Source organism: Ochotona curzoniae, unplaced genomic scaffold, assembly GCF_017591425.1.
Source record: "Ochotona curzoniae isolate NIBS_2020 unplaced genomic scaffold, NIBS_Ocur_1.0 contig_46, whole genome shotgun sequence".
Taxonomy (NCBI): Eukaryota; Metazoa; Chordata; class Mammalia; order Lagomorpha; family Ochotonidae; genus Ochotona; species Ochotona curzoniae.
In genome coordinates this window covers 3280312-3351694 of record NW_024466340.1, presented here as the reverse complement: position 1 = coordinate 3351694, position 71383 = coordinate 3280312, and the positions used below count along the sequence as shown (strand labels likewise).

Sequence of the window (71383 nt, the reverse complement as noted above, 5' to 3'; positions counted from 1 at the left end):
CCACATTCTATACCACAGTACTATTTCCAGGCTGGCCACTCCATTTCCAACCCAGCTCCTTGCTAATGCACCTGAGAGGACAGCAGATGAGTTTCAGTGCTTTGAACCCCTGCCGTTCATATGGGAGGCACAGACTGAGTTGCTATCTCCCAGCTTTGCAGGAACTTAGCAAACTAGTGGAAGGTGTGTGTGTGTGTGTGTGTGTGTGTGTGTGTGTGTGTGTGTGATCTCTTTGTCTTTCTCTCCATCCCTTCTTCCCTCCCTCCATCCCTTCTCTTTCCCTCCATTTCTGACTGATTTTCAAGTAAATAAGTAAATGTTTAGAATAGAGGTATTTGGGATGTTTTTTCACAGACTAGTAAGCTGAGCCTCCCTCAGAGAGGTTAAGTAACCTAAGGCTACACAGGGCTACTCAGCTAACAAGAAGTGCAGCCAGAGCTCACCTTCATGTCTGTTCAGCTCCAAGATCCTTGACCTTCAACATTAAGCTAGTACTGCACACATAAACTTTGCAAAGCTTTGCAAACCAAGCAATGAAGGCCAACTTATCTCCATTTTGCAGATGAGAACCTGAGGTACAGACAGAAGCAGGGAAATTTATCACAAGTCACAATGTGTTCAAAAAGATCATGAAGATCAGCCAATCTCCTGTACCAACATATGTTCACTATTTCATAAAAGTTGGGCACGGTACAGAAAGCAACTAAGGGATGGTTGTTCTACCCAGAGATGTCTGGGTTCAGACGTGTGTGTGTGTGTGTGTGTGTGTGTGTGTGTGTGTGTGTGTGTGTGTGAATGAAGTACTTGGCACAAAACGGACGCTGGATCCAAATGAGTTGAAGCCCGAGTGATGGACGCCGGCAACCTTGGAGGGCTCCTGGGAGGTGCAGGGTTGCATGTGGGACCATTCATCCATGTGGTGAACGGGCGGCAGCAAGCCTGAACCATGGAATTCCTAGAAGCCAGCATCTTGGGGAAATCCATGTCCCACAGCTCCCCATTCCAACTGCATTTGAAGCCGGCCCCCCATCTGTCAGGCTCTCCTACCCCTTCAAAAGCCATGCCCCACCATGGACCCTTATTAAGCATTCCCTGACCCCTGCAGGACGATCCTCACATCTCCTGGGCTCAGCCTACCTTCCCCCACAGCCTGCACACACCTTGACTTCACCATCTCCTCCTCATAAATCACACAGCCACAGAAACTGTCTCTCAATCAATCTCTTCCAGGTGTTGGCTCAGACAATCTCTCTCAAGAAGAGTGTCTCCCCCTCGGGGCTTAGGCGCTAAGAGTCTTCTCGTCTGGGAACAGTTTAAAACCAGATAATATCTCTTCCTTCTTGGGGTCTCTTGGTTCAAACATGAGCCCCCACCCCTGCGACTCCACCTCCCCATCTCCCCAGAATGTATAGGCTGCCGAGAGCTCCGAAAAACCTGGGAGAGGCTCCAACAGACTCAGGCAGCATAAGACAATGGTCTCTGTCAAGACTCAAAGGCTTGGTAAATACTCCAGCACCCGAGTTTCACCCCAGCATATGTTTCACCTGGAAGATCTAAGCCCCAAAGCTGGGGCTTAAAGCTGGAAGTGCTGGGTCTTCCAAATAACACAGCAAACATGACTTTCCTTTCAAGCATTGTTGCCTCACACATCCACTCTATTTATTAGACACTTGGCCATCTGTGGCAGAGATAGTTCATGCTCATTAAAGTGTATGTCAATCTTTCATCTCCCAAGATCCTCTGTTAGGATGAAAATAGTAGATTAGCTCATGACCAGTGGAAGGCAGACAGATGCAGGTCCACTACTCCAAGGTTTGGCCACGAAAGCCTTGCCTTTTTGTTCAATGGTCATGGGGTGTGTGTGTTCAACATAGAATCTCCATTTGGAGAAATGCTGGGGTGACTGCAGAACCAACATTAGACTATGATGATGGAAAGAGTGTGAACCTGTTGAGTTTGAAGCTACAGCATTCTCTAGCCTGCCCTCTGTACAAACAGACTCAAAAGGCTGTCCATATGTGAGTTGGGACTGCAACCTACTACCCTCTCAATCCTCTTCACTTGCAAATACCACAGCAACCTTAAGCAGCAGCCCATCCAGAGGCAATGAGCTTCAGCTGTCAGTGTCACACTTACTACAAAATTGGACTGTTTTCTCCACAGTTGAACTTGCAGTGCCATCGGGGAACTCTACAGCCACAGTTCAGACTTGGGTTTGAAGTGGTGTGGTCACACACTTAACTGCAGACTTGGGCAAGGCAGGGCCTTGGACATCCTCATGCTTAGAGGGGGTCCTCATCCATCCTTGCAGCAGGTGTTCAGGGCTGCACACTGGTGCAGTGGCTGTGTTCGGGAGAAGGATGGACTCCCCAGCAGAGAGACTGTTAGTGTACATCCCTCAGCTGTCAGAAATAATTCATTAGCTGAAACCTTCCTCTTGCAAGATCAGTCCCCTCCCAGTGTGGCCCCTATCTGGTAATGTATAATGGAGTTAGGGGAAATGCTTTGGCCTGCTTGCTCTTTCCCAGCTTCAGCGTTTGTGGTGTACACACCCCAAGATGGGCATGTGATTCTCACACCCTTGTCTACTCCTCCCATGAACCTCGCTAGGACCTGTGCTCGCCTACAGCCAATAGAACAGAAAAGGAGAAAGATGTCCGCTATGTGCTTATGTCCCACCAAATTGTCCCTTGTTTGTTTTGATGAAGTAAATGGCCATGATGAGGAAGCTCGAGGGACAAGGAGTGAGGTGCAGCCTCTTGTTAACAGGCAACAAACTAAAGCCTTTGGCCGTAAGAGTTACAGGGCACTGAATTCCTCCAACACTGAGAACTTAGCAGAAGCTGCTTCCCTGGCAGAGCCTTGAGTGACACCCCAGTCCTGGCCAACACCTTGACTGCTCTTTTTGAAGTCCCGAATCGGAGGACAAGTGAAGCTATACCCAGACTTCTGCTCTCCAAAGCTGAGATCCAATGTGTGCTGCGTCTGTGATTCACTAGACAGAAACTGACAACAGGATTGCGTTCACAGCCCTTTTCCTTGCTGCTTGCACTGTTTGCTTTACTTATTTTCATGATTGTTAAGAACATTCCCCCAGTGAACCTCTTGTACATTCAGTTCCATCTTGGGGTCTGGTTCTCAAGAGCCTGAACTGACACCTATCCAACTGCCAGTAGGCCCCTTTTCTATTTTGCTGAAGGATCTCTTATTTTATTTATTCTCTTCAAAATTATCTTAAGCTTCCAGAATAACAGGCTAATGAATTGATCAATTAACTCATGGACTCATTCATGAATGGATGGGTGGTTGAAGGATGAATGGATGGATAGAGCAGTGGCTAGTTGGCTAGCTGGCTGGCTGGATGCATGGTATTGCATGAATGAGTGAATGGATGGATTAAAAAGTGATGGATTGATGCAGCATGAATGAATACATGGAAGGAAGGATGAATGGATGAATTGGATGGATAGATGGATGCATGCATGGATTATAGAGACAAGGATGGCATGTGAGTAGATTTATGGATGAATGGATAGTTGAATGAGATGTGCATGTATGGATGAATGGGTTAATGAATGGATTGATGAATGGATAGACTGACAGATGGATAATATTTTCTTCCTTGCTACCTAATGTCTTTACACATAGATCTGAGACATGTCAAAACCTGGGCTAGAGGCCTAGTTAATGTGCCTTGCTACTTTGAAGACTTTATATCTCCTCTATGTTGATGATAACACAAAATGTAAGATCTCATTGCTTGCTAGAAGCAAAATGGAATGATTAAAAGCAAAGGCTCTAGGACCATGTTACATGGGCTCAATTGCAACTACAACACGTGCTAGCTATATGACTTTGAGCAGGCTCCTAAATCTCCTTGAGCCTCACTCTCCTCTTGTCTGTAAAAATAATTAAAGCTTCTTCATAAGGTTGTTGTGAAGATTACAAGTGGACAGATATGTGGTGCCATGGTTAAGCTGCTACTTGGGGTGTCCCAACCCACACCAGAGTGCCTAGTTCAAATTCCAGCTACTCTGCTTCCTGCTAATGCACATGGTGAGAGGCGACCAGTCATGGCTGAAGCACACGGGAGACCTGGATTGAGTTCCATGGTCCTGACTCCACTTAACCCAATCCTGGTTATTGTCATTTGGGGAGTGATCCAGGAGATAGAAAATCTCTCTCAGTGTGCTTAGAGAACTCCAAATAAACCTGCCTTGTGACTCAGCTATCCTGCTCCTAGGGATATATCCAAAGGAAATTAAAACTGTATATGAGAAATGGATCTGTAATCCTATATTCACAGCAGTACAACCTACAGTAGCTAAGACATGGAAATAACCCAGATGCCCTTCCAAAGAGGAGTGTTTAAAGAAAGTGTGGTACATCTACTCAATGGAATATTTCTCAGCCATTAAAAAAACTGAAATTATACCATTTGCAACTAGATGGTCCCAACTAGAGACCATTATGCTCAGTAAAGTAAGTCAACCCCAAAGGAAAAATATTGTATGCTCTCTCTGATGTAAGGCAGCCTTCGTGTTTATGCAAATTGTAAGATCAATAACCCTTTCCATACTGCTTTTGCTGCAACCCATGGGTTTTGACATTTGTTTTTATTATTTCTTCCAAACAGTTTCTTTCCTCTTATCAAATTCTTCACTGACTCATAGATCACACAGTAGCATCGTTTTGCCCAAGAAGTCTTTGTATTTTCTTCATTTCTTCATCGATGCATTGGTTATTCAGTAGCATGTTACTTAACTCTGTGGTGCTGTAAATTCTTTGTTTTAACTTCATTCCTGTTGTTGACTTTGTTTCATGATTTCTCATTTAAGGGAATGCATAGAGACGGCGTAATAGACTACCATATCCAGATGTGACGATACAATGCAGAATGCATCCCAACTTCCAAATCAAAGATGGACTCCCAATAAAACTGTTGGATCTATCTTGACAATAGGATGCTGGACTGTCTGGTATTGGCTGTACCAGTAGTATTAGAACACACTTAACAGACTGATTGCTTATAAAGGACTATATTATTGTAATATGGGAAAAGTCAATCAGGGGAAGGGAGTTTGGGGGGAAGGTAGGGAAATCCCAGACACTATGGAATTTAACCATAAAATTCAAAATTTTAAACATTTAACAAAACAAAAATAAGTCTTGTAAAAGAATAAAGAATCTCTCTCAGGGGCCAGCATGGTAGCCTATCAGCTAAAGTCGTCTCCTTGTAACTGCCACAATTCCATATTGGCTCTGGTTCATGTCCCAGTGGCCCTGTTTCATCCAGCTCCCTGCCTATGGCCTGGGAAAGCAGTGGAGCACAGATCAAAACCTTGGGACCCTGCAACCACATGGGAGACCTGGAAGAGGCTTCTGGCTCCTTGCTTTGGATTGGCTCAGCTCCAGCCATTGCGGATACTTGATAGAGGACCTTTCTCTCTCTCCTCTCTGTATATCTGCATTTCCAATAAAAAAATCAAAATTTAAAATAAGGAAAATCTCCAGCTGTCTCTGCCTTTCAAACAAAAATATGAAAATAAACAAACATTTCTAAAGGCTTTTTTGAAAACAGCAAGTGAATGTATAAACTTCCTGTATTGCCATAGGATATGTAAGTTTTTATTAATAAATCATTACATGTTATAATATGTAACAAATAGTATATTAATCATTACATATTGAATACCTTCCAGAATTCCCTGTACCTAGTAGGTACTGGCACACAGTATGTGCACAATGAACACCTGTGGAATAGGCCTATGGCTGTTTCAGAGGTGTTTGTACCTGCTTGCTTGCTTGTCTGCATCCCTTGGAGCAGGACATGGCCCATAGCAGGTGTACAGTACCTAGGGACAGATGCATGCAGGACAGTTATCTCCCACATTACCGACAACTTTGAGCATTTCCCATTTCCTCCTCCACCAATCCAGGTGGAGCTTTGTAGTCTCCCACCCCAGGGCAGAACCGGGACCCCAGTGTAGCCTTCATCACTGCCTGGAGTCTTCTTTTAAGAGGGTGGGGTGGCCTGGCAATGGAAGTGCTCTGGACAGGACACTCACAGCACGCGCTTCTGTCAGCCTCCACTTCCATCAACTATCTGCGGCTTTGGGACTGTCAGGTGGCACAGAGCAGTGGTGCCCAAAAAGATGGCCGGCTGGGGAGAAGGTCACTACCTCCAGACAGGAAACGTGTACCTGCCCAGGCTCTCAGCACTTCTGGATCCCCACTTTCCTGCTCTCTTCCTATTAACTTTCAATTAGGCAGCTGATTCACGTATCAGAACATGGTACTGGGGAAATATGTACACTCTATGTGTGAAAGCTTTTTTAAATTAAAATCTGAAATTAAAAAAATCTGGGGGCTGGCACGGTGGTATGGTGCCAGTATCCCATATGAGCAGTGTCATGCTGGACTGAGCTCTCCTTGAAGGCAGGCACTGTGTTGTGCAAGTGCCTAGCTAGTGAGTATTCTCGGAGTCAGTAGGTAACTCCCAGAAATAGTGCAAATATTTAGATTCCTACCACCCATTGGGAGACCTGAACTGAGTTCCAGACACCTGGCTTCACCCTGGCCTGCCCCAGCCAATGTGGACATCAGGGAGTGAACTAATAGATAACAGATCTATTAAATAAAATTGTTCTGAAAGACTTAAGAATAGCATCTGTACACTTCACAGAGCTTTACTGATGATCTTGTGACTGTGTGGATCTCTTTCTGTCTGGCTTCCAGAAAGTTCAAAGGTCAATTCCAGGCCCACGCATGATGAGCACGTAAGACACCTGACACGCAACAAGCAGGGCTTGGGCTGCACCCTAGGTCTTGGGGCCAAGACTGAGATGAAGCCAAAGGGAGTGAAGTCATTGGCCTTTCCTCTATGGCTCTGGCCACAGCGGCTTCAAGGCCTTGAGGTAGGAACTGGGAGTTGGCTATTGTGAAGCATGAGTGGAGATCTCCCTCAATACCCTCCGTTTGTAAAATCTTGGATCCTCCAAATCAAGAAGTTTGGACCAAGCATCTTCCAAGTCTTCAGTTTGTGGTCACCATGCGCAGAAGTTGAGCCCCACTGCTGTGCACGTGGCTGAGGGCTGTTGGATGACAAAGGTGGGAAAAGCATCTTGAGGGAAGAATACCAGATGCAAACTGCAAGAGCCAGGCCTTGCTTTCGTTCCCTGGGACCACTTAGCACCGACTTGTGCTCTTCTGTTTAGGGTAGGATATGGCCGGTGAGTCGAGAGGAAGAGAGAGCCTCATTATTTGCTCTTTGCTTGCTCTTGGAAATATCAAGAATACTTGGCCCTCCAAATAAACCCCGGCTCTGAGGCTGAAAGCTAAATCCAGATATGTTATATATTTATTCAAGGCAGCAATTGGCCAGGAAACGACTATAAAACACACATTTTGAATAAAAGAGGGAGATTTATGGTGCATTTGCGAAGCTGAGTCATATCTCTCTGCCTCCCCGGGCCAGGATTCCTTAATCACTAACATACCCCCAGCTTGTACACTCGGTGGGCACAGAATTGCTTCCTTCTGGGCCCGTCCCCGTGAAAGATGGGATGGGGATTGCGCTGCTTTATCTGACAGTCGGTAAATGAATTACCAATTCATTCCGAGCTTAGGTGGGGGTGGGTTCTTTCCTGGGGAAGGAAAAAAGAGAAAGAGTGGGGTCCTTTCATATGTATCTTTGATCAGTCGGAACTTGACAAATTATTTTCCTAGGAATTTCTCTATCCTTAATGCCACAGGGGGAAAAAACGGATTTAGTCTAAAAGAATCGCTTTTATGTTTCAGAAATTAGAGCAACAGAAAAGTGTGCCTTTCTCTTTCCTTCCCTTTCTTCTACGTGTCTCTCTCCAAAGAGACTGGGGCAGAGACATCTGGAAAGAGCTGCTGGTGATAGTGGGCTTCTTGCTGGTTAGTCTTTACATTTTATTTAAAAAAAAAAAAACTTGTCTTGAGTTTATTCTAATTTATTGGAAAGGTAGAGTGAGTGGACAACAGAGAGAGGGATTGGGAGAGAGATCTTCCATCTGTTGGTTCACTCTTTAAATGCCCACAAAAGCGAGGGCTGGACCAAGCTGAAGCCAGGAACCTGTAACTTCATTTGGGTCTCATAGGTAAATGGCAAGGACCCTAGTCCTCAAGCCTTTAAGTCTGTTCTAGCAGGAAGCTGGACTGGAGCAGAGCAATCAGGATTCGAGCCAAACACTCTGATAACAGGATGTAGACATCCCAGGTGGTGGTTCAACTTGAGCATCATGACACCGTCCATTGGCTGGCTGTTAAAGTGCATTGAAGTCACAGGAACAATACATTGAACTCCCTGTAACACTATGGGCATGTAGAATGCAAAGCCAAATGTGTCCCAAGTTCATATAGTGATAACCAGTCTTTTTCCTACTTTGACCTCTTTCCAGAAGCAAGCTAAAACCTGAATGTGTGGCAAAATTCAACTGCAGCACTACCCCCGAGACCTGTGTCTCAGGCGGTCACCTACCTGAGGCAGGAGGACTGAGACAGTAGGTTTAAGACACTCCCTTAAAGTGTTTAGCAGTTACGGTACAACTTGAAAGGAAGGAATACACTGGAAGTATAATATTGACTCAGAGCCACCATGAACATCGTACAATTCTAACAGGCACCAATCAAGTGGACTGTTCATGTGAATGGCTTAGCCTCAGGGTCATGTCTTCTGTGCACCAGACCACCAAGGGTGACAACTTTGATAGGAAATCTAAAGAACAATCCTAACAAAGGGCTTCTCTTGGAGATCTAAGTGGAAGGAATGCAGAAACAAGTGTTTTAGGAACTCAACTGAATGAGTTCCGTGTCCTAGGTCCTTGATTTCTCCACTCAAGACTGGAGTCAAGAAGGCCCCTGTAGGAAACTCTCTAGGGAGCTGCTTCACTCTCTCAGCAAGCAAATCTCAAGACAAGGCTTGGGTGTAGGCTTCTATTTGCCTGGGTGATGGAGTGGGAGGGACAGGAAATCGGTGTGTTAATGTCTTCACAAATGTGTCACTTCCATTGGCCACAGGGGCTTCATCCTACTGGGATCTCTGGGACACTGGGACTTCAAAGTGTCCCAGTGAGGAGTAAGAGGCTGAGGATCCATTCACCAGCTCCTATGCCTGCTTGTTTAGTAGGGTCTCTTCTCTCTTTCTCTCACCGCTGGCCCACCCTGAATAGGAGTACACAGAAATGAGAGCTTGTGAGGATTGAACAAGGAGATAGCTCTGCATCCATAAAGCGGGAGAGAAACCTGTGAGGCTGACAAGGCCAACTATTCAGAGACGGTAAAGACTTAGACTTGCTTGGGGCTCACCCTGAACCTGGGGGTGGGGAAGATTCAGAAGGATCAAGTAATGGGTGGTTGACATGATCAGTACTGCGGACAACCAGGGCACGAGTCCTTCAAACACCTTCTGAAGAATTATGTAGCCTGCACATCCCTATTACCGCTCCAAATGACTAGGGGCTGGAGCCTTCGTGCCCACTCTGGAAGATGCCACTGGAGTTTTTATGTAGGGTAAGGGGAGTCCCCACTTCCAGAAAAGCTGGAAGGCAGTGGATGCCTGAGGGGGGACATGGTCAACACACATTTAAGTGTCCACCTTAATCATGTCTGACATCAAGAGGGGGCAGAGCAGGGGGCTCACAAGATATAGCAGCATGTGGATCATCAACTCTGGAGCCCTGGAAATCCAAGAAAAAAACAAAAACAAACAAAAAAAACCCACAAGAACAGCATTGCATTGCCTCAAACTCCTGCAGCCCCAGGAACAGACCTGACATTCAGGATCACTTAAGGGTCAACTGCGACTGGAAGATTCTTGAGAGTGGTCTTTGTAGCACAGCAAGTTAAGATGCTGCTTTGGACTCCTCCAGCTCAAATCAGAAGGACCACTTCACATCCTGGGGACACAGCTTCAGATCCAATCTGGGAGGCAGTAGTATGTGGGTTCCTGCCACCCAAACGGGAGACCCAGAGGGGCTCTGGATTGCAGCCAGGACCAGTCCTGGTTGGTGTGGGCATTAGGGGATTAAACTGGTGAGTGAGGAATCTGTGTGTGTGCTCGCGTGCGCACGTGACTCTATCCATCACTCTTTCAAGTAAATAAATGCATCTCTAAAAGAAATAAACATTTTTCCTCACTTCTGTGACTTCCTGGGGAATTACAAGTGAGCTGAAGTCTGCTTCTCAGTGTGTGTTTATGGAGAGGGTTGATACCCAGCTGAGCCCTTCCTGGCAACTCTGTCTTCTAGCCACTACATCACACCCACAGATCAACCTCATCACCCTCATTGCTCAGAGGTGGGAACTGACTGACAGGTGGGAATTCACACACCAGAGAGCTCACAGGACTTCTGGACAAGAGAAGCAGGAACATCCTGGTGCTTGGAGACAGCCCATCTTCAGCCACTCTAGCCAGCCAGGGATTTTCCACTGGCCCATAGTTCTATATTCAAAATGGCTTCAGTAGGAGAACAGAGGCAAGACAAGAGAGTACCTGGCAATGAAGTAAGGCTCTCTGGTGCAGGATGTGGGAGTCTTAGTTAGCATCCTAATCCCCAGGCGAATGCCTGTCTACCCGCCTTGTTTCTGCACTGATGAGCAGTTGGATGATTAGCACTGGTCCTGGTTTGGTCACTGACTGGACTGTTGTCATGCGTTACAGGACCCGTCTCCGATGTTCCATTCCTCATGAACATTGTTTCAGTGGGTGGGAAAAAAATTTATTTGACTAGTTCTATTCCTAATTACAAAGATCATCATCTCACAGCATGGAAACTCTGAGAAGCACAAAGAGAACACATCGCTCCCAATGACATGACTGTCATTATCATGCTCACACCCTAACAGCATCTTTCCTCTTAGTGTCAGTGAATGAGGTTGGGCACATCTCATGAAACTGAGAAACTGCTCCGCAATGACCTGCAGCTGCTTCTTGCACTTACGATGCACTCCAAGTCTCTTCTTTTCCTCTTCTTCACCAACGTGTTTCCAAATGACCATGTGGCAGCCTATCCTGCGGGCATACTCTAATTTCTTTAACCAATTCCATATTCGTAAATATTAATACTAACTCTAATTGTGCATGATTAGAAAAAAAATCACAATGGTTTCCCAGAAAACGCTTAAACATAGCCCTAGTTATTTCCTTAGGACCAATTGCTCACAGCAGAATGATCTGATTAAGTGATTAGCACATTTTGAAGGCTTTTATATAGTTTGCCAAACTTTCCTCCCGAAAAGATTATCTAATTTTTATTTCAATCAACAGCTTATGAGGTTGTTTCCTATTTCCTCATTAACAATAAGCATTTGCCAAATCAATGAACACAAACACTGTTTTCCACTTGCATCTCATTGACTGAAGTCTTTCTTTTCCAGTGTCTGTGGAGTCTCTGAGGGATTGAGTACTTTAAAAGTCCCCAGTGTATTCTCTCACTGGAACTCACAGCCCTTTGAAGCAGCAGGTGGAAGACTTTGCTTCAACAGAGGAAGAAGCTAAGGCTTGGACAAACCCAAGCGCTGTGCTGAGCTACCACCTGTGGGAACTTGGGGGACATTTCCAACCTCCCTGAGCTCAAGGGAATGTTCTAGAATTTTCTCCACTCCCATCACATGGAGTCCCACACTCTAGTGAATCAGAAAGCTAGAGGGATGTTATAATATTTCTCCCCCAAGTACAATGACGTCTGCAGTCTACACTTCCAGGGTCTGCTCTCCACTACAGTGGGAACTTGCTGGAAAGGGGCTGGACATAACTGCTGGCACCTCAGGGACCACACACACACAGTAGGACCTCCATATGTGCTTGTGGATTCAATGCATGAATACTGGAGAGAGCCCTTCTCTCTGAACCCACTGCTCATATACCCATCACTATGTTTGCTTCAGGACCTTCACATAAGCTATTTTTCTTCCTGAAATTATTTTCCTCAATTTTTTTTAGCATGAAGCCCTCAGCACTGGGGCTCAGGTCAAAGGTCACCTTGCCCAGACAAGGCAAGGAACCCTGTCTTGTGCTTTTAGGATATTGTGCCGGTTGCCTTCATAGCTCTTGCCAGCATTGAGACCCATAGATGATGCAGAAATTCAAGGCCTGTTTCTGTCATTAAGCTGCAAAAAACGAAGGTCATATGATGATCTTGTCTGTCTCTATCACTTATGTGTCCAGTCCATGCGCCCACCAAACACAGCATAGGAATCCAGCAATGTGTGCTGTGCTTTTTGATACCAATCCAATGACAAAACCACATGAGCACTTGAATATTGCATCCTTAATCCTACCAATTCAGTAAAACAATTCATCGCACCATTGTCTAGAACCCAGAGGGGTTAACCTGTATCTTACAAAACAAGTGTCCCTTTTCCAGTAGATAAAACTTGTTGTGAACCCATGTTTGTGTGATCTTGCCAGTGGTGACAAATGTTGGGATAGTGGAATTAAGATGTTTTGGATAAGGACACTACATGTGTATTTGAATTATGTTTTTCTGAAAGAATAGAACTAATCAACTCCATGATTAATAAAAATCCGTTTGGGAGATACTGTTTTCAAAGGCAATCTGTATTTTAACTAAACCCATCAAACTAAATTTCTATATCATCAGCACTCATTCAGTGAAACTTCATTAATCCAATCCCTCGAGGCAGGAAGGTCACTGACCTGGTTTTTCCATTGCACTTGAAAGCAACTGAATTGTCATTTCTTTATAATTAATTCACACTTTGGGGAGGTCTTTGCCTAGGCAAGATCTCCAGGGATGCAAATCCGATGAATAATTTGCAACCAACAAGCCAATTGTCTCTGCTTCGAGGGAGAGGGGCGTATTGGTTGGCTTTTGATAACTAGAGGGAAGAACAGCAGTACTGATGTCCTCACTATTTGCTAACCCAGAGGTGTACCACAGGATGAACATACATCCTAAATCCACAGCATTTAAAATATAAACACCTGGCCCTAGTTGTTTGCACTGCCATCCCTCAAACACGTGATTCTTGCAAGGGAATCAGAGAAAAGAGATTCATGGGGGAACAAAGCACTGGGTGCTCTAGAACAAAGGCCTCACTTGTGAATCAGTTGCTTTGCCAAGGCCTACGCACACTCAGTTCAGGTAAGTGGTTGCATTCCAGGGACATAAGCCATGGGGTCACTGGGGGTTGTTTGCAGGCTCTCCTGCAGATGCCAAACAGTCAGGCACTGAACTCGCTTCTAAGAAGGCTGTGTTTGCCAGCAACGACACACATGCCCCATGGACCTGAGATTACCCTTAGATAACAGGATGAATTCTCAGAACTAACATGATGCATGTGCCGGGTAAACGGTCCCATACTGTGTCATTCAGTGAGCAGCATCAAGTTCAGTACAGGTGCAATTTCATATCAATGTATATCCTTGTATATATATGTATATACAGATTTACATATGTAAATTTGGTCTGCGGTTGGCTGAACCTGTGGATGCAGAGCTCACAGACATGGAGGCCACTTGTACTGGGCTCCATCACTTTCAAGTACAATGGAGCCTGCCTAACCCTGAGCTGAGCGGGAGGAAGCTGCGAAGGTTAAACACCAGCAGTTCTTCTCCATTTTTTCCACCTAACATCCTCACCCTTCTGTCAGTAGAAAGAGCAGGGGGAAAAAGAGGGCATTAGGTCCCTTGGACTTTTTCAGCACATGGTTTTTATTAGGCATTAAGTGGCACACAAATATAAGGAACAAGTACTTAATTCTGTCCCTCCCCCCGCCCGCCCCTTAGCAACATAAAAGGACATAATGGCGTAAGGACACTCACAAACAAACATACTCACACTCACACGTACGTGGACAGACTTGGCCTCACATATTACCCTGTTCTCTTTTTTAGGGTCAGTTAATTTTTTTTTTTTTAATAATCAAAAAAGCAAAGCACATTCAGAAGAAAGAAAGAAAAACACAAACTTGGTTTTGAGTATCAATAAAATTAAAGAGCTCTTGGCCAGCTCCCATGCTGGATTGCATTCCACATTATTACTTAATTAGAATTCCTATTTATAAATAAATAGTACCAGTAAAATATTACATCTGAAGAATCCTACAATAATGTTTTACTTACACGCTTTTTTTTTTTTAATACTGTTCTCTGCTTTCGATAAACACAGTCCTCATTGGCATCAGGTATTGGTGTGACTTCTTCAGAGAGATATCCACGGTGAGCAGGTAGGTCATGCCTTTTCTCCAGCAACTGTGGATTTGGGTTTGCATCCCACTGGGTCATCGGCAGTGGAAGATTGGAAGCTTGGAGCTGGCTTTGTTTTTGTTTTGTTTTTTTTAACCAGGAAGAATATTTATTTTGACTTTTTTTTTTTTCACGGCCCTTGTCAGCAACAGAGCTTGCTCCCTGCTTATCACAGTCCAGCCTACATGTACAGCAGGGCCTTTTAAGTTGTTCAAAGCAAGCTTTCCGGACAGGAAGCTATAGGCCACGCTGGAGCAACAGACGGCTGGAAAGACCCGAAGCCGCAGGGCCGGCTAAGATAGGACACCAGATGGAACCCCTTGTTATCCAGACTCTAACAGAGGGGACAAATCTGGGCGCCATGGTGATATGGAGTGCAGGGTGGGAGGAACAGGCAGCGAGGGGCCTTTTCAGAAACATCCCCCAGCAGAGGTAGGTGCTCTGGGGAGAGGGGTGGCGATCACCAAGGGGAACCCCACAAGTACAGATTTGGAAACCTATTTGCCTCAAGACCTCCCCTCCCCGCGCTCCCCAGTAAGGGACTGGGTCCCGTCAAGAAAATGGAAAGAAAAAAATATATTATGATTTATTATATAACAAAGTCAACATCAACGCCAAGACATGGAAGCTTCAACTATGCACTAAGAGACCCTTGATGAGACAAAGTATTTGGATCCCTCAGGAGGCCACCAGGAGGGCGTCTGGGTCTGGCTGGCAAGTGGTGGCCCAGGAAGAGTGCACCGTGGGTGGAGGACTCTTCCAATCCCATTTGCTTGTTGAGTTTGAAGACAAAGCAATGAAGTCACATGGTTCAAACTGTGGTTTCAAGCAACAGATTGGATCCACGTCCAACGGCCTAGAGGGCAGAGGTGGTCTTGGGGGCACTCGAAGTCTCTTGTCCACGGAGTTCTCTTTGTCACTGTTTCTCTCCTTCTGTCTCTTTTTCTTTCTCTTTCTCTCTCTCTGGTAGGTGTCTATGGTGATGCAGGTTCCACTTTAGCTGTTCTCACTCCACTCTGGCACCATACCAACTCCATGCACAGAGTGGTACTGGTGTGGGGACAGGGTCCTAGGCACGCCGTGAGAGTAGAGGAACTCGGGGGGCTGCAGACTGCCTGGGGACTGCAAGCCAGTCTGGGGCCCACACTGCCTGACCACAGGTTGGTGGGCCACAGAGGTCTGGTGCTGAAACATTCCCTCTCCAAGCTGTGCAGAACCGTGGTTGGCCATGCCAGCCAACCGAGGGACCAGGGGCCCCGAGGTGAAGTGGGCAGAGAAGTGCTGGTAGGGCAACCGGTCCATGGGCTGCACAGTGGTGACCGTGCAGCTGCTGTAGGAGGGCATGCTGGGCCATGTGTTGCAGCTGATATCCTCCAAGTTGGGCACCGGCTCACTAGGGGGTGCGGAGCTGGCGTACATGCAGGCCTGCCGCTGGGCGGACTCTGTCCTGTAGGAGGCGCTCAGGCCCTGCTGCTGGGGGTAGCTGGGGCGGTAGAAAGGGTCCTCATCACTGGGAGAGGTCTCCATGTAGGGTTTTTTATATGGATGGTCTGTGGTGGAACACTCTTCATCTGCTAAGACAAAAGAAGGAACACCAATGAGGTCGGGACCATCACGCGAGGGGTTAGAGCAGGCTGGCCAAGGCACTGAAGAACTAAGTCAGGCAGACTATTAGCTACAAGCCCCGTTTGATAAAAACAGGAGAGCTGTGATGGTTAAGATCTTGAGCCACAGAGTTTTAAGAGATGGCAGGTCCCTGCTGTGCTGAGTGTCTTCATCTATGGAAGGGAATTGGGAGGCAACAGCAAGTACAAATGGAAAGGGTAATAAAGGTGTCCCCACACCATGAGAATGAAATACAGAAATCAGTAGTAGCACTCCGTCCAAAGCCTGGCACAAGGAAACACTTCATAAACAGCTATGACTGTCATCTTCCATGTAGGCAAATTCCCTGAATTCTGTCTTAGATATCACTGTAGAACTTGAACCTGGTACATACCTAATAATTAACCAAAATAACAGCATTGACAATGACAGTAAAAAGTGTTGACTCCACGTAGCGTTGTTCTTAGCATTCGCCATAAACGAACCCACTTGATCCTCGTATGAGGATGAGGTTCTATGAGGTGAGTTCCACCACTGCCCTCATTCATAGATGAAATGGAAAGAAGCACAGAGAGGTTGAGAAGCCCTCCTGCGCTCTAACTGCTGCAGCCAAATAGTCCGGCCACAAAGGCCTTGCTCTTCAATGTCAGCTCCATGGAGAAAAGAGAAACATTTATACAGTGCACGAATGCACAAATACGTGGATGGATAGATGGATGGGCAGGTGGATGGAGCTTTAAAGGAATCCCCAAATCCTTCCCTGGCACCAACTGTTAACAGGTACCCAGTCAGCATTTGTTGATGATGTGCTGCTGTATGCTGACAGGGCAAGTCACATCCCTGCTCTATGTGCTGGTGATTTCCCAGTGCCGAGCAGTTCTGTCCCTGAGGGAAGACCTGCTTTAACCACTTTGGAGCCATTGGCCCTGCTGAGAACTAGCAATTGTCAGGCTGCCTCCTAGGGAGCACACTGTGAAAGCTGCACATGCGCTCCAAGTCTTGCACGCCACTTTAAGCAGTTCAAGGACTCCCTAGAACTCAGACTCCAGCTGAAGAAGTTTATGTTTGGATTTGGGCCTGCTTGGTATTTTCACAATAGGCAAGACATAGATGCAAGACCCCCTTATGTGCATGATTTTAAAATATTTTTGTACTAAAACAAACCTCTTTTTAGTGCCCTCTTCCATGAAGGTTTTCAAGTAGCATCACACTTCTTAAGAACTAAAGACAGCACTTGTAGGCCTCCTGATCCTCATTCTCAAGAGCAGCTCTTACTACAAGGCTAACACCACCCATCAATCTCATGACAGACCTAATCTGCAACAACGCCTTCCAGCGGTTTCCTTCAGAGGAGGCACTAGTTAGAAATATTCACCAAAGTGTGAACCTGAACACGGATTCATTCCTTAGCTGGCATCTTACCCGCAACACGGATGACTTTCTTGACTCCTCTCCCCATCTTTTCCTAATCAATGAATGACAAGAAATGGTGTCTTGCCTTTAGGGTGGTTAGCAAGAAAGATGAAACAAGAGGGGTATCCATGCAAACTGCTGTGCTGGCCAAGGGCCATGAGGGCAGAGCACTAGGATAAGTTATAAGTAAAAAATGATAAAGAGCTACTATATATAGTGTACTTCCTGAGGGACCTTATTCCAATCTCATCCATTGCAAAACCTCAAAGTGTATGCTCTCATTCCTTTTCTACAGAGGCAAAAATGGAAACCCACAGAGTGACTTGCCCAAGGTCACACAGCTGGGAAGGAGCGGAGGCTGAAACCTGATGTGATTTCCAGTTCCATCCAGCTTTCAGCTCTGTGGTTTTCTCAGGTTCGATGTCCCCACCCAGACCCCCAACAGGGCTTTACTCAGCGCCTTCTGAGTGCCAGAGACTGGGGTGGGCACTGTAGGAAAGCAGTGGACAGTTGGATAGGATCCTGTGCTGCATCTGAGGTCCCACTGCGTGCTGCCCTGAATCATGAGAAAGGCACTCTAGAATGGCACATCCTTTGTCTTGGAATGCCTCTACAGCCACTTCACAACCCTGATGGTGTACGTTGGGCTTAGGTTCCCCCAATCACCTCTATTCGCATCTTTGTCCACGGGACACCCATGGGTGAGTCAAAAATTTCTCCAATCAAAGTACATTTATGTTAAGGTTCTGCCCATGTAACATAGCCAGCATGTTTATTTTTAGCTACACTCTTTCTGGAACACATCTGGGACCCATAGGACTCCCAAAATGTTGTACCAAAAAATAATAATAATAATAAAATAAAAGTGAAACATGCAGTCACTCTTCCAGGTGTTCTTTCCGCAGCATGTCAGCCATCCAGATGTTTGAAGCCCTCCAGATGAGCAAGCAGCCACATTATTCTCCTTTCAACTGGGCATACTTTTGGAGTCCCAAACACGTCACTCCACTGGACTTGTTTTTGTCCCTGCCACCTCCTCCCTTGGTTTCTTCTCTCTCATTCTTCCTCCTACTCGACCTCCCCTGCCAGATCCATAAATCTGAATGTTTCCATTGTTGCTGGAATCATAACCTTTGGGATTTTTATTTAACCGGGGCGTTCCCCTTTTCAATAATAGAAAGTACAGCTGCAGGGTACCCTTGGCAAGAGAAAAAAAAAAAAAAGAAAAACAAGGCAAGCTAACCATTCCCCACTTTCTGATCCCCTTCCAAATTGGTTACAAGTAAAAAGGAGAATAATAGGGAAAGGGCCGGAACACATTTTGGAAAATCGTAAAATTATACATTCCAGTCTTTAATACCCCAAAGATCTAATGCAGAGCCCTAAGAAAAACTCAACGCTGGCCTGGTAATGAAAGCAGGTCTCAGATTCTCTAGATCTCATCACATTGTAAAGAAATTCCAAAGCGGGGATCCAAATCGCAGGTCAGTCATGACATACATTCTGAACCTAACCTCCCTGTTTGTTTGGTTATGGTTTGGTTCCTTTCTTGTTACTGGGAGTCTAAGAACCATTTCCCCAGAAGGATTGTCTGCAGCCAAGTCGTGCCCAGCCTCCCTGGCTGGTGAATGGGCAGCAGTCCAGTGTCTGTCTCTTGCTGACTTGAGTCATGGTCGTGTGCTAAGAGTTGTCGAGGCCATTCTGATGATCTTGACCCCAGTGGTGGCTCTTGGATACGTGACCCTCTCCCTGGCTCTGGTGACCTGTTCAGGGACAGGCAGCACTGTGAAACCCTGGTCCCTGGGATTTTTCTGGATTTTGATACTGGATATGGTGACTTCAGTAACGAGCTCAGGACACAGACTAGGAAGGCATGGAACTGGGGCTCTGGGGCTCACTGGCTATGAGATCATGAATGAAATCCCAATCCTGTAATCTTACTTCCTGATGATAAATGGGACAATACCTAAATTGCTGTGAGATCCTACTGAAATAATGCTCTCTGCAATCTAATTTCTATCTTCCTTACCCATAAAATCACCACAGAGCTTTTAAAAATCCCTTAGTCCCATGATCATCTGTGTAGAAAATGTTATAGAATCTAGCAAAAAAAAAAAAAAGCAAACCCGCACAACCTTATAGATATTAGTGAGTCCTACCTCTTTATTCAAATGTTCATTGTCCGAATCACCCAGTCCTTCTCGTCTCTCCCACCCCCCCTCTCTATCTCTGTTCTCTCTCTTTCGGAAACCTGAACAGATGGCTCTCTGAAGGTCATCCAATACTTGAAGGTATTTGGGTGGGTTCCAGAGCTGGAAAGCTCACAGAGCAGCTTGCAAATCACTAATCCTATTGAGCAAATATTGTCACAACTCCCAAATGGGTCGTTTTCTTTGCCTAGGAGTTGGTTCAGATGAAAACCCAGTGCAAATTCCTCACACACTCACACACCACACACACACACACACACACACACATGCACACGCACACACGCACACACACACACACACACACACACACACACCGGAGTCCAGAGTGGCCAAAGGCCTTTACCCAGCTGAGTGACCTTCAGCGAGTCAAAGTGGGAACAGAACTGAGGCCTCTTACAAGACACAGTTCTTCCTCTATTTGCACCCAACACAGCTTAGCCAATATGGAAAGATAGCGATCCTTGATCCGTACATGGATGGATGGACAGGTGGAAGAACAGGTAGACTCATCTGTGTGTGTATGCATGTGTGTGTGTGTGTGTGTGCATGTGTGTACATGTGTATGCATGTGTTGCTATACCTGTCCAGAGTCTTAGGGACTCTGAGAAGCTGCAAAGCTAGGAACCAAAGGATTTAGCCTCTAAGCTCACTTAGTTACTCTCTGAAACCATGAAATCTTTCAGCAGGCTAAATCTCCAGCTTGTCTAGTGTAAGCAGCCCTTACTCTTTAGTGTATGCTCAGCCCCAAACACAATGTCCACAACACAACGATGAGTATTCATATGATCTACCTCTGGTCGACCAGGTAATCTGACTCCAGCTCAGGCTCCTCGTGCTGTTTGTCTCCTGCAAAGTAGGAGTGGCAGATTCAGGGAAGCAAAGGGTGAAAGCCTGCTTTTAAAAAAATACAGAGGGAAGAATGTTTGCCACAGTGGTTAAGACCCCACTTGGCATGCCCACATCCCATAACAAGAGTTTAGAGTAGTGGCTAAAGTCCTCGCCCTGCACATGCTGGGATCCCGTATGGGCACCCGTTCTAATTCCGGTGGCCCAGCTTCTCATCCAGTTCCGTGCCTGCAGCCTGGGAAAGCAGTCAAGGACAGCCCAAAGTCTTGGGGACCCTGCATCCGTGCGGGAAACCTGGAAGAAACTCCTGGCTCCTGGCTTCAAATCGACTCAGCTCCAGCCGTTGTGGTCACTTGGGGGAATGAAACATTAGATGAAAGAGCGAATGATCCTCTCTGTTTCTCCTCCTCTCTATATATCTGACTTTCCCATAAAAAAATAAATAAATCTTAACAAAATAAAAAGAGTGCAGAGTTGCCTGGCTCCTTGGCTTCTGATCCAGCTTCCTATCAATGTGTATCCCGGGAGAAAGCAGTACTGACACAAACAACAGGGTCCCTGCCACCCACATGGAAGACTAAGAAAGGCTTAGATTCTGGGCTCCAGCCCTATAATGGGCATTTGGGAAAGGAGCCAGCAAATGGAAGACATTCTTTCTCTCTCTCTCTCTCTCTCTCTCTCTCTCTCTCTCTCACACACACACACACACACACACACACACACACACACACACACCACCAGCACCAAGAAAGTGCATCCTGCAAAACCCTTCACAATATCCAATCCCAACTCTCTTCAATCTTTAGCTTCCCTTTGGATTCAGCAAAGGGTACTGCTACAATCTTTGTGTTGCATTTGGTTTCTGATGGGAAGAGAGTGACAGTCTGGGTAGGAGAGGATAAGAAAGGCAGACAAGTGCTCTCCCAGGCCCTGGAGTCCTAGGTTTGATTGAGTGGCATTGATAAAAGACCTTCCCAGCTTTTTTGGCTCAATCCATTGGGAGAGATAGTTTGGAGACAGCCAGGTCCAAACACAAGGGAGCCCCGGTGGCCTGCCGGGCCCTTTGACATTTCACTGGGCCTGCCTGAGGGCTGCTTGGAAAGGAGACAGACAATGAGGGGAAGTCAGATAGCAGGGCAGGCAGGGGCCAGCAGGGAAAACCACCCATGGAGTTATCACTTAACGAGAATCCCAAACTGGAAGGAAACCTGGCCGATTCCTTATCACTCTGCAGTGTGGAGACTGATGATGAATTGCCATATGTTGTCTCCCAGGCAAGAAAGACGGAGCTCAGCTGGAATGCTCCTTGTCACCGAGGAACCCCCTAGAAGGGGTGGAGAGAGAGATGAGAAGGACAGAGGGTTCTGCAAAGGGAAAGGGACTTCTGCAGGGTGCACATCCCATGCGCCCCGAGTTCACAGGCCTTAGCTTGGCGTATCTTAGGCTGCCCTGCTCACTAGCTGGGTGGATGACTTCTGAGCGAGCACCCAACCTCCCCTCGCTTTGGTTTCCGAATCCGTGAGAAAGGGGCCATTTTTTCACCTTGTTATCTTCTATCAGTCACTAAGTCATGGCTCCACCCCCCGTCTCCAGCTCTCACCACACCTCGGCCTCTCTAGAGGTCACTGGTGTCAGTCCTTGTCCCCTCCTGTAACAGTGACTTCAGGGCATAAGCCCCTCCAAGATTGTCTGTTGGCGTGAGAGCAAAATCTTAAGTCTTGATTGAAATGCTGTGCAAAGGCTGGCATCAACCCTGGCCCTGCTGTTGTCTTTGGCTTCCTTTCCCACCACCTTCCTCATGCTCAGGCTCTTGAATCCTGGCCTTTTGTTTGCTCTCCGGAAAGGAGACCAGCTGCTGGCTCACCCAAGGGTATCATGCCATCCTTCTCTCTATGCTTGATACCCATTCATCCCCCTTCCTCTAGCCAACTCCTGTCACCAGATCCCAGCTTCCATTCTTCCTCCATTGACAGCACTCCAATATGACAGTTGTTGGCACTCTTTGCCCATTTCCTTGATAGCATTCAATCACAACTCTATCACAGCCATCATATATAATCGCTAGGGTAACACTTGGCTTGCGTGCAACCAGGTGTGATCCACAAGAAAGCTGTAGCGGTCACCCAGTTCTCACTTCTGCCAACACTGTTCCAGGAATTCCTCAGGTGTATCATCTCATTTCCTACCATCTCAGTCCTAGGAAGCAGGTGTCTTTGCCGCCCCCACTTTGAACACAAGGTCGTAATACCCACAAAGGGGAAGTAGCGTGTCCCCAAGCAACACAGCTGCAGATCATAGGCTTCTTCCTGCAACGACCCAGCCTCCAACTCCTTCTCCACCAGAGGCCACCCCAAGTTGATGTGAAATTCACTTGAGGGCCATGTGATGATCTGTGAAACTCAACCACTCATACGGTCCAAGAAGTTGACCCAAACCTCCATTGGGAGCCTTCCCTTACACCCTTCCAGAATGCATTTATAAGGATGCTATTCTAAATATTAAGCCTTAAAAAAAAAGTGCCTTGATTTTTTTTAAACTTCTTCCTTCCCTGCTTTTGGTCTGGTATTAATTTAATCGACAGAACTCCCTAATTCAAACCTGGTGGGCTCTTCATCTGCCTGAATGACCTGGTCTCCAAAGCACCTTTCTAGTAGGAGGTGAAATTTTGAACGTGCAGCTGAGAAGCAAAACAGAATTGAGTGGTGGTTTCAGAAATGCTGGTTATAGTGTCTGTGGAACAGCAAATATGAATTTGAATTCCACTCTCAACAACTATGGGAACATTTTCTTAAAAGAAAAAAAAAGAAAGAAAAAATGCTTTGTGAGCCTCAGTTTCTCTGTGTATAGACTGGGTTAAGAAAAGCACCAAGTAAATGGCCTTGTTGGAAAGGCCTGGGTGGAAGCAAAGAACTACAACATGAAACACACTCTCTGTGCAGGGACCTGCACTCCATGTGATGTCCCGAACCTCTTGCCTGAGCCAGGAGGCCGACGCGTTTGCAGGCATCTGGTCTCCAGCCCATCCGGCAGCAGACGTGCTGGGAGTCAGGCCAGGGGGGTCTGTTGGGCTGATATTGTTCAGGCCTTCAAGAACCAGGGAGCTTAGATAGACTTCAGGTAAGTCTAGAAGTCGGGCCTTGCTGGGGTCAGTTCCTCAGGCCCATACTCTCAGATCAAGGACAGCTTTTCAGAAAGTAAGACAGGCGCTTGTCAAACTCCGCTGCTCCCTTTGGGGGACCCCAAGAATGCTGCCAATGGTTATTGTGAGCAAGCTGGTTTGTTACTTTTTTTTCCCCCAAGATTCAGGCACTAGGCACCAGACTTCCAAAGGCAATGCACTGGTCCCTCTAGTGTTAACTTCAAAGCCCTTTAGAGTAAAACAGTTGCCACTCACTGAGTCAGCCCTGAGCCCATATGTGACACCCGTAGTTCCATGACTTTGTGCCAAGCCTAGAAGAAAAGTCCTGCCGTGACCACAAATCCGCAGTTTGTTTAAAACATGAGGTTTAGTGAGTTGGCTCTGTCCTCAAGTTTCCAAATGGCAAAAGCAGGATTCACCCAAGTTGTTCCAAAGTCCTGCCCAATTCAGATAGCATGCCCTCTGAGGAACGGGGTGGAACCAAGACAAAGGAGTCAAGGGCACCTTCAGTTTTACCTGCGTGGTGGTAACCTGTTGTGTCTGTGCTGCTGACACATCAACAGATGTCGCCGTGCACAATGGGCCACCGCCAGGAAGGGAGGAAGAGGTTGGTGAGGAGGCACGCTAGGCCGGGGCTGTGTCACTCACCTTTCCTCTTGGTGCAGTGATAGATCTGGCTGTGCTCCTGGGGCAGGGGATACGGGTTGGGCGGAGGCAGAAGATCCTGTGAGGGGCCAGAGACACCGTTCTCACACTGGTACTGGGACCCCAAGTTGGAGGAGGTGGACAGAGCCCGAGGCTCGCTGCTGAAAGGGCTGTGGTTGGAGGCTACCTTTTGTCTCACTGTGCTCCTGGGAACCACGGGATACTCTTTACTGAAAGAGAGAAGATGGGAAATAGTGTTTATTAGTGCCCTGGAGAGCTGAGCCATGGTCAGAAAATCTATCAGCAAAGTCACAGAATGAGAAGCCAAGGGGTGGGGGGTCAGTGATGAGCAAAGAAATGCAGTTCCACTCTTGGATATCACGTGCTGTGGATGTCCATCTAGGCACCAACTTCTCCTGGCTTACAGTCAAGTGAGTAAGTTGATGAAGGTTTCTAAACATGGGCAGAAAGGGAAGTGAGCTCCCCTGGGTTAAGAATTCCTTACGGAGGGTCTCAGCCGTGGACCACGCACCCAGGTAATGTGGCACAGCGGCAGCATTCTCAATAAAGAAGCACCAGAGGCAGTTATGGTGAACTTGTCCATTTATTAGCAATTAAGCACAAGCTTATACAGGGCGGGTCCAGGGAAACAAACCTCGGGGTAGTAACACTATTTCTATTGGATATAAGCACATATTACATATTATAAGCCTAGCCAGTCAGCACAACTGCCACGTACTTTGCCAGGTGGAACTGTGTAGCCCACCACCACATATATAACTCAACCGCATCCTGGAGTTGTTTATTACAGACTATCACAAGATTACCACAAGATGGGTATGGGCCAGGAAAGGCAGGAGGAGGTTACCACATTACTGGACAGTACCCGAATTACCAGAAGAGGTGGAAGGAGAGGGAGACGCCTGGAGGGTTCTCGGCTTCTCGACAGCTGCGTGGGTTCCCAGGGGTCTCAAGGTACAATACAGACAGAAAAAGCTCAAGGCATACTCCAAAACCAAGGGGAGGTCTCGAGTCCCTAGACATGCACCGAAACCTTGCTCCTGCTGCCCCTTGCATAGACTGAGTAAGCTGAGACCCATCCTGGCGCTCACGTACGCACAATCCCTCATGGCAGGCATGGTGGCACTGTGGCTAAGACACCACTCAGGATGCCCATGTCCCATACCAGAACACCTCCTCTTCCTCCTCCTCCTGGCTCAAGCTTGGCTCTGCTGCCACTGACCCAGCTTCCTACGAATGTGCTTGGGAAGGCAGGAGATGATGGCCGAGTGCTTGGTGCCTGATGTCCACAAAGAGAGATGTGAATGATGCTCTTGCCTCCTGATTTTGGCCTGTCCCAGCTCTGGCTCTTGTAGCCATCTGGGAAGTGAATCAGTAGATGGAATACCTGTTTCCTTTTATCTATGTGTGTGTGCGTGTGTGTGTGTAATTCTGATTTTCAAATGAATAAATAAATCTTAAAAAAAAAACCAAAAAGTCAGATGACAGGCTGTCACACTTCACCTTCAGACACCCACCCTTAAAACAAGGCTGATACTGTTTGTGACACCCAAGAAATGGAATCAACCAAGGCGTCCATCATCAGATGGAAAGGACAAAGAAAAGGTGGTTTAAACACAGTGGAATACTATTCAGCCATAAAAAATAAAAGCCTGCCATCTGTAGCCGAATGGGTGGAACTGGAGGACATCATATTAAAAGCAATAACATATACACACTCATGTGTGGAAGCCAAAAGAAAAAGCAAACAACAAGTAAACAAAAAACCCTAGACAACATCTCGATGTGAACATAGTATGCACAGAATGGTGATTACTCGGCCCCAGGAGAAACATTCGGAATGTAAGGAGCCAGGTAACAGGTGCCAAATTGGACTGGGATCAAACAAATGAGTGCTAACGGTGTAGTGGGGGGACTACAGTCTACAATAACCTAGCATGTATCTCATAGACAGAAGACACTCCAAGTCTACAGACTGAAAGGAATGTGGAAGAAGGTGACATTACAAACAGCCTGATTTGATCACTGTTTTACTTGCTCTGAAATGAATGGTGCACCATTGCCCCCAAACGACATGATGATTGTGAACTTTTAAGAAGAAACTCTTACATCAGGGCAGAAGTCTTTGTCCACAGTTAGTACTGAAAGGTAGCCAGCCACCCAGAATGTTCAGGTGTGCTCTGGGCTACCTTAATCTGAATGCCTGTGCCAGCGCCTGTTCCCTGCTGAGCTGTGATGTCCTGAACTTACCCACACCACCACAGGGATCATATGCATCCGCAGGCCAAAGGACTGTTGTGAGGACAAAATCATGGATGAGATTTGGAAAAGATCTGGCACGTGGTAAGTGCATAACAAAGGGTAACCTTGGTGATTACTGTCAATCTAGGAGAGTGGAGGGAGGAAAGGATGGGAAGAAAAAACAGTAAGGGGAGAGAGAAGGAAGAGAGAAAAAAGCATGGACTCTGAACACAGTAGGAATACAGCCACATCACACCATGTGGAACCCCCAACTGTCACGGCCAGTCAGTCCTCTGCCTTCTCTGACCTTCGGCTCTCCCGTCGGCCACGCCCAGGCTTGAGGCATGGTTTCCTCCATACAGACTCAACAGCGGCCTCCTCTGGGAAAGTGGGGGTGTCATTCAGTACCAAGAATCACAGAGGAAGCACATGGGGTGGTGGAGGGTGGGTTGTATGGGGCAATGGTAGAGGATGCGAATGGGGAGCAGTCCAGAGACAAAACGGACAGCGGGAGTCAGGCATCCGGCCCAGAAGTCAAGATGGGCATGCCCACACCCACTATCAGAATGCCTGCTTCAAGTCCCAGCTCTGCTTATTCCAGCTTCCTGGGAGACAACAGAGAATAATAGCTCAAAACCTGGGGTCCCTGCCTCCCACCTGGGAGACCTGAAGTGAATCCTAGCTCCCAGGTTTGATCTGGTCCAGCTCCAGGTGTCACAGGCATACAAGGAATGAAGCAGCAGGTGGAAGAGCTCTCTCTACCATTCTGTCTCTCTACCATTCTGTCTCTACCATGCTTTTTTAATAAAATACATGCACACATTTCTTTTTTAAGAGGCAAATGAAACCCTTGGGCAACTCTAAGTATTTTAGAATGCATCAAACGATGTCCCATAAATATGTATAAATATTATGTGTCAACGAAACCATTTTAATTAATAAAATGAAAATATAGGAGTTAATGGAAATACCCACATGTGCAGGATGAAAGCAGATTCAGCTGTTAATATCCCATACCCACACAGGGCTGGGAGGGGACCGTGAGTGGGGCATTTATAAAGCACATTTATTGCCAGTCCTAAGTCAAGATCTTGGAGCTTCTTCAAATCTCCCACATGGGTTCAGGGATTCAAAGGCTTGAACTGGCCTCTGATGCTTTCTCCAACCATTAGCAGGGAGCTGGATCAGAAATAGGACAGCTGGGACTAGAACTGGCACCTATATGAGATGCTGATCCCATACCAGAGTGCCTGGGTTTGAGTGTCCACGTCACTCTCCATTCCAGCTTCCTGCTCATATGTATGTACTCGGGTGGATGAGGGAAAGGAAGGGACAATAGGCAATGGTTCAAGTACTCATGTACTTGCTTGGTTCCCTGCCACATGTGTGGAAGACCTGGAGTTCTTGTGTCCTTGCTTCAGTCTGGCCCAGCCCCAGCTTTTACAGGAATTGGGGAAGTGAACCAGTAGATGGAAGAGTTCTTTCTGTCCCTTTGCCTGTCTCTGTTTCTGTGTTTCTCAATGTCTGTCATTCAAATAAATAATTTTAAAAGAAATTTTGTGGTACATCAGGTTAAACTGCCATAGCCTAATCCTCCATCTGTAGTTTTGGCATCCCATATGGTCACCAGTTCACGTCCCAGCTACTTCTGATCTAGCTCCCTGATCATGGGCCTCAGAAAGCAGTGGAAAATGGAGCAAATCCTTGGGCCCCGCACTCACATGAGAAACATGAAGAAGCTCCTAACTTGCAGCTTTAGACCAGTTCAGCTCTGGGCAGTGCAGCCATTTGGGAAGTGAACCAGCAGATGGAAGACCTCTCTGTCTCTCCTTCTCTCTCTGTAGAATCTGTCTTTCCAATAAAAAATAAATCTACAAGAAGAAAAAAAAACCTGCCATTTGTGCTGCCTGTATAACAGAATGCCTGGATCAGAGTCCTGCCTTCATTTTCAAGTTAACTTCTTGCTAATATACCCAAAAAGCAGCAGGTGGTGGCTGAAGTACTTGGGTTCCTTCCACCCACGTGGGAGACCAGTATGGAGCACCTGGCTCCTGGCTTCATGCTAACCCATCCCTGGCTATTGCACATATTTGGAGAGGGAACCAGTGGATGGAAGCTCCTTTACACACTCTATTTTTATTTGATCTCTCTCTCCCTCTCTTTCAAGTAAATAAATCCTTGCTAAGAAAATATATATTTGATAGCTACATTTTGGTATAACTATCTTCCCTAAAACCCATGCATTTCAGGCCATCACTTTCACCACATTACTCTGAAAAGTCGTGCAGCTGCTCCATCCATCAGGTGAGACGGAAACACCTCAGGAAGTCCCAAAATGCAGTAAGTTTCAACTTTTGCCCTGACTCAGAACCATCCATTTTTCATTACATTTTTAGATAATTTTAGGCCAATGATGTTTTAGAAGGCCAGAACCTGTATGCATCTGAAACATCCAAAAATTTACGGGTTTGTGGTATAAGTTAGAGTCCCTATAATGCAAGTGAAGCAAAAATGGAGTCATTAAAATTGAGGCAAAACACACACCAGAAATGTCCACACAGAAAGAGCTACATGTAACACATGTCGAAGAGTGTTTTAATGGCCCATTTCATCCCTGCCTGTACCCCTGCAAGGTGGGTATTCTTTTTGTCCCCATTTCATAAACAAGGACGTGGAGTCCCAGGGAGATTGAGCCAGTTGCCCAAGGTCACAGAGCTGAAAAAATGTACAACCTGAACTCTTGATCCCCTAAACACTTCTCTAGAGTCCCCTAATCACTTTCTTGGATTTTTTTTTTTTTTCAAATACAAAAAGGAAGAACTGAAGGCTCAAGTCTCCCTTCCCATATCTCCCACCCCTCCTGGGTGTAACCATCTCCACCCTGTGCTGTTGACTTTGTCTGTCATGGGAGAGCATGTCAGAGTGGCTAGAAAGGGGACACAGGGCACCTGCCAAGTTTCCATGAAGTTTCAGATGCCCTCACAATACCCAGGGGTCCCCTAGCCAGGCTACCCTGTGGCATGTGTCATCTCAGAGCCAAAGCTGGAGCCATCCCAGCAGCCAGGCCAGTGAGAATCTCCCCCTTGGGCTGGGAGCCTAAAAGGAATGAAATTAGCTTTATGGCTCTGGCTTTGTGGCTCCAGCCATGTAATGGAAAAAGGAGAGGAAGAAATAGAATAATAATAAAACATTAGCCCAAGTTGTCACATCCTGCTCTCCAGCCCCTTTAGGTGGTCCACCCCTGCTAGGTGGACCACTGGACTTCATAGCTCCAATACGAAAGGGGAAAACTCTTTTTAGGTTTTACATTTTTTTTTTAATGAGGATGGGTGTTTTCTTTCTTTTTAATTAAAGAAAATAACCCTCCCCTCATCCCCCAAAAAATGTTGGCTGTGGAAATTTACAACAGAACCTATCAATGGACTCTGGAATTCTCCATTCTAGCACTGCCAAATTGCAAAATTACTCCCTGGAAGGCCAAATCCTGCTTTTGATTACTGACACTCCCAGAAGTGGGAAGGCTGCATGAGCTCGATGACTACTGGTCCCCCACAGCGTAGGCTTCCTTCCGCAGAGCTGAAAACATCGCCCTCACCATCCATCAAGGACATCTCTGTTAGTGCTGAAATGCCATGGCCCCAAGCCCCTCGAACAGGTGTTAAGACACGAGAGTTAACAGGTGAAGGAATTTCTCAATCAGCACTGCAAGAACTGAAGCAAAGCGGAGAAGCTATCAAGACCAAGCCACACTGGAGCAGGTTTCACTGGGTGCCTTGATGCATCAGTCAAAGGAATCTGATGAGTGTCCACCTTACACAAGTAGGAGCCGTTCAAGGATTGATCTCTACAGCTTCCAAGCATGAGGACCAAAGCCAGGGCACGAGAGAATGAAAGGGACGGTACCATAGCAACAGACAGCTGGCTGTTGGTCGGCATGCTATCCTTCCTCCGTTTCTTCTTCTTCATCCCTTGCCACCTCTTCCTCCTCCATCATCATCCCTCAGGATCCTTCACCATCTCAGGGTCCGTTATGTTCAGACACATAATCGGTGGACTCAAACACCTCCCCTTGTTTGATTATGGAAAGAAATTCACTTTATGCACGGGATCAGAATTACTTCAGAGGTAAGAAGATGCAAGTATCTTCTCCTAGATCACACAGCTCAGAAGCATAGCTCAGCTTTGCCCCAGGTCATTCCTATTCCAAAGCTGTTGCCGACCAATGTATACTTGATAATGGGGAGGTGATTGCCTACACACCAATCGCATGGCAAAGATAGCCAACCTTTTATACAAAACAGCCTATGGGTGACAGAGGTCAAGACCGGCCAGAACCAAGCAATGTAGCCATCTACCGGCAAAGCCTCAAGCTCACACAACCTTTAGTCTTGCAATGTCACATCCTACGGTTACATACTGCGCAAACCAGCTCATCAGGCACAAGCCAGGATCCTAAAAGAGCCTACCTTTTCCACGAGGGTTGGTGCCTGCCCAGCAGCTCCTCCCCAGCCTGGCCCCCTTCTCCTATTTGGTTCCACGTGAACGAGTGCAGTGAAGGACGCCATTGTTGACAGGTCTGGTTGTAAAACGTTACAAGGGAATATTGACATCCAGGGCAGGGCTGCACCCTCAGCCCACTGCCAGCCAAGCACTCCCCACACCCCCAGAGAACGTTTTTCCACCGCAACTCACTCAATCGGCCTTTTCACAGGAGCAGGTGGCAGGAGCGCTGGCGTGCTGGCATTTAGTGTTTGCTTTTGTTTTCCCCTGGTGATGCTTATTCAATTCCTGGCAGCCGTTTTCTAGCAAGGAGAGTGGTGCACTGGGGCAAAGCCAGGGACTGGAAAATCCAGCTCGTGTGGAGCAAATTCCTCTCCTCGCTAGCACTTTAATCTACAAATTAAAATCTACAAAGCAGCCACACCAACCCCTAGGGAGTGTTCGTGATTTATTAACCTTCTAATACGCTAGGGGAAGTTATTCTAAACTAACCCTGGGTGGACACGGTGGGAGCCTTGGAGGGCATGCCCCACATGGGATGTAGTCCAGTGCAAATAAATAATCGCACACTCCATCGTGTCTACAAAGCACTTTCTAATCATTTTATTACTTAGTTCACACCACACCAGCAAGCTGCACAAAACCATGGTACTATCTCGCTAGGGAGAACAAGGAGGCTATATAAATTTCCCAGCATTGATTCCATGGGTGTTGTGTGATTTGAGAGGTGCCAAGGAACACAATGACACCTTTCTCGATGACCCTGAGCACCCATAGTTTGGTACAGCTTTGCTTTGGGGCCCCTTGCTAAACCTCCAGATAATACCTTGTAGGGTGTAGTTGCAATTTCAGACTCAGTTGGGCTGATTGAGTGTGTCCTATGTCAATACCCTGCCATGAACTTGGCCACTGGCTGTCCAGTCTCTTTCCTTCTCCAAGCTTCAATCTCATACCTGGGATATGTCCTGAGGTTATAAAGCGTCACAATGCAAGGATAGACTTAGTGTATACTGGGGGTGTCTTGCACAAAAACCACAAGCCTGTGGTGGTATAGCGGCTAATCTTCTACCTGCTGGTGCCAGCATCCCATGTGGATACTGGTTCATGCCCCAGCTGCTTAATTTCCCATGTAGTTATCCACTTATGGCCCAGGAAAGCAACAGAGGATGGTCCTAAGCCTTGGGACACTATACCCGTGTCAGAAGCCAGGAAGAAGCTCCTGGATCCCAGCTACAGATTGCCTCAGCTCCAGTCACTGTGGACATTTGGGGAATGAAACAGTAGATGAAAGACCTCTGCCTTTGTCTCTCCTACTCTTACTTTAATCTGCCTTTCAATTAAAAAATTAATCATAAAAAATAGGGCCTTACATCGTTGCCTAGTGGCTAAAAGTTTTCACCTTGCATGTGCAGGGATCTCATGTGGGCCCTGTTCGTGTCCTGGTGTCCCCGCTTCCCATCCAGCTCCCTGCTTGCAGCCTGGGAAAACAGTTGAGGACAGCCCAAAGACTTGAAACCCTGCACCTATGTGGGAGATCCAGAGGAAACTCCTGGCTCCTAACTTTGGATAGGTTTAGCTCCAGCCATTGTGGCCACTTGGGGAGTAAGTCAATGGAGAGATCTTCCTTTCTGTCTCTCTTCCTCTCTGTATATCAGAATTTCCAATAAAAATAAAATAAATCTTGGGCACAACATGGTAGCCTAGAAGCTAAAGTCCTCACCTTGCAGGCACTGGGACCCCATATGGCTGCTGGTTTGTGTCCTGGCAACCCTGGATACATGGATATACCATACTGCAAATATGTAACATTAACTATAGAATCCAAACTGGCAAACACACAATAGCATACAAGTGTTCACTGTCCACTTTTCCATAAGTTTCAACTATTTCACATTGAAAACATTAGAAGGAACGTTAGTTCTAACATTCAGCCAACGTTGAATACCAAGAAGAGACAAGAGTTGCCTTTTGCACGGAAAGTTCACAAGTGGGCTGTGTCTCAGAAAACGAGGTCACACATCCACCTGTACAAGTTCCCTTGCTCTCTAGGGCCAAAGGTCTCCCAGGTGTCACCTGAGAGAGCCTGCTAACGGGCAGTTCCTGACTCATGCTCAGAGGCACACTCCCAGAACTTCTGAGGGTGACTTGAAGAAACATGCACCCCATGAAGAAGTATGTGCTACATGTTCATAAAAAATGGTGAACATTCATGAAGATAAAGAGGGAAATGAACAAACTATCTGAATGGACTTTTCTTGAAGAAAACATGTACAATGAAAAACAGGTGTGTGAACACATCCTCACTTTCACTGCTCATCAGGCAAGTCAGACCACGTCATGACTGTTAGGATGGCTATATTCACAAAGACAAAAGGTGACAAGCATTAGCAAGGATGTGGAGAAAAGGGACCTCCTCCAATGCTGCGGGGAATATACTTTGGTACAGCCAACATAGAGAAGAGTATGACAGTGGTGCCAAAGTTTCAAAACAAAGCCACCGCATGCTGCAGTAACCTGTCTTCTGGCAATATATCCAAAGCAAGTGAAGGCAGTACCTCCCAAGAGAAAACTGCATTGCTCGGTTGATCACAGCATTATTCCCAAGAAATGAGGTGGGGAAACAAGACAGATGTCCATCAAGAAAAGGGCAATACCACGTACCACACATAACAGTATGAGTCTGGGAGCAGGTGTTGGGCACAATGGTTAAGATGCCGCTTGAACTACCTGGGTTCATGTTCCAGCTCCACTTCTAATTCCAGTTTCTTGCCAATATGCACCCTAGGAGGCAGTAGGTTGACAGTTCAAGTACATGGGTCCTGGGCACTCACATGGAAGACCTGGTTTAAGTTTCTGGCTCCTGGTTTTCTCCTGGCCCAGACCATTACTGCAGGCATCTGGGAGAACAAACTAGCAGATAAGAAGTCTGTCTGTGTGTGTGTGAGAGAGAGAGAGAAAGAGAGCGAGAAAGAGTTGTATGTGTGTCTTTCAAATAAAATAAATGAATAAAACATTTGAAAAAAAAACACAATGAAACAAAAGAAATTCTGTCCTTTGAAACAACTTGAATAAATCTGAAGGATGTGAAGCCAGACACAGAAAGACCAAGCCCGCCTCACCCCGCTGGTATGTAGAACTGAAAATCGTCGAACTCAGTGGTGGAGAGTTAGAAAAGTTGTTGGCAAAGGTTGTGAAGGAGGAGGAATGGAGCAGTTAGGCAAGAGGTTCAAAGTTTCATTTCTGCAAGATGAATGAGTCATGCAAACACAATCAGTAACCCTGCACCAGGTGCCTGAAATCGGCTAGGAGGGCGGCTTTCACATGTTCTCAGCAGAGACAAAGAACAGGATAAGGAGGCACCCACTATATTAACAGGTTTCATTGTCAAGTACGTGTCACCAGATGGACATGTTCCTAAATACTCAGGTGTACATCTTAACTCTGTACAACACTTCTTCCTCAGTAAAGACAGGTGGCTTGATGTGAACAAGGGAGCTGCTGGCCACGCTGTGAGGTGGACATAGGAAGACAGGATTGCGGCTAATGCCGCAGTTGAACGAGAAAGGCTGTCCTGGGCATCTGTAGGCTTGATGAACAACCACAACTAGAGACGTACTTCTTCAGACCAGCTCAACATCACAGTTTCTCTGCATATGCCGGCTCAGCCAGCCTCCTGCTGGTCCTAAACACTGGCCTCCCTGGAGCCAGGCCGAGCCCTAAGGTGATGGATGCAGCTCATGCCATTCCAGAAGTGGTCTTGTGAATTGCTTCCCACTCACCAGGCCTGAGAATTCCCTTCAACCACAAGCACAGAGAGGGAGACACTCTGCTTCAAGGTTGAAAAATGAGCATCTGTGGTCAGGAGCTGAAAATGAATTGCAATTCAGGAAGGAGGGAGTTTTATCCTTTCAGGAGTCTCAGACCCATGAATCCCTGAAGTACTTGAAAAGTTGCCCTATTCATTTACTGGGATATTTTCTTCCAGAGAGCTTCTTGCTCTAAGTGGGTTTGCAAAATGAGTCTTCTACCCATATTAAGAAGCAAGCAGAGAAGAAGAAAGGAGAGGGGATGTGTGGGTAGGTATCCCGAGAGGCAGGCGAGATGGTTGGTTTCCAGCGAAGGTATGTGGAATCTTCTGGAGTTTGGGAATAAGGACTGTGTCATGGGTAAGCTCTGGTCCAGCCAAGCCACCATGGCTCCAGTGCCGCCTGCCTTACTCCGTGGCTGGGTAGTTCGGGATCCAGGCAAACCAACTTCCTCCATGCACCAGCTGCAGGAAGAACAGGCAACTTCCTTCCCTCTCTGAGGTCACCAAGGTCAACAAGTGTGACCCGGTCACATTCGGCCAGCCTCCTCAGTATGCTACAGAAATTACATGTTTGAGCACCTCCAATGCCAAAATCCACAGTGGGAAATGCTCTGAAATCCAAAACTTTTGGACCACCAATTTGACACCACTGGTGGGAAATTGCCAACCTGTCCTCAAGCATGAAACTTGTTTCCTGTACAGCATTTTTAAAAATAGGGAGTAAAATTCCCTTCAAGCTATGTACCTAAGGTGTAGAGGAAATAAGCAAAAGCCGATCATCCAAAACCCCCCAACACTTTGAAATCTGAAACACTTCCTGCTCCCAAGTGTTTCAGATAAGGAATCTTCCACTTGTGGGATACTTGCTCAAGCCATGTGGTGTGTGAGAATAAGGAAGAAGGCAAAGTGGAAGCTCCATGTTACTGCTTGCTAATGCTCTGCAGTTGAAAGAAGGCAAGCTGCAGCCTAGGATTATGGGAAAGGGATCTTCTCCATCATCTACATCCCAGGTCCCACATGAAACAGCCATGTGACCTTGGGCAGGTCCATTGGTGTCTGGCTTGCCAGAACCCAGACCACGTCTCAACACCCAACAGCAGTGATGGAGCATCATTCCAGCCCTGATGTTGTGCCATGTGCTTCTGCACCTGCTGGGCAGCTTTGGAATGTACCAGTTCATGTCTGGACAAAGGAGAGATCCTTTGACTCTGGACACGCCCTAGGGAGTCACATTCAGCCCACAGGATGCAGAGAAAGTGACTCCCGAGGTGAGTCAGCAAACCACACCTGGCTTTCACCACCTGGTAGATACAAGGTTCCCTGAGTATACCTGAAGACACAGTGCTATACAGATCACATGCAGCGAGCCAGCTGGCCCGTGTCACATCATCTGAGGAGGTCATTCTGAGCATTCAGCCTTGACCTTCCTACTGCCTACAGTCCCAGCAATTAAAAGTTTGGAGAGTACCCGGCGCAGTAGCTTAGTGGCTTAAGTCCTTGCCTTGTATGCACCAGGACCCCATATATGTGCCAGTTCATATCCCAGCTGCTCCACTTTCCTTCCAGCTCCTTGCCTGTAGCCTGGGAAAGCAGTTGAGGACGGCCCAAAGTCTCAGAACCCTGCACCTGCATGGGAGACCCAGAAGAAGCTCCTGGCTCCTGGCTTTGGATTGACTCAGCTCTGGCTGTGTGGTCACTTGGGGAGTGAACCAGTGGACGGAAGATCTTTCTCTTGTCTCTCCTCTTGGTATATCTGTCTTTCCAATAAAATAAATTTTTTTCTCCTAGATGTCTTGGTCTGGGAAGTTGTTAGGAAATTGGCTATTCTTCGATAAAACAGTATTTTCATTAGCAAAAGCAAAAAAGTTCAAAGAAAGAAACATTCTATGACAAGCCAGGATTAAACCATTTCCAGCAGCCATGGAGCCCCAACTATTTCTTCGCAGACTAAATTTTTACGCATATTTCTCAAATGTCTGTTATTTGTATATTATCTTGACAACATTCACCAACTCTTTCTTTATACTCCCCTTCAATTAACCTTAAACTAACTCCCTTTTCTTTCTCCTTCTGTTTCTCTCTCCCGCTTGTTTCATAAATAAATTAACTTCCTTCTAAGAAATGACATCCATGAAATCATAGGTTCATTGGCTGCCCTTGTGGCAGAATGAATTAAGCCTGTAATGCCAGCAGCCCATATAGGTGCTGGTTCAAGTCTCAGGGGCTTCACTTCCAAACAAGCCCCCTGCTAATGAGCGGGGAAAGCAGAGGATGGCCCAAGTGCTTGGATCTCCGTGTCCACTGTGAAAGACCTGAACGAAGCTCCTAGGTCCTGCTTTCATTTGGGCCCAGCTTGTGGCCACTTAAGGAATGAACTAGTGGATGGGAGATTTCTCTCTCTCTCTCTCCTGCTTTCTGTAACACTGACTTTTAAATAGGTTTTTAAAATGCTTTTGAAAACAAACAAAAAAAAATCACAGGTTCCACGTACCTGCACACCATTAAAGCATCTCCTGGGCTAAGGCATTTGGTACAGCTGCCTGAGACATCTGTATCTCGTGTCAGACGGCCTGTCTTCAAATCCTGACTCTATTCTCCACTCTAGTTTCCCACTAATACACACTCTGGGAACCAGCAGTGATGGCTCAAGTCCGTGGGCCCTGCCTCCCACATGGGAGACACAGATGGAGTTCTTGGCTCCTGCCTTCAGTTTGGCAGAGGCCCAGCTGTCATGGGCATAGGTGGAGTGTGGTAGAAGATGGAAGATCTCTCTCTCTCTCTCTCTCTCTCTCTCTGACTCTCTGCCTTTCAATGAACTAATTAAAAAGAGATGGTTCTCATCCTACACATCACATGTCCAACGTGCTCATGAAATCATCTCCTTTGGCCCCAGTCTGGAGCACCCAAATAATAGAATCTTGAATTTCAGGCTAAGATGTTTTTCAAGTTCCAGATAAACCTTTCCAAACCACCTTGGCACATATGTTCCTCAAAGGATGGATGTTTGAATTATTTCATTTTCTTCACTGTGTTTTGCCATAGCCCTCCCATTTTTATCATACGTAGCAACTGGTTCTGTAACCCAAAACCATAAATGAAGGTTGGAAAATGACCAAGACAGCCTCTGCATTTCCTCGCTGGAGAGATGAGATGAGAATCTTGAGACCACTGACTTATGCTCTTAACTCTGCATAACCCCACCTCCCTCCCACTTTCTGCATGTTGGAATTAGAGCAAATTTCATCTCTCTGCCCTCCTCCCTGAGCCAGCTGTCACCGGGCGTGTGGGGAACAGGAAACAGCATTACACGATTAGCAGGGAGCCTGGCTGTTATCACACTGACTCGGAGAGCCACTGTCCTCGTATGTCACTACGTGCTGCAACCAGGGGACTGGGACTGGGCCTCAAATAAACTCTGTGGACAAGGGGGAAAGAGGCCCAGTTCTGCTGCGCACACATGTAGCATTGCCATTCTGTGGGCACTTGCTCCTGTAGCCTCAAAGAGCCCATGAAGGCCCATGCTGTAGATAAGAACAGTAAGCATCTGTGAGATCCAATCACTTGCCTCATGCGGATGATGGAGGCGAAGAGAGGATTCACTTCAGCACCTCTGTAGGCGCCGCTCTGCTTTACTGCCTCCCTTTTCCTAAGGACAACTCCAAAGGACTAGGCTGCAGATCCTGCCTGCTCCTGCTGATCTGGGTGGCCGTTCAACCGCTTGGTGGCCCAGCACAATTCCTAACATGGGCTGCAGACACACGAGGCTCTCACATGTGGTTCTGACCAACATGCAGGTTACTGGGCACCTACTGGCACCCAATCACCATCGGCCTCCTTCCTGCCTTTTGGGGACCTGCAGATACTGACCAACCAGTGAGCTCAGCCAGGTCAGACCTCCGACTCACCTGCCTAAACAAACAGCTGTATTCCCAGAAGCTTCTGGAAAGACTCACAGCTGTGCCACCCCACCCATCTCTCCACCCATCATCTGTCCAATCAGTAACCAGAGCACAGGACCTGGGACTGACCAGGAGATGTGCCCAAGGGGGAGCCTGGTGAGGGACATAGACTGACCATGCAGTTTGCAACCAAGAGAAACTTCTTGGAAGAAGAAAGAGCCCCAAATAGGCCCAGGATGGGCTAAGGGGAGCAAGACAACACAGAAGGCTCAAGGCAAACAGACCGTGCGTCCAGAAGGAACAGGAAGAACACAAGTGTCCTGCATACAGAGGAACGGTGGTAACAGACAAAGCCCAAAGGGGGAAACCTCACAGGTCACAGCCGAGCAGCTGAAGGAGCGGGACCTCACCCCAAGGTGAACACACAGCAGAGCAACAGAGCAACCTAGTCTGATTTGTGTTTGGTAAGGATTTGCTTGGCAGCTACTGGAGAATGTCCCAAAAGAGAAAAAGATTAGACCGGGCCTCAATAAGATGGGAAGCCACGGTTGGTGAGGACACTGGTGGATCCAGGTAGCATGGCAGGAGGAATGCAATGAGATGTGAGATGTGCCAAAAAGGCCAATCAGTAGGACCTGGCCAGCTAAGTCCTACCATTGCCTCCTTGGACACAGTGGTGCCCACTCTGCCCCTTTCTGTGCAGTACAGACTTTTCCCTGGAGGATGGGCAAGTGACTGGGCAACAGCATGCCCTGGTGCAAGGAGACATCAGGCCGGCAAAGAAGTCTGAAAGCTGCAGGTGTGAGATCCTGGCACGCTCAACTGAGGACCACCTCCAAGCTAAGATGGTATTTTGTCCTCAGTTTTTCCATGCACCATAGGACCCAACTCCAAATCTCAGACACTTACAGCCAAAAACACTACAAGCACCACTTTAAAAATCATGCGATAGGGCCCAGCACGGTAGCCTAGTGGCTTAAGTCCTTGCCTTGCATGCGCTAGGATCCCATATGTGCATGAGTTCATATGCCAGCTGCTCCACTTCCCTTCCTGCCCTCCACCTGTGACCTGAGAAAGCAGTCGAGGATGGCCCAAAGCCTTGGGACCCTGCACCTGCATGGGAGACCCGGAATAAGCTCCTGGCTCCGGATCGGCTTGGCTCTGGATCGGCTTGGCTCTGGCCATTGTGGCTGCTTGGGGAGTGAACCAGCAGATGGAAGATCTTTCTCTGTGTCTCTCCTTCTCTGTGTGTATTGCCTTTCCAATAAAAATAAACAAATCTTATGCACAGGTGCCCCTGAAGCCAACAACCTCTTTGATTGTTAAAAGCAGGAAACATTAGGGCTAGCATTTGGTGCCACAGTGAGGACCCTTCCTGGGATACCCACATTCCACTCTAGGGTGTGTGGGGTCTGGTCCCAGTTGTACTCTCCTTTCCAGCTCCCTGCTATTAGGCACCCCGGAGGGCAGCAGGTGGTGGATCCACATGGCAGATCTGGATCAAGTTGTGAGATCCCAGCTTTGGGCTGGCCCAGCTCTGCTTGTTTCGGGCATTTGGACACTGAACCAACAGGTGAACCATTTATCTCTCCGTGTTTGTGCCTTTCAAAAAAATAATTTTTAAAGCATGCATAATTGGATGTGGTTGATCTGAAAAAAAAAAATTGACATGGCATATTTTTCTAACCGCCATGTTGAAACCACAAAAGTGCAGCCTTCCTCCAGCCTAGGTCTCTGACTTTCTGTGAATAAAGACATCCATTTACCTGACTCCATTTTCACATCTTCCAGAAAGGATAAGGAAACACATCCTACATGGCCTCATTTTATTTTTGAAACAGTAACCCAGAAAAATGGGGCAGGGAGAGGAGGAGTAGGAGGAGGGGGGCGGGAACACTTCTTGGTCAAAGGAATCAAGATGTATCTTAATTCTTTTGCCATATGGTTCGTTATTTTGGAAGCCCATGAAGAGGTAGAGAGAATGCTTGACAACATTGGCAATGCTTGTAAAATCCTTCCCAATCAGACCGAATTCCCACTGTGGACATTTGCTACAACCCCTTCTATCCGTCATATCAGCAACTGCGACCACAGGAGATGTAAAAATACCGAGCCATTTTTAGCGCCAGCTTCAAATCCCCCAGGGCCCTGGACACCACATGGCGTCAAGTTTGTCTGTATTTCACCCCCAGGAAATCAAGTCATTAACTTCTCTTTCATTTACCACGAGCTGTTGCCAAAAAGAATAGCATTCATCGGAAAGGGGGAGACTTCAACAGCAGAAAGGCAGCAAAGGAGAAGCAGAATGTGGTAGTTGTTGCTGCCTAGACAGACGGTGAACCCCAAACCCCCTTGCACCCCTCGCACCTTCTCCCGGCTGGAAGATCCACCCTCCAGGTGGCCCACCATGATGTCACCCACCCAAGAGGGTCATCAGAAAGTGGGACTGGAGGAGGCTCATTCTCCCCACGTCTGTCTGTATTCCTGGAGCCCTGTGGGCAGGAAGCTGGGGGTAGGAGACGGTGCAGGCTCACCTGCAGAATTCGGGGGATGTTTGCAGAGGAGGGGATGGGGAACCCCTACCTTTGCATCCTGGACATTCTGTGCAGCTCCATGTCATCACTGCCCCGGAATCCTTTGGCGAAGGGATTGTTCTCAATCTTCAATTGCGTGATCTGAGGGAAGCAGAGGGGGCCAGTTGGTTTTCACTGGATTGCCACGAAAGGACCTCGGGACATGTGCTAATGAGAAGTGTCATGGAAACGCAGTCTCCAGCCGCCAAAAGCAGCAAATTAAGGCAGGCCCGTCAACGGACCCAGCACTTCATTCACGAGGAGGCTTTGAAAACATGCCCCACATCAGACTACTTTTAAAAATGGGGAACAAAACCTGGTCTTGGTTTGCCCATTAATTGGAGTCATACTCTGAATCATTCCAGACTGGGTTTTTTTTTTTTGAGAGGTTCGTTTTGCTTTTTTTGTTTTTAATCTTTGGCATTTTGTGTTTCAAATATGATCTGGGTCTCCACATTTGGTTCCCCCTCCCTTCGGAGCCTGCGCACACTGGCCCAACTCCTAAGCATCCGGCTGTAGGGTGGCAACCTCCACGTGGAAAAGCTGGCCCCAGCATGTGTTTCTGGGAAAGCATGACTTGATTATTGCTTTCAAACATTCTCTCCTGCCTCACTGCATGCTCATGTCATGGTTTTGCAGGCAGAACTGGTGAGCTCCAATAGAAAATGGTGCCAATAAACCCCAGGGACTTGGTCCTGGCACAGTAGCCTAGTGACTAAAATCCTTGCTTTGCATGTTCTAGGATTCAATATGGGCTCAAGTTCATATCCTGGCTGCTCCACTTCCCTCCAGCTCCCTGCTTATGTCCTGGGAATACAGTCGAGGGTGATCCAAAGCCTTGGGACCCTGTGCCTGTGTGGAGACCTGGAAGAAGCTCATGGACCATGGCTTCAGATTGGCTCAGCTGTGACTGTTGTGGCCACTTGGGCAGTGAACCAGTAGATGGAAGATCTCTCTCTCTCATCTCTCTCTTTCTCTCCTTCTCTCTGTAAACCTGACTTTCCAAGAAAAAATATTTATTAAAAAAAAAAAAACGACTTGGGACACCTGCCTCCTGTATTATAATAGTCTCAACTACCCCACTTTAAACTAAACTTCTTACTCAATGGCATCTCAAAAGGCAGCAGATGGTGCCCCAGCTACTGGGTTCCCTGCCACTGATGTAGTAGACTCAGATGCAGTCTCAGCCACCTGGCTTTCACCTGGCCCAGCCCTGACTGTTTCAGACATTTGGGGAGTGTGTCAGCAGGTGGAAGATTTCTCCCCTACCCTTTCCTCTCTCTCCCTGTAAAATAAAATGAAATTTATAAATTGTAAAGGAAGTCCATGATGTGATCTATTACAAGCTGATCAATAAACCCCAACCTACCAGAATGATAACAATCACAAGCACTTTGAAACTTCATGAAAGAACGAAACTAAGAGAAGTTCACTTGAGTGCACAAAGTTTGGAAAGTCTTGTGTGTCTTTTCCTGAATACGCATCACCATGAGCTTTTGGGAGACTCCTTGCACACAGTAACTATAGGTCCCTTTAACTTCCCAGGCGAGAAGACAGAGGAAGGCCTTGGAAGTTTGCATTGCCATGTAACCCAGCTGAGTCATTGAACAGGCCTAAACTTTTAATTTAGACGACACATATTATATCAATGCGGATATGGAGTAGCAGGTCCAAGTGACAGAATGTATACATGTGGAATATTCTAGAAGCATTTGTAAAATGCTGCCCAGAGGGGAGTGGGGGAAGTCTGAATTTTTGCACCAGAAATCTCAGTGTGGCTCCAACTTGAGTCCTGCCAGGCTGCTCTTCCTTACCATTGCCTACCTGCCAAACACCTGTTCAGGATCAGCCTGACAGTTATATGCAAATCAAACCACTTTTACGTAAATTCACTTCACCCAGGAATAGGATATCGCTTTGCTGTGTGACGAACTAGAATCACTTGCAAGTCAACAAAAAAAGAAAGCAGTCATATTACATGCCTTCATCTGATAGCCATGGAGAGCTGCAATCACGGCGCAGACCTTCTCTTTGCTGCCAAGAGAGGCAGGCACCTTTACAGGCGTATTTAACACAAACTAGTCCTCAGCTAAGACTTGGCATTGGAAAGACAGTTGAAAAGAGAACAACTTTCTAGGACTCCATCATATTCAAGTTCCCCCTAAAAATCATCTCAGCTGCTCCAGTAGTGTAAATACACTTTCAGAGTTTCTGTACAAGGGTAACTAATGAATGCTATCCCTCTTTTGTGCATCTGAGGCATGCTTATATTTCCTGATTTCTTCACAAGATGCCTGTAAGGATTCCTTCCTTTTTAGACACTTGCAGAACAAATGTAAAATCATTCGATGTACAGCCAGAGCAAAATACATGTCCCTGATATTTCTTAAAGGTGAATTTATTTCTATTGGAAAGGCAGTTCTACAGAGAGAAGGAGAGACAGAGAAAAAAAGATCTTCCAACTGCTGGCTCTCTTTCCAAGTGACCTCAACAACCAGAGCTGAGTCGATCTGAACCCAGGAGCCAGGAGCCTCTTCCAAGTCTCCCACATGGGTGCAGGATCCCCAAAGGACTTGAGCTGTTGCCAGGCCCACTATTATTTTTTTTTGAAGATTAATTTATTTATTTTTACTTGAAAGGCAGAGTTTCAGGGATGAGGAGAGAGAGAGATTGAGAGAGAGAGAAATCTTCCATCCACTGATTCACTCCCCAAATGTCTGCAATGGCCAGAGTGGGTTTGGGGTGAAGCCAGAAGCCAGGAGCTTCTTCTGGGTCTTTCATGCAGGTGTAAGGGTTCAAGCATTATATGGAATGCTAGTATTAGCGGCAGAAACCTAGTGTGTTACATTACAACACTGGCTCCATCACTAATACTTTTAAATATGTGATCTCAGGAGTTGGTGTTGTGGTGCAGCAAGTTAAGACACTGCCTACAATGCCAGCATTCCATATTGAAGAAGCAATTTGAGTCCCAACAGTTCTACTTCAGATCTCTGCTCCCTGACAATGCTCCTAGGAAAGCAGCAGAAAATGGTCCAAGTGCTAGGGTCCCTGAATCCACATGAAAGAATTCAGATATCTTGTATCATTGTAGCCTATCCTGTTATTGTGGGTACTGGAAAATGAATGAGTAAATGCAAGAATGATATCTTTCTCTCTCTCTCTCTTTCTGTCACTTTGTTTTTCAAATAATTACATAAATATAAATACTTTATATTGGGGCTGGCATTGGGGTACAGTGGGTTACATTGCTATTTATGATGCCACCATTGCATATGAACCCCGGTTCCAATTCTGGCTGTTCCACTTCCTATCCAGTTCTCTGATAATGTGCCTGGGAAAGCAGTAGACAAAAGCCCAGGAGCTAGACCCCTGGTGTACCCAAGAGGAGGTCAGGCTCCTGGCTTTAGCCTGCCCCAGTCCTGGCCATATGGACATCTGGGAAGTAAACAAACAAATGGAAGATTTCTCATCTCTCTGTCTCTGCCTCTCTTTCTGTCAATCTGCCTTTCAAAAAAAATTTTTTTAATCAATCTTTAAAAAATTAAAAACAGGATTTGAACTAAGTGACACTGTAGAAGGGGTAGAACTCTGGAGGCAGTGAACAGAGCCCTAGTTGCCCGGCACCTAGAGGAGGGGGCATGAACCAGAAGAGCCACAGAGGACTTTGAGGACAGCGAGATCACCTGCATAAAACTGCATGTCATATCTTACCGTCCAAACCCACAGAAGCGCAAACCAAGAGGGAACACAACTGCCAACTGTGGAACGCAGGTGATAATGATGTGTCAGTGTCAGTTCATTGAGTATGACGAACATCCCTTTTAGTGGGAGATGCTCTGCTTGTGGGCATTGAATGGGAATGGGATAAAATTCTGCTTCCCACTCAGCATTCCACTGTGAACGCAAAAGAACTCATTTCAAAATCTAGCTTAAAATAGTTTTATGGGTGGGTGCTGTGACAGATGTACGAGCTAAGCTACTGCTTGGGTTGCCCGAGTCTCATAGTGGAGTGACTGGGACTGATGGAAGCTGCGTTGGAAGCAGCTTCCTATTAACATGTACCTGGGAGGCAGCAGGTGACGGCTCAAGTATCTGGGCCCCTGCTACCCAAGGGGGAGACCTGAATAGAGCTTCTGGCTCCTAGCTTCAGCCTGGCCCAGTCCCAGCTTTTGCTGACATCAGGGAGGTAAACCAGTGAATGTACAATCATGTATGAATGTATGTGTGTGTGTGTGCATGTGTGTGCGTGTGTGTGTATCACTCTGCTCTTGAAGTAAAATAAGTCTCTAAGAAAATTATTACCCTTGGGAAATGTTAGCATACGGGCTTATGTGCACATGAAAATGTCCGTCTGATTTTGTGTCTGTTCACTTGCTCCCCCACTTATAAAACTCCCCCACCCCTTCTCTCGCAAACACACACCTGGCCTTCCGTGTTCTGCCAAAAGCCTTCACTGAGTCTGACCTCTGTGTGCCATACAAATGCACTCTCTCCAAATCAACATAAAACCGGATATCCGGCAAGGGGAGGGAGGGGTGGAGCTGGGAGAAACAAATATATAAATGCCAGCTCCAAGGAGTGAGACAGAGGTTGTAAAAATTAATGAGAATAATTGTTGGGAATTCTTGCTTTTGAAACAAAAAAAAAAAATTAAAAAAAAAAAAACAACCTCATGAGGGCCAAAAATCTTAATTATGTCTCTCCATTAAGGGTTCATTTCCTGGTCCCCACCAGCAAGCTCATACCTCATAAATACAGGCTCCATGCACAATGATTTAAGCAGGAGGAAAATGGCGTTTAATGGCAGAGCAAGTTAATATGGGGGGATAGACCTATGTGCATACACGGCCATTGTTGCACGAGCCGGGAAATGAAACGATCACGTGGCCCGCTTTTTAACACCTAAATATTTCTAGGGCTTGCCCCATGAGCTGCTGACAACCACAGTGAAAACCTTACAGAAACCTGTTTCACAGAGCGGCTGTCGCTGGGGAAGATGCGGATTTTGAAATATCTTTTTCAAGCTGTCAACCATCTGGGGAAATAACTCCCAAATCCAGCTTGAGAATCACAGCTGCACTGGGGCGAAAAATATGTCTGGTTGTTCAGAGCTCTGCCATCTCTGGGAAGGCAAATATAGACGAGTTCCCTCATGCCTGCTACCCCCACCAGGTACCTGCACCCAGGTGCAGAAAAGATGGTTCTGAAGGTACAGAGTTCTTGGGCCCGAAACGTTGGTGGTTTATTTTGTCCCAAACTGTGCCAGTGATTGAATCCCAGGCACTGCTTTTCTTTCCCTGCTCATATATCCAAAGCAAAATGCTAGACAAATAGTCCTTGAATTGGCGACATGATCAGAGAATGAGCCAACCCAACCACAAAGACTAACATTTGTCCTTAGTTCCCAACCACACTCATAAGAACTGACTTAAAATCTAAGTCTTTCAGATGCTAAACAGCCAAGAAATTACATGGAATAGGCACAGAGTCTGCAATTCGGATTAGGTCGCCTTGTTAAAAGAAAAACCATCAGCTAAGTGGCCCACCAATGGTCTGATCAATCCTTACTAGCATTTGGCACCAATTCTATGCCAGGCCCTGCACTATACATTTTCCATGGATTAAGTCACTTAATTGTCACGACAACCCTATAAGCAGATGTTCCCATTAGTCCCATTTTACAGATAGTGAATGCATCCCATCCTATGTCCCCAAAGTCAAATGGGTTTGAACCCAAGCAGTTCGACCCTCGGGTGCACCCCTATTCCCTAAACAGCGGGGAGTACAAATTCAGCTGGCTTTTACCCATGAAGTCAGAAGTTGCAACAGCCGGTCCAGGTGGGACAATAAAGTAGCGAGACTGAGTCCACAAATCACAGGCAACCCTGGCACGCTTATTTAAATCACACATCATATATCCACACAGGGAGTGTGTGCAGGAGCCATGGGGCTGGCTGGAAAAGTGCACTGCTTGGCCCCACTCCTGACAAAGTAAAGAGGTGCCTCTGCGTAAGAAGCAGGAAGCCCCGCGCAGGGGACAGTCCCAGAAAGGGGCTTCCCATAAGGCCCCTCTTCCAGATGACAAAGGACTCTGACAGGCTGGCCAGAAAGACTCAGCTCAACCGGCCTCCCTGGCCCAGACAGCAAACCAGAACACAATCCCTGCATGTGTGGCCACCATGTACACACATGAAGACAAACATGTTCACACCCATGCACACACAGTCCTCCCAGACTGCGGTCAGCAAGCACACGCACAGGCCTCCTTGGGCAGATACCCGGAAGGCACTGGGGGGAGAAAAATGTTCAAGACAGCCATTGGAGTGGGTGGGGGTGTGGCGCTGGGATCGATTCATGCAGGGCTGTGCTGACCATATCCTTCCAATGTTGCACAAGACTGTGTGACAATGACGCCTCCGTAAAGGCATAAACAACGCAGTAAAGACAGCAGGAGCTCCCTCCCCCGGACACGCCCACCATATCTAAGATCCCTGTGACCCAAAACAGAGAAATTGATCCCAAGGATGTAGACACCACGTGTTTTCTTGGCAGATAATTTTCATTCATCCACCACTTCCTGTCCTCTCTGCATGAACTTAGGTGGGGGGAACTGACATATTTTTATGTTCCCTCTGTCAGGTGCAGACCCTGGGAGCCTCCAAGCACACACACACACACACACACACACACACACACACGCACCCAAGCTTCCTCCCTGCTCTTTTCCCATTTATTTTTCCTGTGATCATCACCACAAAGTTAAACACAGGTTTACAGCAGCCACAGAGGGAACGGCTGTCTGGAAGCCAGACTCCAATTGACCTGAAATAGTTTGTACAACTTCCAGGGCGTTCATTCCTCTTCGCCATTTTGCTCTTGTGGGTTCCACCAGCTGAGGGCAGAGGTGGGAGTGGCCGGGGGTGGGAGGAGGGATGGGACTGCCTACTCCTCCTTGTTGGTTCTAAAGTCTCCCGTTTCCGGAAGAGTGAGTTTTCCTCTAGAGGGAAGGCGACTCCCTCCGGATCTGGGTTCCCAGACAGGCTAGTCCTTGTGGCCTGGAAGGGACCATCCATCACAGAGTGGCCTGGTCACTGACAACCTGAATTCGAAGTTCTCTCACAGCATTATGTAACAGCCCCGGCCCCAGTGGAGACCTTATCTGCCACGCAGCCTGCACTGAAATGACCTGCCTGGGATAACTAGAGGCTGTGGGACACTAAGCCTGCTTCTGATCCTTCTCTGTCCTCCACACAGCTCGTCCCTACCCTGATTTAGCTGGTAGGGACAGGGGCTGTGACAGCAGGGGCACTCCCCGGCCCCCACAACATCCATCAGATCAGCTGCCACATGGCTTGTGCTCACCAATCCCTCACCACCACCACCTCCGCACACACACACACTTTGCCACCTGCCCCAACGCCATTTGAGATACCTCTAAAAGGTAGCCTGGAGGAAAGGCGGACCCTAACTCCACAAGAGAAGGTGGCCCCATGAGAGGCCATCCCAGGCCTATGATGGGTGGTCCCAGGCCCCAAGCACAGACCCCAGAGCCAAAGGCACACAGTCCATGGGTCCAGCAGGATGCCTTGTTCCACCATTTGAGTGTTAGAACCATCTATGGATGAACCAGTTTGTTTCTTATGCGTGTGTGTACACAGCGATACTTAAACCAGTCTGTGGAAGATGCAATCAAAAGAGACATCTATTTGGACGTAAACAATACCAAAACCCATGCATACTCAGATGTGTGTGTGAGACAGAGAGAGAGAGAGAGATGTGCTCAAGCTCACCCCACACTTGCGAATCCGATCAAACATTTGCAGCCCGTAATTAAGGCCACAGCCCATGGAGGACGTGGGTGCTGCTGCAGCAGCTTGGTAGAGAAACGCCCTTGAAGTCCAGCGGAAAGAAACCCCTGTGAAGGAGTAAGGGAGCTGGCAGCCCCAGCGCTGCTGGGTTCCTGCACTTGGGATTTACCTTGTGGTTCTGGTAGGAAGTTACGGCGATAAAGGCTGTCTCAGGAAAGACATGAGTGCAGAACGCAGTGTTTTTCGAGCCAAATCCATTATTTTCGTCCGCCTTCACGATGTGTAATCGGGGCTGGTATTTGTGCATGGAATTGAGAATAATCTAAACAAAATAGAGACAACGAGACTGTAAGAAAAATCCAAACTCCCTTTGTTTCCAGATAAAACCCTTGCTCCTGGCTCACACCCACTGACCCTGCTGAAGTAGCCTTGTTAGGAAGCCTCTCAAAAAATATTTTTCCCTCCTCTTTCGAAAAGAGGCCAGTGATTTCATTAAACAGAAACATTTCAAAAAAAAATGACAATTTCCAACTGAAAAATCCAGGGTAATATTCCAGGAATCTACCCAAGGCACATAGAGCAGTAAATCAGAATTTCTTAATAAAGTTCGCTTAATAAATTAACTCCCTGCATCGGGACACAGGAGCCTTGCAGGTCTGGAGTAAGCGATGGGGAGGGCTTGAGGAGGGAGGGTGAGGAGGGGTCTGCAATGGAGAAATCTTGAGTGACAATTATGGGTGAAGGGGTAGACACGAATAGACCAACCTCCAAACAGCCCGTGCCCCACCCCCAAACTCTGAACTATGTGAAGGAGTTGTCTGCAAATTGAGGGGAAAAGCACCACACCAGCCAATGAAGACCATTCTCTTTATGAACAGACTGGCTCCAGGGAGTGAACGAAAAGAGAGGCAGGGAGAGAGAGGATGGGGGGTGGGGGGTGGGAAGGATCCACCACCAACCAGAGTTAGGCATGGGGTTGCAGGGGAGGTTCGGCTTTGGGTTAGAAAGTTCTCCCTTCTTCCTCTGTTCTCCACGCCGGAGAACCCTAACCTTTACTATTACAAATATGATGTCGGTGAGGTTGATGCTTAGAAGGGGAGGAAGCGGACCTCTGGCTCCTGCCCCTCGCCAGCCAGGAGCATTCAAAGAGAAGTGCGGCGACACTGCCACACTGGGGTTCTTGGGCTGCCAGACCCCTGACTTCGGAGGCTCCTAATTACCAAAACGTCTGGTCAGGTCCCTGCCCTCCGTTGCAGCTGCGCGTCCCCGGGCGCGCACGGCCAGCCAGCCCCGTCTCAGTGTCTTGGATGGTTTGCCTTGATGCCCCGGGGCAGGCCCCTCGAACCAGTCCCGGAGTCCGTCCGGGACGCAGACAGCAGTGGGGGTATTGGGAGGAGGGGCGAGCGGCTCCCTGGTTGGGGGTGGGGGCAGGCTCTGCAAACCCGGGCAGGGCAGTGAGGCTCTAATCTCGGGCGGCCAAGCCCGGCCGCCTCCTCGGACCGATAGCGACGCCGACCCGGGCGGCGGTGGCGACAGAGAGACGCAGCGGGGCCTCGCTGGCCGCCACAGCCCCCTACCCCGCGCGGCCATCGGCCCGGCTTAGCCAAATTTGCTTTGACGGCTGGGGACAGTATGGAGACAACGGTGCGAGGGCGATCTAATGGCTCCTAATTTCATCAGAGCAGCTCTGGACCAGAAATCCCGGAGCTGGGGCTAGGAATGCGCCGCAGCTCGGAGCACCTCGGGGGCCCATTCACTGGTTGGGAAGGACTCTCTTAGGAAGCCCCAAGCACTTTACTGTGCACTTTTCCCAGGCATCCTCCAGAAAAGCTAGAGGGAATTCTAGCAGCAGACATGGGGAATGCAGAGGGAGGTGCTCATATTGAACATCGCACAGGGAACTAAACGATCTCATTTCCCTTATGTTTAAACCAAAGGGTGTTGGCCAAATAGGTATTCATCAAACACTGCCCAACTCCAGGCTTACTTCTACCCTAGCAAAAATACTGACTGTGGGGAAGTCTTTCCCTTGGGGAGCCCCCTTGTACCTCCTGGTAGCAGAGTGAGGGAGGGAGTGGACACTCTGCCTCTTGGGGACCCCTCTTCACCACCCCTCTACAGAGCACAACACCACAAAGCCCTCACTCAAGAGTCCTGCGGTCTCCAGCCCGCCCCAGATTTCCTGGGTTCAGGACTTCATCTCCAAGCTTCACAGGAGCACACTGTTCTGTTTGCACAAACTATCCTCACCCAGACTCTCCCTCCCCTTAAACTGGGGACCAAGTGCATCCAAGCCGCCTCTCTTGCAAGAAACAATCGTCCATCCATCAATGGATCACCCCTCTCGGAACCAGAGGAACCTGGCCCGAAACCCCTAATCCCAAATACAAGCTGTATGGCTTTGGGCAAGTCATTCCTTTCTGAAGACCTTCCCTGGACCAAGACTGCATGGTCGTGGCCATACTCCCCAACCGGCCGGAGGAGCCCGACATGATGTATTCGGAGCCTGTGTCCTTTTCCAGTGAGCATTCCCAACAAGAAGCGTTGAGGACACTTTTTGCAAACTTCAGTGATTTCCTTGGGAGGAATGGGTGATGCCCAACTGAGAATTCAACCAAACCTATGCATTTTCTAGGTCACCTGACAGCTGCACAGAGAGCATAGTGCATGCCCCCTTTGGGGGCCAAACTAATTCTGGCTTTAGGACCCTGGTCTAAGCTTGCCTCTTTAAGGTACAGTGAGGGGGAGGCAGAAAGCCAGCCAGGGGAATAAACAGATCAGCCCAAGAGCGAGGGTGCCAGAGCTTACCCTGTGGACTAGTCCCCATCTGTTGGAACAAGGAGGGCTCACCAGAAAGGTGTCTGTCTGGTTGGGCAGGAGGTGGAAGGAAAGGGAGGTACCTCCTGGGAACCCTGCTGGGCTTCAGTCTCCCTGTCCCAACCACAGACGATGTGATTGAGGGGCCAGGTGGGGCACCCAGGCCAGAAAGAAGCAACTTGAGTCATCTCTCATTTTACCCTCTGGATAAAAGCAGAGTTGGCGCTAGCAGATGCAGCCAGCCCCAGCCAGCCAGTCCCAGCCAGCAGGAATGAGGCAGTGTCTCCAAATGGCTAGGAAGGACAGACCCAGAGCAGAGAAGGGAGGGCTAGCAGAGGTCTGTAGGCCTTCAGGCACAGGAGAAGGAAGCAGGCAGAAAAAGAAAGCAAAAGGAGACAGGAAGAGAAATAAAAGGAAAAAGCAGGGAGACAAAGAAAGAGGAAAGACCTCTAGATTGGAGAGGTAGAGGAAGAAAGACGCTAAAAGGGTGGGGATGGAGCAAGGAACAAATAAAGAGGTGGGAGCCTGGAAAGGCCTAAGCTCAGTGGGAAGGAGGAGAGAGAGCAGGGGCCCTGGTACTCACATGCCCAAACGGGTCCAGGTGATTGTTGGTGAGCTTGAGCTTCTGGAAGGACACAAGCTGCCGCATCCAGTGTGCCCCAGTGGCAGGCGAGTCTGGGTGCACGTAGAGGCGACCTGGCATGGCAGGCTCGGCTTTGCCGGTCACAGACCTACACCGAGAGAGATGTGACCCTGCCGGGACCCAACAGGAGCCGCCCCACAGCACACCTGCTGGTTCAGGGCTGTTTAGGCTGATCTGGGACTATCCTGAAAACAGCGTGCCCACCCCCAGCCCCCGTGCGACCCAGCCAGGTGCCCCAGAGCAGTGTGTGGCACCAGCGCTCTGATCTGCTCAACAGGGAGCACCAAGGGTCTCCCAAACGTTTTTCCTACCCACAAACACTCTGCAGGCTCTGGCTGTCTGGAGGCACAAGTTTTGAAATCTGCTTTAAGGGCTTTCAAAAGGGGCTTCCCCAGTCCAGTCCCGTCCTGGCACTATTGGCAGCCGCCAGAGCAATCCACCCAAAGAATGGGCCTCTCCTCTTTCGCCACGTTAACTACAATACCAGGGGCCGATTTTGCAGTTTCATAAAAAAGGGCTGTTCAAAGCAGGTTCACTCATAAAAAAAAAAAAATCACTGTAAATGGCTTTATGCTACCCCCTCTCCTCCAGAAATACCTCCGGCGCTCAGGAACAACACCCCTTTTAGAAATCCACCACTCGGTACTATCACAGATACTGGTACCTCATTTCCTCTGAGCCTCAGCTTTCTAGTCTATAAAATGGGGACATAATGAAGAGTTTCCTTCTCAAAGTGATTAGCAGAAGGTGAAGGGAGGGAGCCAAGCAGGCCTCCTGGGGTGCACAGCATATGCAATGGGACCCTGGAGGGCGGCTGCTTCCCCCGCTGCCCTCCCCCACCTGCCCTGCTGGAGCTTACCATTTGTTATCTGCAAACTTGTATCTGTGGTCATCTGCGGGGACAATGTCCATGAGAAGGATGTATTTTGTTTTAGGATTCAGGCCGGTTACCTTCACTTTGTAGCTGGGGAACATCCGCCTGAAAGAGAAGGAGCGGGAGAAGGTGAAGGGGCCGACGGGGAGGGGTGCCCAGGGCAGCAGCATCCTGAAAAAGTTCTGGGGGAGGGGGCGGAGTGTAAGAGAAAGCTGGCCCCACTCCGCTCCCACTCGGATCCATTCCGGGTTTCCCTCGGAATTGTGGGGAGGAGAGAGAGGAAGGGATGAAGGAAGGAGGGGACCGCTGGAGGTACCTAGGACAAAAACCAAAACCAGGAGGCCTGGGCTTCCAGAAAATTTGTTTCTAAGAGACCCAAAAAGGGACCCCTGCTATAAACTCTGTAAACTCAGACACCCAGATTTTGGGGCAAGAGGCTTCTTAGTTATAAAGCTGGCCTCCTACCCTATCCAACCACTGACCTGTCCCGTGGACACTCAAGTGTGCACGTCCCAGGGCCAGCACATCACGCGCCCCCCTGCGCCCTGGCTTCTCTGCAGCTAACGGCTCTCTGTAGCTAACCGTGCGGGGCAAGCGGCTGCAGAAACTGATCGCTGGCACCTTAACCGGGTCGGTGCGCCAACAAGGATCCCTAAGCAGGAATTTAATCTTAAATGTCCACAACTTTTCCCTGTGGCGCCTAGCAGTAATCCGTGGAGAGGCGAAACTCCTTGGCCGTCGGCAATGAAATGCCAAAGTCGCGTGGATTTAGTTTGGGCCAGAGCTGGGACCCGAACTCCCAATCTGCAGGAAGCCAAGGCCACGGGGCTGCGGCGGTGCAGCCGCCTCTCTGCTGCATGGCACATTGCAAGGTCCCAGGCCTTGCAAAGGTCGGGATGGGCCTGGGACGCAAGAAGAAGCTGCTGGAGCCTGCTCCACACAGCGCTGGATCGGAAGCGAGAAATCAAAGCCTCTGCCTTCCAGCCACCGCCGGGAGGCCTCGGAGCTTAACCGCAGCCAGGAGAGCGCGCCCGGAGGCGGAGGCGCGGGAGGCTTCGCAGGCCTTTTATAGTGAAATCCTCCGGCCTCCAGAGCGGAGGAAAGGCGGCCACGGCGGGGTCTCTCCTAACTCCAGGACTGGGGAGAGGACCTCGGGAGCTCGTTGGTATAAACAGAACGCGCTTCTCTGATTGAATCGGGCTTCGGGCCGAGCAGGGGAGCCAACTTTGTTTAATTTCAAATAATAATAAATGTCACTGTTGTCGGTTTATGGCGGGAGGCTTGGGCCTGAGAACATGGGGCGGTGGAGGGCGGGCTCCACCCTCCCTATTCACACACTCGGTGGCATGGGCCTCCCTGGCTTCCCTAGCCTGTCTTTGCGGCAGATCCACGTGGAAAACCCACCGGGCAGGACCCAGGAAAGAGAGAGAGAGGTGTGCCCAGGCGCTGAGAGCCCAAGCTGCCCCCAAGCTGCCCTCCCCTCCCCCAGGAGGCCGGCGTGTGTAGCTAAAGCTTCGGCGAGCTTCTAAGGGGAGCGCCGCGGTGAATGCCTTGGCGAAGCTGCCGTGTTTATCGGTGTCTGTATATAGAGCCGGCCCAAGCCCCGGTTCAGTTTCAAAGGCTTCGCCAGCGTTCTATAAACAGTGAAAGAAGGTAGCGCATACATTCAACAATTCTGAGTTTGGCAATCGGGTGGGACGCTGGAGCCACTCCAAGGTCAGACAGGGTGGGGATGGGGGTGGGGGCGCAGGATCAAGTCAAGGACCTGTGCAACTTAGAGCCTCGGCTGTGTGTGTGTGTGTGTGTGTGTGTGTGTGTGTGTGTGTGTGTGTGTGTGTGTGTGCCGCTTGCCTCTCCCTTCCCCTGCCCTCCTTTCTCTCTTTGCAAATCCACCCAGAGAGCTCACCCTCACAAACTTGGCATTGTTTTTATCCAGGAGCTGGCAGAAATGCAGAGTTCCTGGGATGACAGTCTGGGGACTTTCTCTATGTAGCTGGAGACCCTCTCCCCATCAGAATCCCCCCACTCTCTTCCCCTCGTCTGTGGCCTTTCCCCAGCCACCGTCTCCCCTATAGCAGCTGGTGCGCCAGGGTTCCCTGCCGCTGGCCAAGTGCCTCACCTCCCCGCCTTGGTGATTATCATCTCCGTGCCCACTTCATGGAATTTCAGCCACAGCTCTCTTTCGTGGAGGAACACCTTGATCCCTTCCATGCCCTGCAACAAGGAGAGAAAAAGTCACCCACTGTGTGACACGCTTCTGGGGCACTGTGGAGATGCCTTCCCTAAACAATCCCCAAAGGGTGAGCAGTGCCTCTGGCCCCACTGCAGGGTGCCTCTGGCGCCTTGGTGTTCCCCACAGCCTCTTTCCCCTGGTGGACAAGCAAATTCCCAATCACCACCCATTGCCACGGTGCTGAATTTGCTAGCAGCAGCAGTGCAGGGTGGCAGAGCAGCCGCAGGCTGCAGAACGTCTGGGGACAAGACCCATTGGCTAATTTCAACCCAGAAACATTAAAAAAAAAAAAAACTCAACTTAGAAAAAAATCCATTTGGGATATTCTCATCTAGACACTCAGACATCCACGCAAAAAAAATGAATAAATAAAAACAGATGTGCAACGATGTGCCTGTTGATTCACTACCGTGGTGGGTGTGAATAGGATCGTATGAGGAATTTTAAATGCAACAATGTTTACATTAACCTGTTTCCACAATCCGGAACAAAAATTAATTCTCCGTTGCTAGATGAGTAAACCTCCCGGCAGCCAGCTCGGTCCACTTTTGATTACCCAACACGGTTGGAACTATTTAATATTTCCGCTGTTAACTAAAAGTTGTTTTACAAAAAAGGTACACAATAGCGACAAAGCCTTCGCTTGGGAAAGAACTAACGGTCCCAAAAGTGGATTTGATTTTCCTTAAGAGCCACATTTTCTGGAAGTCTCCGAAATATCGGCATGTGTATACGAATATACACACGTTATCCTGAACGTGGTGAGAGGCTTAAAAAAAAAAAAAAAAAGCCAGCAAGGGCCAGGAGAGCCCAAGGAAGGCTTTTAGCTGCGTCCAGATGCTGTCTTGTGAGAAGTACTCCGCTTCAAGCCGCAAGACACCCATCTAAAATTCTAAGTCGCCCACTGCACAACGAAGTTTGGGGGGCCCCCGAGCTCTCGTCCAGGCTCCACCCTCCGCTCCGTCCCAGCTTCTGGCCGGGCGAGCCCGCGGCTCCCTGGGCCCTCGCCAGCCTAAGCCCCAAGCGAGAGCACCCCGTGGTGGGCCGGCGAGGGCTCCCCAGCCCGGCAGGCCCTCCGAGCTCAAGACAAATGGTGCAGCGTGCGCAAGTCTAGGCGGCGGCGTGGAGGAGGCGGGCGGAGGCGAAGGCTAGGGAAGATCTGAAGAGAGGTCAAACCATCGCTCATGCCGGCCTGAAGCGCCCGCTGACCCGGCCAGTAATAAGGCGCACAGGGCCAGCGCTATACCTATGGCAGCAAAAAAAAAAAAAAAAAAAAAAAAAGGCAATGATGGCGGGGATGGTGGTTAGAGAATCTCGAAGGGCCCGAAGCTGAAAGGTCTCTAACAACCTCCAGGGATCCAGAATGCCTCCAGCCCTCAGGATCAGCGTCCCAATAAACTAGGTCGCACAACAGGCTGGCATTTGGGGACAGAGGGCAGAGAAAGGTGGAATGCAGTGAGAACTCAAGCAAAGGAACGGGAAGGAGCGTTAGAGCGGTTCGGACTCCGCGGTTGCGGCGCAGCAGTGGCCAGTCTCAGCAAAGCGCCTCCGCGGCCCCCGGGGACTTCTTACCTGCTGGGTGAAGGCGGCCTGCGGGGAGGACGGCGACTTGCTAGGGGCGCCCAGGGCGCTCTCTGGTTTCGCGTCGCAGGGCAGATCTTTAGAGTCCGGGTCCAGGGGCGTGTGAGCCAGGCCAAAGGCCTCGTCGGAGTCGGCCATGGTGTGCCAGGGGCCCTGTGCCCGAGCAAGGTTCTGTTCTGAGAACGAAAAGCACAGAAGGAGAGAGAGAAAGAGAGAGAGCGCAGCTGTAGTGCCAGGAGGGTGCAGTTTGGCCTCCCAGCTTCCAACCACCACCCCTAGCTCCCAGCGGAAGGAGGGAAGGAGGCTACCGAAGGTGTTATTATGGTTACTATTACTGCCGGAGCAGCACGCTCGCTCGGCCTCTTGCTAAAGATCCGTGTCAGAACCAGAGAAGGCCAGGCCCCCATCTCCGCTGCGCAGGCTCTCCCCCGATAAGCCACTGCCCGTCAGGTTTGTCTGGACTTCTGGAACAGCCAATAAAGATAAGGCGTGGGTATTTTTGGAAGCCGTTGGGTATGAACCAAAAACAAAACAAAACAAAACCCGAGTGTCCTTTGGAGAATTTTTTTTTCCGTCTTCATCAAAATACAGGAAGGGCCATCAGAGCTCTTTTTAGGAAATTTCACCAGAGGGAACTTTTTCTGCAACAGGCACGCCGCCTGAAATAACCCGCCTCTTGCAAAACCAAAAAGGCAGGGCTAGGAAGGTGTGCCCGCGGAGAGTCCGGGTTCCAAAGATGAATCACCCGCATGTTGGCTCCCTGACGGCACAAATTTCTTCCAAATGAAAAGACGCTCCCTGCCCCCAAACTAAGGCAAGGTCTCTTAGAAAGTCACAAAGTGGCCCCAACCGTAGGCCCAACAAAGCGAGAAGCCACCGCGCTGCCTTTCGGTGGGAGGCGCGCCCGGTGCCGTTGCGTCCGGCCAGCGCTGCGCTCCCTGCCGTGTTCTCGGCATCCCAGCCCTGGGCCGAACGTCCGGGCCGAGCGGAGTCGCCCACGCTCAAACTACAGGCCCAGGCTCTGGCTTGACCAAATCGGGCCCCTTTTGAATCAGCAGGCTGCTGACGTTGAATCGGCGTTCCTAGGTCGCCGCAGCGCCCTGCACAGCCCGGTTCTGCAAGCCTGCGGGGTTGAAATAGGCTGCACAACGGTTGCAGCCCCGGTGCGCCCCCCGGCTCTCGGATCTCCTTCCAGTCTTTGCTGTCCTCTTAAGTGGGGCTCTTCTCCCCTCCCCTTCTTTCCCCTCAACACCCGGGAAGAGGCGGACTCGGGAGAGACGGTCCCCTACAATCTTAGCTACCCCTCAAGCAGAAGGCGAGAGCCCACCCTCCTCTGCCTGGGCCTGGCCGGAGACTTAGAAACAGGCCAAGAAGGAGCACTCTTGAGGCCCCACTCCCAAGCAGCTCCCTTGGTCGCGCCTTTGGAGTCTGGAGGGGGGCTGCGAAGGGAGCCCCGCAGTCCGCTCAAAACAAAAGAAAGCAGAGCTGGAGCCCTGCCTGCGCTCTCCCAGGCACCCCCGGCCGGCCGCAGGGGTAATCCCACCCCGTACCCTTGCCAGGGTTCCGGGGAGCTCGCGGCTGGCGGAGGCGAACGCAATGCGGTTTGACAGAACCAGGCCGCGCGTCTTTGCAGACCCCGCCGAGGCTCCTCTGGCCGCGGCCGCGCCTCCCGGGCTCCGAGCCGCGCAACGTGAGCTCCGGGCCGCCTAACGTGAGCTCCGGGCCGCGCAACGTGAGCTCCGAGCCGCCTAACGTGAGCTCCGGGCCGCGCAACGTCTCTGCTAGCCGCAGCCGCAGCAGCTCTGCACCCGGTAAGGCAAGGCTGAAGTCCGCCATGCGCGCCGCCCCGAGCAGCCCCCTGGCTCCCTCCCGAGCCTTCTGCGGGCCCGGTTACCTCGCTCCGCGAAGCCGGTGCATTCACCGCGGCCCCTCTTGCTCCTAGCAGTGCAGTCGGCGGCGAGGCGGGGGCGCAGGCATGGTGGGCTCCTGGGTTTAGGCGGGGAAGCTGCTCGCTCTTACTAGCAGTTGCCGCTGCTTGCCTGCACAAGGAGTCCCCACCGCTGCTGCAGCCTCCGCGCGACTGTCTACCTCCAGCACACACCTCCTCCGCTCGCCGCTGTCTCCCCGAGCACAGTCAAGTTGTCAGGCGCCAGACAGCTCCGCAGAACGGAATCCCAGGACCCCGGCTCCTCCCTTGCACCCCAGCAGAAACAAAGTTGAGAGGCAGGGAGCAGATTAGGGCATAAGTCCGGAGTCCTTTCTGAGCAAGGCTTTCTGGGTTAAAGATCCAGAATTGTAGGTAAAGTCTGTCTCTCTCTTTCTCTCTCTCTCTCTCTCTCTCTCTCTCTCTCTCTCTCTCACACACACACACACACACACACACACACACAAAGACAGAGAAACACAAGCCAACTCAGCTAGCTGGAAGCACTGACTCTGAGTTGCCTTAATACTTACAAAATACTGAAATCACTTATCCAACTAGCTTCTCTCTCTCTCTCTCTCTCTCTCTCTCCCCCCCCCCCGCTCTCTCTCTCTCTCTTCCTCCCTCCCTCCCTCCCCTGCCTTCCCTCCCCTCCTCCACCACCTATTCCACTAGCTTTCCCAAACACTCAACTCACAACAGTACTCTCCGATTTAAGACCCCTCTATCACTGCCCTTCTATCCACCTCCTCCTCCCCAGCCCCCATCCATTTGTGCTGCTTTGCACCAGTGTTGGCTGAAAAAAAAGAAGAAAAAAGCTGCAGAAATCCTCAACAACAGGACCAACTTCTCCCTGGGCAGCAGGGTATGAAACCAGTTGTCCTGAGAACAGAAGGTACCCCTTGTATGCACATGCATCTGCTGTGAGCTTCTGCCGGCCTCACCCACATCATCTCTCCAAAGCTGACCTCAGATGAAGAGATGCATGACCCTGCCGGGGCCGCCAAGTCGGCGCTAGCTGCCCTGACACTCATCACCCTACTTCCGCCCCCCACTCATCACCCTACTTCCAACAACTCCAGAGTAAAAGACTGGAATAACAAATGCCAAGACAACACTGTGGCCCCCATACCTCACCCATGGGCCCACCCATCAATCGGCTCAAGCTGGACCTGGAGGTGCACTGCAGGGCAGTACCCAGTTTTATAAAAGTAACCAAAGGACACTGGGCACTGGCCGTGGTGCTCATCTCATCTTCGATTGGGTTCCTCAACCCATCCTTCCTTTCTCTGAAATGTATTGCTTAGAGGGTGAGCGGAAACAAGGTCATCACCAGATACCTAAACATGGTCCAAAAGGTCTTAGCCTGAGCAACCCAGGCTGGAGCTCAGGAGTCTAGTTCTGCTTCCCGCCCTCGCCTCTGGGACCCCCTTCATCCTGTTCTCTTTGAGGGTTCTGTTCAGGGAGTTATCCCACAAGACGACATCTGGATAAAGGGACACAGGAAGGGAGGGAGAAGTGCCTGGAGGAGGACCTGGCTTTCCATGGTCTGGCCAAGGCCACCAAACCCAAAGTGACTGTCCCAAACCGGGGGAAAAACCAATCCCCTTCTGCTCCCTTCGCCTGGCAAGTTTGTTTCCACACAGACCTTTTTGCCCATGTGAGATTCTTTATGTATGGAAGCACCTCACCCTTTCAGAAGCACCCACTTAGAGAGAGGCCTCTGAAGGCTCCCAAATCCTGAGGTCCAAACCTGCGGCAAATATGGATGGCATGGAGATGAGCAGGGAGTCTCCACATCTCCTGGAAGGAGGAGGGGGAAGTCCAGAAAGACCTCTCCAATCCCTTGAAATACTCAGAGATTTGTGGATAAAATTAATTCCCATAAATAATTCGGAGGGCCCCTCGCGAAAGGCCAAATCCGGTCTCTCCCAAGTCCTAGCCCAGCCAGATTCGCTCAGTTCCTGCATTGCCGATGTCGGAGCCACCTAGCAAACTTGGGCAGATCCATCCCGACCAGGTGTATCGCTGGCTGCAAGTAGCGCAAAATGCAAGAGAATGCTCACTGATTTCGTTGGCGAACTGCAGTTAGGCGGGGTAGGAGAGACGAGGAAGAGGAGCCGTCAGAGACGAAGAGGAGAGGTCAGGTGGGAATCCAGGACCTTGGACCCGCGAAGTGCAAAGTGCGGAGGGAAAAAAAAACCAAAAACCAAAACAAACAAAAAATCCGCCGTTCCCTCTTTGGTTTAACACTCACCTGCACAAAGCCCGCCTCGGAACCAGGAGTGGAGCCCCGGCTCTGGAGAGCAGCTTCAGGGGGAGAAATGGGTAGAGAGCCCCCCAAAGAGACCCCTGCTAGCCCAGGCCTTCTTTCAGCGTCTGTCCAGAGAAGCCCGTACCGCCCAGCTAGAAACGGGCTTGTGGTCTCCGACAAATTAAATATTACTGTTTATTACCAGGCATACCCCCCCATAAAATAAAGAGGCAACCAGGCGATACCGACTATCTCACTAGCGCTGCACCTATAGGACTCGGAGACGTCACGAGTCACGCAACGCGCCCGTGGTGTCACGCTTGGCTGAGGGGCAGCGGCGGGAGGCTCATTTCTCTTGGTCTGCGCCTGATCGTCTACTCGGCCTTCTCCGCAACTACTTGTGCTGGACGCTGTGGCCCCCGGGGAATAAAGACAGAAATAAACAAACCCCTGCGCACTCCCTGGGGTGGGGTGGGGTGGGGGGGGAAACGGGAGTGGCAACCCTCGGCCAAAGTGGATTTTTCGAAAGAGGATAGGAGAGTGCAGGCGTGTGTTGGGGATGTCTCAGGGCCCAGTGGGCTTGGAGCCCGTCTTCAGGCTGTCTGGGAAAGGAATTTAATTTCTCTGAAAGATCTCCAGTATGAGAGACAGAAAGAGAGGAAGAAAGGGAGGGAGAAAGAGAGAAAGAGAGAAAGAGAGAAAGAGAGAAAGAAAGAAAGAAAGAAAGAAAGAAAGAAAGAAAGAAAGAAAGAAAGAAAGAAAGAAAGAGAGAGAAAGAGAGGAAGAAAGAAAAAGAGCAAAAAGGAAAGAAAAAATTGTTTTGCTTTGTTTTCCTCCCAATGCCCAGCGCTAGGGCGAGTATATACGTTGGAGCGCTTCTCCAGCTGGTTGTACCCGGGATGCGGGGACTCCACGTCCGGTTACAGACCTGTAGCAAAGCCTTGATGGGGTTATCGCTGACGCGAAGCCAGGCAGCGACTGGGAGGCAGGAAGAGAACTGCCAGTGAACTTTCCGGCTAAAAGAAAGGCTATTCCGACAGTGGTCTTCGAGTGGCCTGGCGGGGGCGGGGTGCGAGTAGGTGGTGGCGTGGGGGTGGAGAAGGTTGATTTCTGCAGAAAAAAATATCTTAGCGCCAGGGTGCACCGAGAGAGAAGACATTATTTTGCTCTGCACGATCGATCGTGGCTATTCTTTGTAGTCTGATCACTGGCTGGAATTTCTACACAGGGCCTCCATGGATGTGCGTAAGCTTTTGCGCGCAGCTGGAAACCCCGCTAGGTTCCATTGCAAAACGAACCACGTAGCTACCCTTGGTGCCCCCCGAGGGGGGGAGAGCTGGACCTGCCCAACACAGAACCAGTAAGCGCCCGGGCCTTCCGGAAGGGTAAGTTCCCCGCCTAGGATCCCGGGAGGGAGCCTTCTGAATCCAGGCTGGCCCCCCGCGGCTTTAGGAGTGGACGTCTGCTTTTGCGCACCCCGGGTCCCAGAGGACTGGCTGAGGCCTGGCCCTGCTCCAGGCCCGGTCCATGCAGGGCCTTAGCGGCTGAGGCCGTGCAGAGGCGCAGTGGGGCCGCGGCAGCTGCCGGAGCCAAGGTCAGGCCCGCGAGGAGGGCGGGCAGCGGCTCCCAGCGTCGGCTGCCGACGCTCGGGCCAGCGAGGCTGCAAGGCTGCTTCCAGCCGGGAGAAGCCAAAGCCCCCGGTGTCTGCCAGGCTGGCTCCCCTGCCGCTTCATTTTCGTTTCCCAAGTCTCAGAGTAACTAGCTCTCCCCAAGTCCGAGCCCCTGTTGGCTGCGGCGCTTACTCCCTCGGCTGTGAACGAGAGACCGGGAATCCCTGACCCAAGCCCCAGTCCGAGGAGCAGAGGCCCCGGGAGACCTAAAGGCCAAGGGTGGGCCAGCAACGAAGGCAGGCCGCACCAAGGCTTGTGTGGGGGGACTGAAGAATCAGAGCCAGATCGAGCTGTGCTGGTCTGGCGCCCTTCTCTCGCCCAGCAAATGCGAGCACACCGCAGCAACTACAACCGCTGGGAGCAGCTCCCGAAAAATTCTACAGGCGGCTTCCCATGCCCGCCCCAACAGACCCGAGCCCTGTGAGGGGCTCCGAGCTAGGGAGAGGCTGCGGCAGACAGAACCCACGCAGTTCCAAAGCCGCTCACAGCTTAAAGCTCCGCAGGCCCGCTTCCCTACTTTTGCAAAATCCCTGCGTGGCCTTTAACGTGACCGTGGACAGCAGAGCAAATGATTCTTATTTTTAAAAAGTGTGTGAGAGAGACACAAAAGGGGGAAAGGAGGCTAAGAAAGTCCCATCCCAGATCACATTGCTTTCCTCCCCAAAAAGGGTCCCCTGAAGAAGGCACCCCTTTCTTCCCATTTCTCGCCAGTGTCCCAGCTTCACCGGGACGCCTCTACTGCGGTGGGAAAGTAGAGGGAACTGCAGAAGAGGCTGGGAAAGTTCGCGAGCTTTGGGACAATAGCAGTGATGACCAAGAGTCTGCAAGGGAGAGGGTGAGTGGGAGGGTGAGAAATTCCCTGGCTTCTCAGGGGGCTACTTTCCCTCTTGCCCAGTGAAATCTGGCCCTGCTGGGCTTATTCCAGGACCTCGCTCTATCCCTGCTTGAGGTCTTCTTAGCTCTCCCACTGTGACCTGCTGTGTGCAGGAAGCCATTCCATGAGCTCCCCCAAAATGTTTCCACCCGGGGTTACTGTGGCCCATTGTCCCCGTTACATGCGGGCTGTGGCACAAGCTGTACTTTCCCAATACGGTTGCTTTTTTTTTGTTTCTTTGGGCATGTTGGTCCTGTCAGAAGCCCAGGTGAGGAAGAAGCTGGAGCAGCGCTTGGGGCCCCGCGGAGCCCTGCTTCACTTCACACCAGCCTTCCCTGTTTGGGCAGTTCTCAGTAAAGGAGGGTAAGGATCTGGAGGGAGGATGTCCCAGGCTGTTCACAGAGCTTCCCACATCCCTACCTTGTCCCTGCATGGTCTACATGGAGCTAAGAACTCCCTTGCTGTCTGTGGCCCAGCACTTGCTGAAAAACCTTGGCGTAGTCTTCTACACCATCCCCAAACTCTCAAAGGTGTGGGAAAACACACACCAACTCCCCAGGCTCGGACTCTGCGCGAGACAGCGTCTCAGGTTCCTGCCGGCAGGTCTGGGGTGCAGGCAGGATAGGGCTGGGGGGCCTGTCTGGATACCCTGCTCCCTCTGTGTAAGGGTGTGATAGAAGCTTGGGAGCCCACCGCTTTCTAGGGCTCTGGAAAGACAAATTTTCTTTGGCAAACCGAACAGTGTCACGCTGTCGACACGGCAGACTATTTTTCTTGTTCTCTCACAGGGTTGGGGTGGTGGGGTGGGGTTGGGATGGTGAAGAGGTGGGGGGGGGGGAGAAAAGCAAGCAAGAAAGAAAGGGAAATGAAATCCACACGTGTTAAGCTTGCTCAAAGGGCCGGATTCAAAACCAAAGACAAAACTCCCGACTCCAGTTCTGGCTGCCTGCCTCTTTCCAGCCAGCCTGGCTTCACCCAGCCGGGCATCCCCACTGGGGAGAATTTGATCCAAAGTTGCATAAAGCCCTTTATTTCACGCTGGTGGTGGAGGTGAGGGGGTTGGATCTGTCGAGACTCCCTGCAGCAGAGAAAGCTAAGAGGTAGCTGCATGGGTGAGAGACACTGCCACCCACTCCTGCCGGTGCTGAAAAGTTCAGCTCGTGGTCTCCTCAATCAATCCAGTATCACCCTGCTAAGGCACTCGGGAGCCAGAACCCCAGAGCCCAAGTCAAGTCAGAGAACCAGAAGTGTTCTTTTTTTCTTGATGCTGGAGGAGCTCGTTTAATCTGCAGGGCTAATGGTGGCATCCTTCACTCCAGCTTTTGCTGCGAGACATCAGAAGAGGCTCGGGACTCCCATGGGTGGAGCCGAGTAAAAGGAGCAGTCGTGGAACTGGAGTGAAAACCCCAGCCGCGACCTTCAAGGGGTGCAGGGAGGGTCTGACCATGCAGGTGACTATAAAACTGGAAGAAGCCTTCACCGCATCCGTGGCTTGGATGGTTTCTCATTTTTCTTCCCCTTTAGTTATTGCCACGGGTGTCCCCCAGCTGGTCACCTAAAACTTCTTGATTTTGTTTTTCTGGTCTTTAGGGGTCAGTTCCAAAAGAAAACTTGGGAAACAGGGGCCCCAGAAGTGCTTCATCTCCATGTTTAAAAAAAAAAAAAAACACTGGCTGCAACTGACAGGTTCTGGTTGGAGAAGTTCCTTGTCCTTGTCACCATGGCAACCACAGAATTCCTGGAGGAACGCTCTCAACAACAGGGCATCTACAGGACCCACATACCCTGTGCCCAGTAGTGGCGGCTACTGGCAGGGTCTAGGGTGCAGAAGGTGCTCTTGGCTTTTCCAGCTTCTCCGAGCCTTCTCCTGGCTTTCGCAGAACATGGATTTGCTAAAACAGAAAATGTGGGCTTAGCATGGGGTAGGCTCTGGTTTTGAGCAAATGCCCCCGTTTTCCTCGTTGAGCTCTCGGCATGGATCCCAGAGAAGGGTACACAGAATTTAGTGGAACAAGTTCTCCTTCCCCAAGTTGAAACATCCCAGCAGGGGGGCCGGTACGTAAGCCCCCCAGTCCCACTCCCACCCCTCTGGGAGCCATTTCCTCAACTCAATCCAAGGCCTGGAGCTAAGTTCTCCTAAATGGAAGAAAACTGGCATTGCTGTCTCCAAGGTCTTAGGGAATCGGGGTGGGCGCAGGGATTGTGCTTTTTCCAATTAGAGGGGAAAAAAACATCTGATTGCGGATGTCACCGAAATAACATTAAAGCATTGTTTTTGAGTTGCATCGTCTTCTTCTTGACTCTGCAGGGCACGTGGGGATGTCAACCACACAGGCCAAATTTTCTGTGTTCGGTCTGAAGGCAGCAAGCCCAAAAAGAGAGAGGGCCCAGGGTGCTGCCCAGCAGCCAGGGAGGGAGCAGAAAGTAAGAGGGCCTTGGGAGAGAAGATTCCATCCTGGGGAGGCAGGAGGAGAGCAGTTCCATCCCCACCATCACTGGCCCTTCCTGTCCTGCAGTACTCAAAGTCATCCCTCTACAAACTGCTCAGAGAAGACAAAAATCCCCTCTTGTTCTGGATGAGGGCACCTCAGGTCCCGCAAGAGCTCCAAGCAGGCTCTGTCTTGCCCCCACCTACTCCTTCTCCTGCAGTGTTCGGCGGTCCTATTCCTGAACCCCAGCCAGCATTTCGCATTCCTATATGTGTCAAAAATCCTACTTGTATCTACACAATTACAAAGAGAAAGTGGAAATCTCAGGCTCACAAATGGCTTCACACACAGCTCTAAGAAGGGGAGCTCCTCAACTCTACCCCCAAGTTCACCACAGAGGGTTTTTTTTTTTAATGGGGGAGGGTGTCTGTGACTGTCACCATACTCTCCTGGGATTTGAACCCCAGGCAGTCTGGTTCCAGAGTCCAGGGGAGTCGCAGAAGCAGCCGACTGGACTGGGTAAGCACAAAGGTGCACTCCTCAAGTGTTTAAAACACATTTGACCTGCAAATGCAACTGCTTGTGGGCCTTGTCTGGCTTGTCGCAGGCTGGGACAGGAAAGCTCTCACGTTCTCCTTTCCATCCCCTAGGGTTGAGCTCCCCAGACCCTGGTCTAGGTGCCTTACCATCTCAAAGCCAGCACACCCTGTCCCCTGAAGGGAGGCAGATGGCATCCCAGAGATGGAGGGAGGAGAATGGCAAGGACAAGCCGTGTCTGGCTGCTCATCTCTCTCTCTCTCTCTCTTTTTAAACAAAGTATTGTGCTTAAAGAGGGTAAGGACTGGCCCCTGGTTGCACAGCCCGTGCTAGAAATGCCCCATGCTCCTGGTCTTGCATTTGTCTCCAGTGCCTGAAAGGAAAGTCCAGCTCTTCCAGTACCTGAGGACGGTGGCTGCATGAGGAGCTGAAGCCTGAAGTGAAGTAAGCCCTCCCTTGCCTTCTGGCCCCCAGCAAAGTTCCTGCCCCAGACACCCCTTTCTCCTGATGGACAGAACTCCCAGCCTGGTCCTTGCCTGTTCTTTGCTGTACTTCCTGGGGCCAATGCAACCAGTCTTGCTGCCTCCAGACCCCAGTGGGGTGAGGGTGGGGGGCATCACAGGACTGTAGTAGACCTTCCAGGGTCCTGGAGAAGCTGATGATGCTGGAGCCAGTTCTGCAACCTCTCTGACCAAGCCCCTCACTCACTCCCCGGTTTCCTAGCCTCCTCCTCTTGCACTCTGTGTTTGCCAGGATCACACTGTGTCAAGGGAAACACGGGCTATCCAAGCAAGACTTCTTATGGGTGGGATGTGGGGACTCTGAGACTCAAACCTGGAGAGCAAGGGACCCCTACTCTTTCACCTGCTTCCTTTGGCTACCTTCTTCTGGGGCAGAGCTTTTCTACCCCTACCCTGCTCTGAGGCTGCTGCATCTTGTGCACTCCCAGTCGTGCGTCTCCATGCTAGCAGACAGCTACCTGACCCAGTGTTTGGGGTGACTCCTAGACTTCCTACCTAGCCCAGCTCCCCAATAGCCTCCCTGTGAATCTCCATAAAGTACCCAGGACTCAGGAGCCGACCAAAGGGGGTCTCACTGTTCCCTTCCCAGTCCCCATCTTGTGGACTCCTCATTTGATGGCTGAATGTGACATTGTCCTGCAGTTTTTCTATATGACCAGGTGTCCTCTGAGCAGGGACTCTGTGTCTCTGTACTGGTAGATGTGTTGTGTGTGTGTGTGTGTGTGTGTGTGTGTGTGTGCATATGTGCAGGTATCATTATCGAGTACACGGAACCTGGAGCAAAACGGCAAGTCTGCTCAGAAGAAAACCTTTTTTAAAATTCATACTTCGCATTTCCAGGAACTTTTTGAAATCCTCTTGTCTGCACGATTTCCAAAAATGTTTGCATCGAAACTGGCTCACCTCTTGTTCTGCTTTCTGCATGTTTTTAAAGTATTCTTGCCCTTGTTTTTTTTTTTTTTTCTGCGAAAACACCTGTGAGTCCTGAATATACACAGCCTCTTGTTGATGTGTGTGTGCTTGTGTTGGTCTCTGTGTCACTGTGGAAAGCACTGTGTGGGGGCGGGGGGGAGGCATACAGAGAGAGTTGGCCTGGGGGTCAGCCACCACCCACGCATCACTGTGGGTTCCACGGTGTCCTGAGCTCATAACCTAGTCAGTGTTGAGCCTCCTCCTTTTTTTATTGATCTCTTTTATGATTATTATTTTCTTTTTACCACCAACTCCAAGTGGAAGCCTGCAGGCCTGGGCCTCCTGGAAGGCGGTTATGAGGTTGCAGGCTCAGCCTGGGAGGCCACAGGGGCTGGGAAGTGGCAGACTGGACCACCGGAATCTCTATTTGGAAACAGACTCCGCAGCTCCTTCCTGGGAATTGGGCAAAAGGTGCCTGGGTGTGTGTGTATGTGTGTGCTGGGAAGAGGAGGGTTGTAAAGGTTACCTCATTCTCACCCCCGGCTCTCAGGGGAAGCCCCTCCAGCCTCAGTTTCCAAGAGTCAGGTGCAAGGTATGCCGTGGAGTCCAAACACCAGCAGAGACACGCGCACGCTGGGATGTGCTAAAGTGGGAGGCACCGTGGCGGCCTCTGCAGCCAGAGCTAGCTCAGGGTGTGATACATAAGAGCAGCCCACCCACCTGCTCCCCCATGCTCCCTGCCCAGAGGCTGCTGCTCTGCATACTTCCCTGGTTCTGCGAGGACAGGAGACTTGACCCAGAATCTGCATCAGGTTACTCTTTGAATATTAGTTCTTAAGGTTTAACTACCCCAGTCTGCACAACCCCTAGCAACCTTATCCCTGGTGGGTTCTGGAAGGCCCTGCTCCCTGCTGCTGTGTGGATGTTGAGGCAAGAGCTCTGGGGCAGGCACATTTAGAGATACCTGCTGCTGAAACTCTGCCCCTGGGAGCCTAGCCTGGGAATCCACCCAGTTGCTGAGCTGGTCCATAAGCTAGTCCAAGGCTAAAAGCAGCAGCTCCACTCCTAGATTCAGACCCTCCAGCTTGATGGTTCTGTGAGGAAGATGGCTTTCCTGTCGCCAGTGGTCAGTGACTGCCCTAGCCCTGTGTGTGCAAAGGTTCAAGCAGCTAGATGTTCCAAAGCCAGCCACTCACTGCATGTATGCATGTGCAGTTTCTCTCTCTCACACACACACACACACAATCATCCACTCCATGTTTACATGCAATGATTTTGTCGCATGCAGCTCTTACTGTCTCTGCCATCACACATTCACGTGTGCTATTCTTGTGCATATAAATACATGTCCACATATGTGCAGTCAACCCTCTGTATCCATGGGTGGAAGTAATTTTTTAAAAACTTGCATCTCGGGCCCGGCGCGATGGCGCAGTGGTAAAGGTCCTCGCCTTGCATGCCCGAGATCCCATATGGGCTCCGGTTCTAATCCCGGCAGCCCCACTTCCCATCCAGCTCCCTGCCTGTGGCCTGGGAAAGCAGTCGAGGACGGCCCAAAGCTTTGGGACCCTACACCCGCGCGGGATACCTGGAAGAGGCTCCTGGCTTCGGATCGGCTGTTGTGCTCACTTGGGGAGTGAATCATCAGACAGAAGATCTTCCTCTCTGTCTCTCCTCTCTGTATATCTGCCTTTCCAATAAAAATAAAATAAATCTTTAAAGACTTGCATCTGTACTGACCATGGAGACATGATATTTTCATATCATTGTCCTCTAAACCATATTGGAGAGCAACCGTTGGTAAGCTGTCCAGAGTGTGTTAGGTGTTAGAAGTAATCAAGGAGATATGCATAGGACGTATGAAAATATTGTGTCATTTATATGAGAAACTTGGGGTGACTGCAGATTTAGGTATCCCAGAGGGCTCCTGGAACCAATCCCTCAAGGATACTGAGAGAATGACTGTATGCCATGTGTCCATAATGACACACACATGCACATAAACACGCCTGCTGTATACATGGGCACACACACATGTATGTAGCCATTCACGTAAGTATATGCAAACATACATAACATAGTCACAGGAATGTTGCCATACCCAAAGGTGTACACACACACACACATACGTGTGCGCACGCACACACAAACACTATTAACTGGATTCCCACAGGCAAATACCACCCCCCCCCACACACACACACACAGATGTAGTCACATCCATAAAGATTCAAGCATCTCTCAGTCCCCATGGAAGACTGCCTCTGGAACTCCCCAGGGACACTGAAAAAATCCACAGCTTAAATAAAACAATGTAGTGTGCACTTATAACCCATGCAAATTAACTTTGTGAAAAAACTGTAAAGGAAAACTGTAAAGGGTGAGTTCTTATTGGCTAATTCACCACCTCCCCAAATGCCTGCAAAGACCATAGGACTGGAACTCAGTCCAGATCTTCTGTGTGCAGGACAGAGCCCTGACTGCTAGATTCCACAGGACTCTTCCACAGTCTAGCAGGGAAAGAAGAGCCAGCCCTGGATTGTAGGCACTCCTACACCAACACCTAGATCCAACGTCTGTCTTTCCCACATGCTTACAGCACCTTGAACAATGCAAGAGGCCATGAGCTGCTTATTTGACCTTGCCATTTAGGCAGCAATGACAAGTAAAATCTGCAAACATCATTCCATACTCACACACACACACTTTTTTTTTTTTCATCTTTTAGTTCTCTGCCAATTTAGTGGTGGATACGGAGGGCTCAATATACTCTTGGGCTACTGTCACACTGACCACCCACAGAGCCACCCACGGGCTCCTGCCTACCTTGCACACACCCCTGCACTGCACAGACAAGCTCCCAGTCACCACTTTACACATTCCACAGCCACATGCTGCTGCATATCCCCAGCCCAGCATACCTCTCAGGACCAGGCACAGCCCACATGGCCGCATATCCAGCTGCTCACACACACGTGGAAGTTACTTATATTCATACACACTCAGCCATGTGCACAGTGGCGCTTCTCCACCCCCAAGGGGCCACATGTAGGCTCCGGCCAGTCACAGTTCTACAAGCACGCATCCATGTTCCCATTCCTTTCCATCCCTTGGGATTCACCTTTAGTCGCTGCATCCAGTTCCACCACACAGTGACCTTGGACCCT

General features: G+C 49.4%; 1 protein-coding gene across 1 annotated transcript; it reads right to left on the bottom strand.

Moving 5' to 3' along the window:
* Nucleotides 1–15095: 15095 nt before the first annotated feature.
* Nucleotides 15096–59091, bottom strand: TBX5 (T-box transcription factor 5). The gene is made up of 9 exons (XM_040986878.1): nucleotides 58990–59091; nucleotides 57087–57271; nucleotides 55401–55495; nucleotides 53267–53386; nucleotides 52348–52495; nucleotides 49117–49269; nucleotides 41147–41238; nucleotides 24098–24324; nucleotides 15096–15807 (listed from the first exon to the last, which is right to left on the bottom strand). Exons 2-9 carry the CDS (start codon nucleotides 57231–57233, stop codon nucleotides 15233–15235), a joined length of 1557 nt encoding a protein of 518 aa, XP_040842812.1. The 5' UTR covers nucleotides 57234–57271; nucleotides 58990–59091; the 3' UTR covers nucleotides 15096–15232.
* Nucleotides 59092–71383: the final 12292 nt, after the last annotated feature.

Bases quoted from the DNA above. Each gene is read 5' to 3' on its own strand.
- TBX5 (XM_040986878.1), bottom strand. From the start codon at position 57,233: ATGGCCGACTCCGACGAGGCCTTTGGCCTGGCTCACACGCCCCTGGAC. The intron at 55,496-57,086 runs GTAAGAAGTCCC...TCCTTGTTGCAG, and splicing joins AGGCCGCCTTCACCCAGCAG to GGCATGGAAGGGATCAAGGT. The intron at 49,270-52,347 runs GTGAGTACCAGG...TATTTTGTTTAG, and splicing joins ACCTGGACCCGTTTGGGCAT to ATTATTCTCAATTCCATGCA.